The 71,760-nt window shown below is 47.6% G+C and overlaps 7 protein-coding genes across 7 annotated transcripts; 2 read left to right on the top strand and 5 right to left on the bottom strand.

The window, feature by feature from the left end:
* Positions 1-28,868: 28,868 nt before the first annotated feature.
* On the bottom strand, positions 28,869-29,129 carry CGCS363_v015128 (uncharacterized protein; the record flags this gene model as incomplete). The annotated part of the gene is made up of 1 exon (XM_036646977.1): positions 28,869-29,129. The coding sequence occupies one exon, from the start codon at positions 29,127-29,129 to the stop codon at positions 28,869-28,871; it is 261 nt and encodes an 86-aa protein (XP_036487806.1).
* Positions 29,130-32,647: 3,518 nt separating this feature from the next.
* Positions 32,648-34,135, bottom strand: CGCS363_v015127 (uncharacterized protein; the record flags this gene model as incomplete). Its single annotated transcript, XM_036646976.1, has 1 exon — positions 32,648-34,135. The coding sequence occupies one exon, from the start codon at positions 34,133-34,135 to the stop codon at positions 32,648-32,650; it is 1,488 nt and encodes a 495-aa protein (XP_036487807.1).
* A 776-nt stretch (positions 34,136-34,911) lies between these two features.
* CGCS363_v015126 (uncharacterized protein) lies at positions 34,912-36,207 on the top strand (the record flags this gene model as incomplete). The annotated part of the gene is made up of 1 exon (XM_036646975.1): positions 34,912-36,207. The coding sequence occupies one exon, from the start codon at positions 34,912-34,914 to the stop codon at positions 36,205-36,207; it is 1,296 nt and encodes a 431-aa protein (XP_036487808.1).
* A 605-nt stretch (positions 36,208-36,812) lies between these two features.
* Positions 36,813-39,203, top strand: CGCS363_v015125 (uncharacterized protein; the record flags this gene model as incomplete). The annotated part of the gene is made up of 1 exon (XM_036646974.1): positions 36,813-39,203. One exon carries the CDS (start codon positions 36,813-36,815, stop codon positions 39,201-39,203), a length of 2,391 nt encoding a protein of 796 aa, XP_036487809.1.
* A 98-nt stretch (positions 39,204-39,301) lies between these two features.
* Positions 39,302-40,696, bottom strand: CGCS363_v015124 (uncharacterized protein; the record flags this gene model as incomplete). The annotated part of the gene is made up of 1 exon (XM_036646973.1): positions 39,302-40,696. The coding sequence occupies one exon, from the start codon at positions 40,694-40,696 to the stop codon at positions 39,302-39,304; it is 1,395 nt and encodes a 464-aa protein (XP_036487814.1).
* A 335-nt stretch (positions 40,697-41,031) lies between these two features.
* On the bottom strand, positions 41,032-41,876 carry CGCS363_v015123 (uncharacterized protein; the record flags this gene model as incomplete). The annotated part of the gene is made up of 2 exons (XM_036646972.1): positions 41,032-41,663; positions 41,741-41,876. 2 exons carry the CDS (start codon positions 41,874-41,876, stop codon positions 41,032-41,034), a joined length of 768 nt encoding a protein of 255 aa, XP_036487810.1.
* A 3,521-nt stretch (positions 41,877-45,397) lies between these two features.
* On the bottom strand, positions 45,398-46,342 carry CGCS363_v015122 (uncharacterized protein; the record flags this gene model as incomplete). The annotated part of the gene is made up of 2 exons (XM_036646971.1): positions 45,398-46,036; positions 46,103-46,342. The coding sequence occupies 2 exons, from the start codon at positions 46,340-46,342 to the stop codon at positions 45,398-45,400; spliced, it is 879 nt and encodes a 292-aa protein (XP_036487811.1).
* Between the last annotated feature and the right edge of the window lie 25,418 nt (positions 46,343-71,760).

The raw sequence follows: 71,760 nt of genomic DNA, 5'->3' as shown, positions 1-71,760 counted from the left end.
TCTAATTAAACTATTCTACTCTATAAATTAAAAAGGGTATTTCTAGCTTATTAATAGAGTAATTTACACTAATATCTAGGGAGTTCTACCTATATAATATACTACTCCTACCACTATATTATATTATAAATCTAGAATCCCCCCTATAGATATTACGTTTAAAGCTTATTAGCTTTACTTTACTATAAGACTTAGATATCTTAACCTTTATTACCTATTAGTCTAATACCTTTATATCTACCTATTAAACCCCTATTATAAGCTTATATAACTATAATATACTACTATAATGCTCTCCTACTACCCTCACTTAATTCTAATACTCTTATAGCTTCTAAGCTCTTCTTACCTTCTAAAGAAGATAGCTGCTACTAAATTTAAAGCTTAGCTTAAAGATATACCTAAAAATAATATTATTATTTATACTAATAGATCTAAACTTAAGTCTAGGGAAGTTAGCTATAGCTATATTATATTCTTAGGTGAAAAAGAAGAAAAGAAGAAAGCTAAGACGCCTTTTATATAAAGCTCTTAGTGCTTTAGCTTTACTAAAGTCTTTAATACTAAAGCTAAAGCTATAAACTTTAAGCTTTATATAGCTATATACTTATAAAGTCTAATAGGTATAGTTTATATTTATATTAATAACCTTAATATTATTAATACCCTAGAGGGATATAATAATATGCTTTTATCCTTATAAGTAACTATTCTTTAAGCTAGAGAGTATATCACTTTAGGGACCTCTCTTATCTTTATATACTAAGTTCCTAGTTATAAAGATATTCCTAGAAATAAGTTAGTAGATATACTTATAAAATAAGGAGCTTTAATAGCTCTTCTTAACCTTATCCTATTAGCTACTATAGCTACTATAAAGCATTTAGCGTAAAAGAAAATTACTAAGCACTACTAGGAATAGTAGTATATAAGCGAAAGACCTTAATATTATGCTTATAATAACTTTTAGTTAGCGTTTTAATACCTTCTAGAGCTAAAGCTCCTATAAAAACTCTTATACTACCTAATTACTACTTATTTAGAGTATAGTAATTTTAAGATATACTATAAGCACTTCACCTAGAGGTAATAAGGCGCTTAAAGATATAAATATAGAAAATAGAAATCCCCTATATATATAATATTCTATTATTTAACCTACTTAAAGAAATTTTAGTAGCTTTAGCTACTAATTAATAATAAGCTAGGATTATCCCTATTTAAGGACCTTAAGTACTACTAGAGATCTATAATTAGTAATCTAAAGTAATTTAAGAAGTTTAAAGAAATTATAAGTTTCTTTAGTAGTTAAAACTACTAAATAGTCTATTTATATAGATTTTATAGCTAATAACCCTCTTAAACTTTATTATACCTTATTCTACTTTAATTTTTTAGCCTAAATAATTTAAATTATTATAGGAAAATATAAAAATTAACTTACTAACTTTTCTAAGAAAATCCTAGTTTTCCTAATAAAATATAGTAAGCTATAAGTAATTTTACTTCTTTAGAAGCTTATAAGTAGCTTAAGTCTTAGCCTTAGCTACTAACTAAAGGCCCCCTACTTAGATTTTATAATAACGCTAGCCTTAGTATAATAAAGCTTAGACCTCTATAGTACTAGTCTCAGCTAGGTAATATAAGTTAAAAAAAGGGGATACCTATGCTATTTTCTAGCAGCAAAAGGCAGCCTCTAAGCCTAGAAATACTATATATAGGAGGTAATTAACTAGAGGACGCTTAATTTAAGGAGTAGGAATAGTATATAATAGATTTATAGATATATAGGCTTACCTTATATAATATATACCTTAGGGAGCGATCTAAGCCTAGCTCTAACGTTAGAAAATAGAATAACAATAATAATAAATCCTTAGATTACACGTAATACGTATGGTCAGCTAGGTGGCAGAGTTTGTATTGATTTTAGTACGTTGCTTATCTGAAGATTCATAAATAATTCGGATGAACTGAGCTCCCTAAAAAAAGGGCTGAGAATTAATTTCGGTTGTGACCATACCGCTCTGAAACCTAGCCGCCTAAGTATCTCAAAGGGAGAGAGGGGCAGGGATGCAAATTACAGTATATACAGGTATAGAATCAGATCGCAATGCCCTATAGTCAATATGGCCGAGGGCAGTCAGTAAACATAAACATAGGGTAGCAGGCAGCAGCTAATAGTACAGATAGTAGATAGCAATCCACTGCAGTCAATATAGGATTAGGAGGCAGGGTAGCTAGTAGAAGACTAAATAGTCAGCTAGAGAAGAAGACTGCATTAGATAAGTTAGCAGCAGTCTAACATAATAGGAGGGTAAGCTATAAGAAGAGTAATCTACTAGGAGAGTAATCTACTAGGAGAGTAAGCTACTAGGAGAGTAAGCTACTAGGAGAGTAAGCTACTAGGAGAGTAAGCTATTAGGAGAGTAAGCTACTAAGAGAGTAAGCTACTAAGAGGGTTAGGCACAAGGCAATCATACTAGGACTTAGCTACTAGGTAGTTAGGGATTACTATATATATATTTGTTAACAACAGGGACGGGGCAGCTTGCAACAAAGCGGTCAGATTGCCAGTAACAGGGTTTCTAGGCCTATAGTAAGCAGTATAATTAGTTAAGATGCAAGGTTATAAGGAGAGCTACACAATCAAACTGCTGCATAGTATTATACTTATAGGCGTAGGGATTTTCAGTGGAACTATGCGCATAAACTGCAGAAATAATGGCAGTATTGCCTAGCACAGAACGTGCTTTTAAGCACTATACTCTAGAATCCTAGATAATAGAGAATTAGCACCCTAACTACCTTAAAACACCACCCTCTCTTATAAGACTTACTATTCTTCTATCTTTTTACCTAAGCCTACCTGCTCTTAGCGCTTACACTATCAATCTTAAATAGTTATATTCTATATAGAGCATCAGCATCCAAACTAGCATAGCTTATAGCTCTAGTGCTAAATCCACTTCTTAATTATCACACTCCTAGATAAGGGATCACTATGCATATATAACTAAGAGCAAGGTCCTACTCTTATGCCATAACAGACTTATATAAGCTTATGCACTCTAATACTCTAGAGACCCCTTAGGATTATCTTATTACTAACGCCTAAGTAATTATCTCAGAAGCTAAGTCTATTATAGAGATAACTAAGAGGCTATAATTATACATTAAGCTCTATTATTACAACTACTATCTCTTAGTTAATACTACTTACATACACTATAGTAGGATAAAAAGATCACTAGCTAACCTATTTTCCTAGTCCTAGTTTATATAATAGATAGATTACTCTGCAGTTTATAAACAGGTAGTAGCCTTTAACATATTCACTACGCTTATAGCTTTTATTATGTCGCCACCTTCCTTAAGGTCTAAGACATAGCGTTATCTACTCTTAAGCCCTTATTAGAATGTTATAGCTACTTAAGAAAGCTATCTGAGCAATCATCAGACATTTACTGAGGATTATATGGCGGAGGAAGATAGGGCTTAATTTTATACTTCCACAGCATTAAGCACTATTATGACAGTTAGGGTTATTGCGAGGGTAATTTCTAGAAAAGGGTTAGTAGGGCAGACAATAGAAAACATCACCAAACTGAGACTAAATACTAAACTATACCTGCTTAGCCTTTCTTTCTGCTTTTATCTATAGTTATACTTATGTAAGGATAGAAAAAGGGTTTCTATCTCAGCAATTACCTTTCTTCTCTTAGACCTTAAGTTATATAGATAGTAGACCTGCTCAGGGCGAAACGTCACAAATTCAGAAGAAATTCTAATATCTAGAGATCTATCTGTAAGAGGATATAATTATTTATAGTCCTCTCAGCTGCTATAATAATTAGCAGGGTAGAGTTATATATAAAGATATCTTAAGTCTACAAATAATTAAGTCTCTATAATAACTGTGATCATACTATTATAGAAAAATATATATAATTAATTGATTTAAACTATCTTATAGCTTAGATATTATCTTATCCTTAGCTAGTTTTAGTTATTGCTGTAAGTCTGCGTTTTATATTGTAACTACCCTAAACCCCCTATAATAACTAAACCATATTGCTGTTAAGACTGCGAAGACTAACCTCTTTCTGCTATAGGATCTTTAAGTACTCTAGACAGTATGATTTCACGATAGATTAACGGCTTAGAGCGTGTATTAAGGTTTAAGTTAGCAATTTTAACTAGTAATATTATTATATAATTTGCGCAGCCCTCTCTTAGAAGAAAAATTGCTGAGTATTTTGAAACGCTTAACATCTCTCAGACTAGGAAATAGTGGAAAATTCAGTAAATAACTATCTTATTAATTGTTTAAAGATGAAAATTTCTTGTACTCTCTGTAAGGTAATGTTAATAAAAGCTGGCTTATAATAACTATGAGGAAGACGCAGAGCCTATTCACCCAGCACCCCCAAATATTAGGTATTATCTGCAGCTGTGTGATAGTAGTAGATAGTAGAAATAGTGCTTACACGATTATGCTTAAGCTTTGCGTAGCTTATAGCTAGGCGTAGCCTTAGCTTAGACTTAGTAGCAGAGAATAAAAACATATAGATTGAGGTTAAATAATAGAAAGCCTTAATATATAATTCTAGAAACACTATTCCTCTCAGCTCTAGGAGAATATAAGGCTATAAAAACTTAATAACTAGAAAATAGATAACTGCTTTACTGTTAAGTTAATATGTAGTAACAAATTTAGTGGTAGAATTAATGCTAATAGAAGCAGATAATAGTAACACCCCTTTATTGTGAGGAAGCTATACTATTAGTCTGTTTCATCTATATTGAAACTTCCTTATGCGCTATTATTTATAGTAAGCTTAGACTGCTATTTAATAAGATAATTAATACTAAGCTAAATAATCTAAAATAGTTTATACCTAGGTTGTTTTTGCATAATAGAGTATATATATTATGCAGTAAATACTAGCTGGCTGAGACCTATGCATAACATGCCTGGTAAACTAAGCTAGTGTTTATTCTATATTTAAGCGGTCTAGTTAGTGATAACTAATGCCAGCTTTAACGCTAGCGATCCTAAAAGAGCTGCTCCCTATTAGTATAGCTGTGGTTAGCAATAAACTAGCCAGAAATATTATAATAAATTAAACTATATAAATAAAAAGTGAGGAAATAGCTGTAGTAAAGCTGAAAGAGTAGTGCTTTATTAAGTTTCTTAGCCTGCTAAGAGTATCGCTAAGCAATATATGCTGTATTATGTACTAATTATGTTACTATAGGCGCTAAAGATATAGTTAGTATCTTTAATAGGTTGCTTACGTATGAATAATAATCAAAAGGTGGGCAAATCTACTAACCTATTAATTATATATAATATACTCTTTATATAGCTTACTGTATAAGCAAGCTAAGGTCTATTAACCAGCTATATTAATGAGTAACAGCTGAGGTGATAGTTATAGATAGCTTAGTATAGCTTATAATACTAGTGATAGGTTTAAGCTAGTATTAATAGAAGAGTAATAATACTACTTAATCGTCTTATAATATTGCTAACTAGTTAACTCTAGTGGTGGCTTAGAATCTAGTCTCCTAACTAAATATAGTGCATCTAAGCTTATATTATAGTTAGAATAAACCTACCTAGTAGTTTCAGTCTTCTCCTATTCTAGTTAATATTTTTAGGTTAGGTAGGGAAGCACACTCCTATACATGCGTGAACTACTATTAGTTGTAGTCGTTAGTGCCTATTATTAAATCACACTATTATAGCATAAACGCTTATTTTAATATTATAATTATAGTAGGAATTATTATAAATAAAAATGCTTAGTATAAGAGTAATTAAGAGACTATTACTAATAGTTTAGATGAAGGATAAGAGCAGGAGAATAAATTACTCTCATCTAATATAGGCTAAAACATACCTCTCTTATACTTATTCTTAACCCTAAACGCTACTAATACTATCTTATCTATTACTAATTATAGAGTTAGGCGTTTCTATATTCCTAACAGTATAAGAGCAAAAAGCCTCCCTTAGGAAGTCCTTTCCCTAGCATCCCCTCAAGGGCAGATTTCAAAGCACTAAGTACTTGCTGAATTACAAGCTAATTAGTACTTCTATATAAGGTAGGTATATATAGTATAAAGTAATCTCTATCTTTTACCCCTAAGTTGCTGTTATATAATATAGTGATACCTCCCTCTAATAATACCTAGTTTAAATATAGCCTCCTTATGTCTAATACTAGTAATGCTCTATTTCTAGCAGCACACTAATACTCCTCGCTTAATAAGCCTTATCTAATATCATGCTTCTAAGATCTCTTCCTTAATTTAAGTTACAGAAGGATTAATCTAAGCTGCTCTATTAACGCTAGCAGATTTATACGTTATATAATACTAAAAAGGCTTTAGAGGTGGAGTATACTATTATTAGCTCTTCACCTGCTATAAAAAGAGATATAAATTCTGATCCTACTATCTTACTACCCCCTTTTCACAGCTTTATTATTTCTATGATATTTCTAATATAATTATATTATTAATCGCTTAACAAAATAGTTATATTAAGTTATCTACTGCTAATCTATATCAACTTTAACCTGCTCTACCTAGTAACGTTATATCATAAGGAGGCTTAACTAGACGAAGATAGCAAGATTAAAAGGAGGCTATAGGGATAGGTTTATAATAAAGTAAAAAGTTAGGTTAAATAAGTAGCAGTAAGTAAACTATTATCTAACAGATAGATACTAGGAAGACCTTATAAGTTATATAAGTAGCTAGGGTCCCTCTACTACCTAATCGTTCTGCTTCTATCTATAATAAGGCATATATTTAGGGAAGATATAGAATAAATAAGACTGATCGTTATTCACTTATAGCTAAGATTATACCCTTAACTTTTACCCCTACTACTTATGCCTTCTGCTCGTTAGATTTAGTGTTAATATACCTCATTTAGATGCAAACGCTAGTTCTCTTAGAGGATAGAGGTGATATGTAAACTAGCTAATCTTATTCCATATTATAAAACTAGTAGCTAAAGATTATTATGCCTCTATATTAATATTAAGTTATAAACTTCTCAAAGTTTTGTTAGAATAGACGTTAAGTTAAGCAGGAGTCTCTCAGCCTCTAATAGAGATAGTAGGTTTAGCTAGACTAATTAATAAAATCAACCTACTACTGCTCTATTTACTCACCCTCAGATTAAGTCTTACTTAGGCTTGCTTAGGTCCTGCTCAGGTCCTGCTTAGGTCCTACTTAGGCTTACTTAGGTCCTACTTAGGTCCTACTTAGGTCCTGCTCAGGCTTACTTAGGCTTGCTTAGGTCCTACTCAAGTTCTACCTAAGCTCTGCCCAAGCTTAGGCTTAACCACGCTAGCTCTTACTACTATCTATCTAAACCAACTACATTACTATAGCTAGCAGCCTTCCCTAATGCTCAGCTATTTCTTTAGTACACTCTACTGATCTATAATAAGATATCTATAGTAAGCCTAGCTTTATTAAGGTAGACTAGTGCGAGCAAAGCAATACTAGAACATATATCTAGACAATTAAGTGAATAGCCTAGAAATCATATACATTCAGCAATAAGATATTAATTGATTACTAACATCTATAGTGAGCGTGCACTTATAGAATAATTATTACTAATTTACAGGTTATAAAAGCGCTAGAGCGCTAAAAGTTTAGGGGATCTCAAGCTCCCTCATCCCTAAACAAACTACTGAAGGCCTTATACTACTAAACTAAAAGCTACAGAAAATAGCTAAGCTGAGGTTATACTACTAACTAGAACATTATACTACTATAAGTAGTAGCGTTTAAGTAGGACTATTACTAAATATCCCTAATCTTATAGTAACTATAAGGGAAAGTAGTTACAAACCTCACTAGAAATAGACAGTTTACTACTAAGCAACTAAATAATATCACTACAGCCTCACTTCTCTATTAATACTCTCTTAAGGCAGCTATAAGCGCAGACAATATGCTAAAAGTAGCGAAAGCCCTCATAAGAAACAGCAAATCCTATATTATTTTAAGCAAGCCTAATATAGGACTAATTAGACAGGGAATATTATAGGTAGTTACTACGTATAGCTTACTGGAAATAACAGAAAGTATAGGTAATACTACAGCTACTCTATAGAGAATACCTTAGTAATACCTAACGCTAAGTATAAAATTTATGAAATCTAGAGGCTCCTAAAACAGTAGCTTACTATCAAGAACGGTATAATAGCAGGATCATAATATTACGTTCCAAAGTAGGGACGCTAAAAAGCAACCATTTCTAGTTGCCTAATCAGGCGGTTAGCAGCCGCCTCTAACCCGACTTTAAAGAGTGTGAGGGCTGGAGTAGTAGTCGGGTCGGTGACGACCGGCGAATGCCCGGTGTTGTATGTGATGCTCCTTTCTTTTTGGCGTTTTCGAGGGACCAATTACGTAGATATCTTGCATCATGCAACGCAGGAACACAGTCAGTTGCTCATTTGCAGCTGGGACGGCTCTGGCACGTTAGGCTTGAAAGCGACTGGCGATTTTGCTTGTCCTGCGACACTTCCCACACCGATATTCCGAAATCAAGCCCGAACCACCCCCACCGTCTCCTGTGTAACGAACCACTGGTCCAATTTCTTTAACCGCCAATGACCTGCATCCGGTTCAACACCTCCCTAATGGTCAGACGAACCACCACCCAGCAATGCAGTGAAATTGTGGCAGTTCGACTCGATTATCTGCCGTTCGCATTTTGTTTAACCTTCTGAATAAGTGCGGCGCCATCAGAAGAATCCCTGCATCCTGCAGAGCTGTCGCGGTTCAACCGCCATGGACTTCCGAAGGTCGGAAACACTAGCTCGTCATCATGTTCGAAGTGCTCCTTCGCGAGCTGGAACCGAGGAAAGGACGCCTAGCCCGATGCCTTACTCATAGATGATAGGCGGCGGGTGATTGGTGAGCCTCAGACTGCTGGGCCCGTCGGATGATTCGAACGACCCGATGGACGTACTGGACAGGTAGACTGACGTCTTGGTGTCTTGTGTATCATGCCGATTTAGGGCAGGCTGCAAGAATGCTGCACTGTCCCAGGCAGTGCTGACAGTGGCTGACGATTTGATAGATATGTGGGCAAGAGCTGTTCGCCTTACCTGTGCCCTTGCACACAACTGTATGGAGGCGGGCTCACGTATGATGGGGCTGGAGGAGCAGCGATAGAAATGTAGGGTTTCGGGTATCTTCCATTAAGTTGTGCCTGTTGACACGGTGTGTGCAATTGGCGCGTGAGGGTCGGTACCATCTTCTGAGGATGGTACAGCTCTCTGGTTGGCCGGTACCATCTTCTGAGGATGGTACAGCTCTCTGGTTGGCCGCAGCACCACAGGCAGGTCGGCCAAACACGGCGAGACATCCAGGTCGTGACCGTCTCAATCCCATGGTCGGTGCTAGGTTGCAGGCAGGAAAAGTCTTCCAGGTCGTCTCCCAGGCTTCCAGACCAACTTACGGATACCTGTTAAGAGCGCCATTACGAACTTCGTGTCATGTACACCAGTCCCACACAAGTGCCCAAGACTTTGCCCAACCTACCTTTCATATACTTAACATGGGACTCTATCGCGAGACCAAGACACTGAGGACGACACAATTGTCGAGTCTCAAGTTATGTCAGCAAGGCCATAAAAGGCGCATCGTCGTCACTGCGGTCCTGGAATGGACCGCAGACAACACCATCTAAATCCAGCCATTAACCCGATTCCTCTCGACGAACTTTTCTTATTGCTGCCGCGCCCACGACAGTCAGGCTCAAGAATTCCCAGGCAATGAGTACAAACGTCATCATGACCACTTAAGAAGAAGGTTCGCCCTCATGAATATGCACCTTTCCATTCCTGCCGTCGATGGGGAGGATTGAAGCCACTACTTTAATCCCACGTAGGCCCAAGTTAGTCAGTGGCGCATGCCGGCACGTTCATATAGCCTCTGATGTTGGCAGCTTCGTCTTCAATCAACTCCCGTCCGCTTGACAAAAGTCGTATTTCACTCTCGTCATCTTGTCGCGCAGCTGACCAAGAGACCGAACCAATGATCGTATGCTTTCGTCGGAAAGAAGCGACGCGGAAGCAGTGGACAAGATTGTAGAGCTGACCCTGGAAGGTTCGCGATTTCCAGCTTCGCACTCTCTGTTTCTGTAACTCCACTATGGGAAGGCAATGACAGTGCCAACTTCGCTGCTGACTCTTCTAGCTGAGAAGGGACCGCGGGGGAGGCTGTTGGTGTTTGGAGACATGATGAAGTGATACATTCATCCCGCGAATTGTTGAAGCAGTACGACCAGAACACCTTGCAGCCGAGAGCTTCCAGGCCTAGTTGAATAATCCGGCAAATAGCCTCTTGGTGTGATCAGAAGGTGGTAGCATGTGGGGGCGGATGAATACCAGGTGCTCAATCAATGTATTCCATTTCCCATGCAATCCATGCTGTTGCTGCCTTTGGGAGAGGTGAGCAGGCAGCAATCTGCATCCAAGCTGCATGTTTCCCTTTCCAAGCTCCTGTTATATTTTATCTGAGGTATGTACCTTAGGCATTCTTTGCGGTACTGACCCCATCAACCACATTCCAGCATTGCCCAGTAACGAGATGATTTCTTCTTTGGATAGACAGGTACGGCTTGATTTCCAAGTTCGTATCAACCCTCCCCCACGCATGCTGCTCCTGGAATCTATCCGCTAACATTTCCAATCTTATACCTTACATATAATCTCACCTATCCTTCACTCCACCAATCATTCATTGTTCTGCCGAGTTCTAACACAACCACGCAATAACATGCAAGACCAACTGAACACAAGTCAGCCATCTCAGCACACAGCAAAAGAATAGCCATTCTCTTTGCCTCGCCGTGAAGGATTTCAAGCAATACAACAAAGGTCACAGCCACATCCAACGTCAGCCCTAATCAGGAATGCTAGCTGGGCACAATCAGTACGACCCACGGGAACAAAGGTCATATAGTATCATAGAGGCCCATTAAGGTCAAGGGCGCAGGGATAGGATATCATCAAGGTTAACCGTTACCAACAGGAGGTCAGTCGTCCATTACAATATAATAATTTCACCCGCCCAGGCCGGCCTAGTCCAGCCCACTTATCTGTCAAGTCAGATATAGAAACAAGACCACAGGTACTCGTAGAAAAAAAGGCCATAACAAATCCAGTGTTTAATGGCTCTGTCGCGCTGTGGATGGTTCACACAGCCCGTCATGCCAAAAGCCGAAACAACTTTAGCAGATACAAAACACCATGCTAATTAACAACGCATCACAGCCACTTTGATGATAATTCCACAACCCAACACCAATAGCTTCAAGCAGCAATGCCCCAATACTTACTATGATCATTCGTAAAAGCGTACAGCGTGAAATCTCGCCTGAACTCAGGCGCGAAGCTGGGCGAACGCGGAGTTGCCGTGCGCGAGCCGACTGAATGCCTCATTAAAGACTGCCAGCAATCATTCTGCCTGAAACAACCCAAATTTAATCTTACAACCCACTGCCACAGGTACAGTGTTAGCCACGCCGGTCCATACCGGTATCCAATAACATCACAAATAATAATCTCCCGCTTTAAGGTCTTAAAAGACATACATTCTAGCTTTTTACCCCTTCTCGCAGCGCTTATTCTCGTCATCTGCCCTAATCATTATGCGGGATTATATGACCTGCCAAACCCTCCAGGGACCCATAAAATATCTCCGCGAGGGCAAAGCTATTAAGATTCCCACGCAGCTGTCCGACATGTTTAGAACGGCAGAAGCTCAGATACACGAACAGGAGACCCAGTGCCTGAAAACAGTCCAATACTCTACCATCCGCTCAAAAGATTTCAATTCGTTATCAAACGACATGAACAGCACAACGGGTGGTGTTTAGAGGTTTCATCTAGCACTGTTCAGCTAACACTACCTCAGGTAGGGCCATACTCTTAGACGACAGCAACCCATATAAAGTCAACCACTACAAACCTCATACCCTTCAAGTCCCCAGCCACCGGCATCATGGCGCTCGGAGCCCCATCGTCCCCCAAAAAGCGACAGCGGCCGCAGCCTGAAGTCTCAAGTCCTACCAGCGAGTGTGATGCGCATCGCAGATCATCATCACTGACAAGTTACTGGTGCTGTTTGTCGTCACTTACACGAGAAGGAGGTCGCAGGCTACTCTCAAAAGCCCCAACCTATTAACCTTCGTATTCTTTTCCCAGAAGACCTGCCGACACGGAGGGGTGACTTACATGATCAAGCGAAATTACATTGACTAAAACACAACTATCTTTATCGGCTTTCCTATTCGCATGAGTGTCGTAGAACTACAATTATCACAAAGCTTCAAGCCCTGGCGTCGATGCAACGTCAGAGACTGTAGAACCATCAATAACGTTCAACAAATACTTCAGATTATGGGCCTCATCATTGTGGCCAATAGCTCTAGCTGCATGGACATGAAGGATGCGTCGTTTGGAACAAGCAGCCCGAACGGAGGTGTTGGCTTCCCGGTAAACAAAGGACAAGCTTTATACATAGCTGAAGGCTTTGGACAAGATTTTGTACACCCAGCCGTCTTGAAGACATTTGGGATAACGCTCTAGACGCGGCCGTCCTATTATAATCAAGAGCGCATTTTGGTTGCCTCATATTCGCTAGCATATTTGCTGAACCTGCAAGATTTCCGCATGTGAAACTGGAGCTTTCTAAAGAACCCAAAGTGTAGACGGCATCTCCTGTCTTCTTGTGACCATGATTGCAAAATCCAAGGCCCGTATTGTCTCTGCGGATGGCGTCAAACTTGCAAGAGATGAGTTTATCGTCGAGGAACCACCATTTCAATAGAAGAAGCAAAAATACTTGGGAGACTTCCTCCCATGCTCTCCAACCAAGCATCATTGACAAAGTCTCTTCTCTTCTCCTCTGTGCGGAGTATACCGCAGAAATCGTCCGAAGCACACTCGGCATGAAGAAGACCACCATTCAACCCGAGCTTCTGCTAGCTCCAACGACCTGAACAGCCGATTCAGGGACACAGCAGTCTCCAGTTTCATCTGTGTGGATGCATTTAATCCCTGCATGTTACATTTCCTCATCCTTGGCATGAAATCCGTCTCCATGCGACAGCTATAATTATGGCCTCTGCTTCAGGTAGTGACCTCCGTCTAGCAAGTCTTCAAATCTGCAAGTCTCCAAACCCCGCCGCTGGAGATGGCTACGAATGCAGGCCCACGCTCGGGTGGTCTTTGCGACGAATGCCTTTTAAACCAACCAAGGCACCTCGCCGCATCTTTACTTCTTTCTTAACAGATTGGAACCATGTACTGTATGGTATTGAAACCCAAATTAGTTCCAGAACAGCCTCTCATTTTCTTCGCTAGCGGCGGAAATGGGCAAACAGTTTGGTGCGTCTATCTTTCGGGTGATGCGCTCCCGCGAGTGCGCATTTCATTTCCCTTAGGAAGATTCACACTAGACAGTTTTCTCTGCACAAGACATCAGAATCTGATTAAAATACGCTGTCCAGAAACCATGGAACCGTTTCAAACCATGTTCTTAAGTCAAGGCCATATTAAATCTCCTTACACATGTCACACCTGCTTTCCTCAACAGCCGACTTCATTCCAGACCTCTCATCTTGACCAGAGCCAAGGCTATCATAAGCCCCGCGTGCCCGACGTACAGCTCACCTTTGCTTGGGACCAGTGATTGGCAGTGGCACCGCGGGGCTACCACCACCAAATCATTTGAAACCAGTCTCAACTGATCAGCATTGTTTGGAAGATAATACACATGCCAATCAACACCTGTTGATTGCTGAATACCACAACAACGCACGAGTTTTCATGAACATGTCTGTGCAAGGTCCAAGTGAACTCTGCGGCTTTTTGCCGGTGCTCATGAAGAAGGCTGACATTGGACTTATCATGCGCCAACTACTGAAATGCAGAAGGCAAGGTCGCTCATGAAGCAACTTGCACCAAGATAGGCGCAGAAATCTCCCACATCATCATCCTCGGCTTCTTGGTGCATTACATCTATTTTATTGATATTTTGTCAAGAAGCCATGCAACCAGAATGGAAAACGCATCTTCAACACTGCACTCCAGAGAGGGCCATCTGGAGCAAATGTCACCACTTTGTTACCTCATGAATGTTTCCTACGAAGAGAAGCATTAAGTTATCAGACATTAGCTACTCTCATTCCACGCAGAACCGGCCTCCCCCTTTCTGAAAGATCAGTCGAGGCACCCATGTAGTCAAGAAGTAAGGGTGGCTGGAAGCGAGACTGAATGGCTTGCTCGCCATTCACCGTACCACAAGAAGACCGAAAGCATCTGCTGATGTATCACGGAGCAAGTGATTTTGTGCATGCTGAGAGATATTCTGCTCCTGGGCCGTGGGTCTGCATAGCCCAAGTGATTGACAGGCACGAATTACACTCCAAAATGTTCGACTACATCTCCCATAACATCCTATGATGTGGGCATGATCGGAGGCGTGATTGTTCAGGACATTGAACTTCTTCAGGTCGACTGTTAGAAAGTCAGGGGCTCACGAAAACTGAGGTCTTTAAATACTACGGAAACCGACCAATGACTTGTAGACATGGAAAAACTCTTGTTTGCGTGAATGGAACGCATAATCACCGGCCAGAGAAGAATAGCGGCCTCGCGCGCGAAGGCGACCGCACAATATATCTCGTCGGTACCATAAAAGAGGCCGTGTTGCTTCTCAATCACTCATATGCCGCCTTTGAGAACCATTCCTTAGCCTCATATGACGGCGTGGTATTCACTTTGCCAATCTTGGGACAGCGCCGACTGGAGAATCAGCAGAAACCGCCATTCTAGAGGCCGTCATCGGCCTACTATCTTACATAATATCGGTATCCAAGACGATGGCAAACCCACACATCTCAATCGTCGCAAAAGCTATTTGGTGTCTTCGCGGTCAGCATCGTGGACGTTTCGGTGGGCTCTATGGTTGAGTAACGCCGATCTCCTGTAGCTGTCTCCGTCTTGCTGAACCCTGTCTGTGAGACAGCAGTTGTATCAGAGGCGATTGCTGATAATAATGCTCATCATCAGTCGCAGCATGTGTGTACCTAGTTAGCTTCCCTCTCTAGACCATATCTGACACTAACATTCTCTGCATTAGCCACATATGCCTCCAATTGCAACCCAATATGTTTGCGGGATGTGTATCAAAAGGACTTGGGAGCTGGGCTTATTAGACTCAGACCGCCTTTACTGCGCGAGAGGTAGTGTCTGTGTCGGTACGAAGACACCTAGGCTTGGAAAAAGGGCGATCGAGCACGGCTTTCAATTTCAAGAGTTATAATTCGCATTGATGTTTTAACATGCTTCATATTCACACGTCCCAATCTTTACCACTTTACTTCTATCTTCATCAGCCTCGGTTAATGTCACTCTGTTTCATTCATCCTTTGACTGCCCACACCAGGTTCTGATCCCACTCCCTCGCTCATATGGTTCAGACCCAGATGTCAGCTCTTCTTAAACTCTCTTCACTCCACAATCCGGCCGATCACAGCCCCGAGTCCGGCTCCATGTCCAGGCCCAGGGTCAGTTCCGGTAGAGAGCCGTAGCCAAGTTCCAGGAGAAGAGGGGCTAGGGAAACGCAAACGTGCTGCTCAATGAATCCAAGTCTCAGAGATATGGAGTCCCAGTGTGTTGCATCATTCCAGTTCCAGTGATTCGACGCAGGGAAGAAAGTGAACGGTTTGTCTGGAGCAGGATGTCAGTCGGTCGAGGCTGTAGAAGTCAGTCAATCTAAGCAGCATGAGTTAAGCATCTCTGAACAGGTCTGCTATCCAATCACGTAGTCCGAAGCTGATGCCCCAGCAATTCTCCCGTAGTACGCTGGGGCGTGGCAGAACCACCCGTCCCTTCTTTTGAAAAGATGAGTGTGTCTGGGCGTGTCAGTATGCAAGACAACAACCACAAATGGTTCTTGGCGAGAAAGTCAAAATAACCGACAGTAAGAAACAGCAGACCGAAATGACCTTTGTTGTGAAATACGACAGCCGTCTGACGAGGGTGAGCGTACAATACCAATAGCATACAAGCGGTGTCCGGAAAATGTCATGAAGAATGAGTCTGTGGTTGGACAGCGAAGCCTCACTCTTTTGTAGAAGTTGAGAGTGCCTGATGAGCTGCTCAAGATGATGAAGGAATTGGGACGCAGTCAATCAACAATGATTCGAGCAAAGGGAGGTGTCTGACGATTGACCGACAGTTGATTGATTGCTGCAAAGGTCAGAAGATCCTGTCCAAGCCAAGCGATGGCGAAGGAGAAGCGATGGCGAAGGAGAAGATTGAGGACAGTCCCTCACGAGCAGACCAACAACCATATCTCAGGAGGCGTCAGGACACCGTAAGCAACATGGGACTTGGAGACAAAAATAGACGAGCCTTTCCACAAGTTATGCGTAAACTTGCCAAGAACGGTGTTCTCTCGACGCAGGCTCATGTAGGGAGCAAGTAGGGAGTGTCAAGAGTATCAGTTCGGGTTGTCGATGGTATTCACGAGGAGACACAGGTTCTCAACCCGTTCTTGTGTGTGAGGGAGTGTCGTGTGTATTCGGGTATTCATTCGGGTCGCCGGCGCTTCATAAGGGGACGTCGGGTGTCGGCCCATTCTCGTGCAGGGGAGCAATGGGAGGGAGCTGATGTCGAAACCTTTCATCGAACTGTCGAGAATATTGCACCGGACCGTGGAGTCGTTCGATGGGGAGACATCAGGTCTCGACCCGGCTCGATTCGGTGGGAAGGAAGGATTCTTGAAAGTATTGAGTCGGGTCATTGAGGGTATAGCATCGGCCTTGAACCTGTACTCGAATGGGGAGGGATTGTCGGAAGTATTCAATCGGGTTGTCGAAAGTATTGCATCGGGTTGTCGGTGTGCTTGATGGGGAAACGTCGGTATCGGCCAGTGCTCAGCTGGAACGAGGGAGGAGGATTGTCGAGGGTATTGAATCGGGTTGTTGGAGGAGGAGGATTGTCGAAGGTATTGAATCGGGTTGTTGGAGGAGGAGGAGCTGTCGAAGTATTGAATCGGGTTGGTGGAGGAGGAGGAGCTGTCGAGGGTATTGAATCGGGTTGGTGGAGGAGGAGGAGCTGTCGAGGGTATTGAATCGGGTTAGTAGAGGAGGAGGGGTTGTCGAAGGTAGTGAATCGGGTTGTCGGTGTGTTGAAGGTCGGTTGGAGGAGGAGGAGCTGTCGAGGGTATTGAATCGGTTTGTCGGTGTGCTTGAAGGTCGGTTGGAGGAGGAGGGGCTGTCGAGGGTATTGAATCGGGTTGGTGGAGGAGGAGGAGCTGTCGAGGGTATTGAATCGGGTTGGTGGAGGAGGAGGAGCTGTCGAGGGTATTGAATCGGGTTAGTAGAGGAGGAGGGGTTGTCGAGGGTATTGAATCGGGTTATCGGTGTACTTGAAGGTCGGTTGGAGGAGGAGGGGCTGTCGAGGGTATCAAATCGCGGTGTCGAACTGCCTGTCTGTGAAATGACTGCTCACGGTAGCAGGGTCAGCAGAGGGACAAAAACCAAGAGTGAGCAGAAGAAAAGTACGTTGGAGCATGGCCATGCTATCGGCAGCGCGGTCTTGGCAGCGGTGATGCGGTGGGAATTTGTCGTGTTTTGAATGAAGAGAAGAAGAGTAGACGTTGGAATTGGGAGAAAGACGAGGGGCTGCGAAGGCCACTGATTGATACCTCGCCAGCTATCGGAATATGACGGGGAAGTCAGGTAGGCCCATGGGCGGGGCACCTGTCGTGCAGCCTCCGATCGTCATCCCAGGAAAGAGAAAGAGCATGTGTGGCGAAGCAAAATGCGCCCCAGAAATGATTTGGGCAGGTATGAACAGAAACGAAGGCAAGTGCTGGCGTGATGATACCTGTCGAGAAGGAGGGGGAAGAACATTGGCAGTCACGATGGCGACCCCGCGTTGCAGCCGATTGAATCCATTCTTGGCTACTTCGCGACAAAACGGCAGCAATGGGAGTCTTGAGTGGCAGTAAGACGGTCGAGACAAGTCACTTCGGCTGGCAAAGTGCAGCGAAGGCGCTGGTGAAAGCCAGCCTTCGTGAAGTTCTGTCATCGACGAGTGGTGGGAGAGATCCGAGGCACCAAGACGATCGAGACCGCGGATGACAACTCTGCCGTCGATCGTATGTCGCTTGACTGACGCTCCGATTGCAGCTTTCGTTGCGATACGTTGGCGCTCTACGGGCTGAGGGTCAAAGCCAGCGGAACTTAACAAGGCAGCATTCAAGACCATGCGAGTTCAGAATTGAGGCTTCAAGACCCGCCAAGATGATGTGGGATAAGTAAAGCTACCACAGTATCCTGATGACAGTCTTTTTCATTGATCCATCGCCCATTGCCTTTGCTACCTGATAGCTCTTACATATTCCGCGCAAAACGAGCTTCCATATGCTGCTTCCCGTCTTTCATACGCCCTCAACTGGTCCCTCAGCAACCCCTTGAATGAGGATGGTCGAGGCACTCGAGGCACTCGAGGACCTTGCTACCTTCCCTTCCCTGCCCGTTGAATGATAGTTGCGGGCTGGCCTGGACTTCAATGCTCAGGTTCTTCCGAGGCTCCGGTTGAGAAACCTTGTCGGCCAGTTGCTGGCCTGGCTGCACCTGAACAGACGGCTTGGGTGGCAATGGATGTCTCATCGGTGCCAAAAGAAAAATGTCCTGCAGAACAGCGTTCATTCGGATCCAGAATGTGCCAATGCTCTGGGGCCTCGCAGAGCTACTCTGGGTGCCGTGAGGCTGTTGGGACACAGAGGGCCTTTGGAAACATGAGTATTCGAACCCCCGTTAGTGCAAGTCGGGATGTAAGGAGGATGTGCCACGGCTCTGGAGCCTATTTCGGGTGCCATGAGGCTGTTTGAGCGCAAAGAGCCCTTGAAACCATGAGTATTCGAACCCCCGTTTGGGCAAGTGGGAGAACAACGGAGACGAAGATTCCGAGCCGAATGGAGACTGACAAGTTGAGCTGGTTAGAAAACGCCAGACCAGCTGGTAGATTGGAACAATTACTTGCGTGATGCATTGTGCATTGGAGCTGCAGGCGTGCCGCCAGGATGCCCAGCCAATCTGCATGGGGAGAACCTCCGATAATCATGGCTCGGTGTTGGCTGGGGAGAATCCTCAATCCGGCTGTTTCCCGGACGTAATTCCGTTGGCCGCAGATGCCTGACAATAAACTGCAAAGCTGGGCCGGGAGGCACTGCAAATCTGACAAAAAGTTCAAGATATTGAAGGATTGCGCAGCGTTTGGTGTGAGCCCAGGTCAAAAGATGGTGTGCTCGACTGAGGAAGAAGAAATGCCAGCAGCTGTGCTGTTGGTTCGATGTTTTGAGGAAGTGACTTGGGATGGAATGGAACCTCCAAGTTTAGAATTTCCAGACATGAGAAGGATCGGCCGAAAGACGAGGTAGGTGCCTGCTGCTCGCTTTCCTAAGGTTCGCTTGCCGTGGACCTTCCTTCACCTTGCTTGGTAGATGCTCCCGCCCTTTCCTCTGAATGCTGGATTGCCCCTCCTTCCACGTGCCGTCCGTTTTCAAACCTCCCTGCCTTGGGTACCTTATGGTAGTTTCCTGCTGCCGAATTCACCACCTGCCGATTCTCAATCGCCGTTCTTGCTACGATGTACCTGCCTGCCTAGACAAGGCACTTTTGCGTCCTTCCTACCGGTTCTCAGGATTCATTCCACCTCCGCTGTTTCTTCTTTCCCCTGTGACCCTGATGACTGACCAGATACATTCCTTCGTCGCATGTCAGCCTAATGATAACCGGCAGGCATTTGGTGCTCCTTTCCCTCTCTTCGAATAGCGAAACTTGAGCGACATTCTCCTTCCGCCAGGCTCCGACCTGCTTCTCCTGGTTCGTCTTGGCTCAGATCAGTCGAAGACAAGCACCGAATCGACGCTGCTGCCGTCAATGCTCTCCGTAGGCGACGATCATTATTTATCTACTTGCAGGACAAGGACGAAGGAAGATTCCGACCTTCCCCCCGTCGTAGCAGATTCAGAAATTGCACCAGCGCACCTTTCTCTCGTCGGGGACGTCTTTGGTATGATTGCAGTGGAGGGGAAGGCAGCGAAAGTGTAGAAGGAGGTCACGAAAAATGGTTGGCCACGCCGTTCCATGCTTCGAAATCGATTGAAAACTGTCTACTCATGGTAATGATAATGACAAAATCGGCCCTAAGTATTCAATAGAGGCGACCGTCCAGCGAGCATTTAGTCGCGGTTCCTTCGTCTGTTACTGTGGCTGTCGGGGACGGGAATCTGATCATGCATTCTGTGAGCGGGCACCAGGGGTTTGGTCCGAGTTCCAATGCCACGGAAGAAATCATTCACAATTTGAGCTGTACTTGTGTTGAGCAAGGTGCTGAGTGGGCCGGCGCCGACTGCGATCACGACGTGGAAAACGCCATCATCTTGGGCGAAGAGGAGCCAACGCCAGCGTTGGGCTTGTTCTTCGGCGTGTGCATCCGCATATCCCCTTCGGCATCAGCGACAATATTCAAGCGTCACTACTTCTAGTCGCTGAGATCCGATCGACTCTGTGCGTCGTGGTTCGGGTCACGCATCGGCTGGCGAGGTTCGTCATCTTGCTCGGTATTCGTCGTCGCAGCCGCAGAAATGGCAGACGACGCCGGGGTTTGAGCGCAGTGCCGCAAAGTTGGAGAAACTACGACCAAACAAGTTTACCATCGAAAAGACTTGCGATGGAAGAGACGTAAAGCATGGTAACGGAAGCCATGAAAGGCACCTCAGAGGGGTGGAATGGCCGGTCGCGAAACGGTGCGAGGCATGCAGTCGCCCCGGTGTTGGCGGACGGTCCACTGGGGTTACAGCACCGACCGGCGCCTGTCGACACCGGCAGCACCCAAGCCGGCGCTAAAACCGACAGGAGACACTTGCAGCACTGGCTGCACTCAATCTTGACCACAGGTTTGTCAGGCAGGCGGACCGCGCACTTGTATAAACACACGAAATTCCGGTACCTAGTTTGATGGATTGATAAAATTAGAAACGGGCTTGCAATGGTTGGTGATGCAGCAAATGCAGAGTTCTGGGTTGGAGATAGATAGATGCTCTGTAGGATGGTGCGCCGACCGGGCTTCCCGCCGGGCTGTTGGAGAACACCGTCAAGAACAGAATGCGTTCAACTAAACGACGGTGGTCTATCAGCAACCAAACACCTCGGGTATCTTACCCATCCATCGCGGGGGGTTTGCTGCAGCTATGGAGTGGGATCTTTGGGTTCCGCGATTGAGAAACCTGTCGCTCGGCGCGTCGCTAAAGGACCAGCAGGGCACCAGGCGCTGTGGGCCTCCACTGGTGAGGTGGGGCTTGACGAAACCACGTTACCTACCTATGTAGTCTGTGTTGCATCTTGCAGATTGAAAGCATGCGTCGTCAAGCTGAGCATGCAACTGGGGCGTCTGCGGCATTTTTCTTGATGGGGCATTAGCGAATGGAGTTCAGAGAGCTGAGATTTAGATGGACTGGGGATTTAGGAGCGGGCGTGAACAGGGACCCAGACAGAGGTCACTGAAGTGCCCCTGACATCGAAAAGTATGCACTGGCAGAACAAGGCGTCTTCATAATTGTTTACCTTCCTTTTGTCATTCCTTTCTTTTTCTCTTCGTCAAAACTACTATCCCCATCAAGACAGTCAGGCCCAAATGGCGCCGCTGACTGCCGCCTTGCTTCTACTTTTTCCGAACATTGCCTCACTGCCACCGTTTGCCGAGCGAAGAGGACCGATAAAATCGGGCAATTTCTTCAAGTTTTTTTCCTCGTCGCATCACCTACTACCTGCCAAGAAAGTGGCAGAGACGGCAGGGAGGCATCGACTTCATCTTGGCCCAGCCATCCTCGCTGCAGGCGCTGACTTGCCTGCGAAAAGCGGCCTTGAATTGACCAGCCCTAAATGGCTTGGCCTCTTCGCCAAGTTGCTTGGAAGCCGTTTCCTTCCAATTATTTCCATTTACTGTAATGAAGATGTCACTGAACTTGAACGAACTAATCAGTCCTCCTTAGTTCTCGCTTTCCGTATCCGCAAGTTGTTGCCATTTCCAAGCGCTCCTCGTTGCGTGAGAGATGACTACCGATGACCACGAATCTGACAATTATTAAGGATACTGTCAAAGCATCATCTTAGTGGTATGATGATGCTTACTGGATCCAGAGAGTTCTAGTGCACCCGTACTCTCGATGGGACCGAAAGCTACCACCGGCCCTGGGCCCTCTTCGCCCGAAGAGGAGCGCAGCCAAGGCCGCAGTCGGACAGATCCCCACAAGCCTCAACTGCCGAAGATCAGAGAAACCACTGGCGAACGCATCAAATCAAAACCATACAGAGGGATTCCCAAGTCTGGTACACATCCAAGTATGGGAAGACACCTAAAGGCACGGCATCCCCTGTACCTTTGGCCTTTCTCAAACTTGTTTGGGGATACTCTCGCGATCCTGGTCCTCTTGAGAGAGAGCGACTTTGAGGCTTTGCTGGTTTTATGCTGACAATGATGAGCGCGCAGAATAGCCCTCCACTGACTTGGAAGCTTTGCAAGTTATTCTAGAAGCAGTGTACTGCTATTTGTAACACGATGCGTGATTCACCTTGGGGATCTCCGGGATCATTCGATGAAAGCTTCAGATACCTCCGGAGGGACTTCCGATCACAAAACTTGAACGTAACATTGCTATATCTGAACCAATACCCTACAGTTAAACCCAAGCAAGAACTTCAAGCTTTTATACAATATCATATTATCATGTTCCCTCAGGCCTCCCTTCATCTTAACAATCCCAGCGTCCTCCCCTGATGCTATACTCGTTCTACCGATCCAGTTGGTAGCACTGCTTTTTATGTGCCATCTACTTCGGAGAGCAACTTTCAGCAGACCTGTCTCTTCAAGATATGGTGGGCAGAAGACTCAGCTGGCTTTCACAGGTTGTTTTACATCACCCTGTTGGCACACCTCTCAAGTCTTAGAAATAGGCTCGACACCAGTGTATTCAAATTTTACTTGAGGACGAGTTTGAGTAGCCACAAGGTATTATTCAATGAGCATTCGAAGTTGTAAGTGAGACAGCACCTCAAAAAGCCAAACCACATCGAAGAAAGTTTGTGCGCTTGCCCAGTCTGACCTTCATTATTTCGGGCTTGTCATATGCCTTGCTTCAGAGGTTGGTATCACGGACAGCTTGCATATTTTTCGGCGACCTGAACCCAGGAACCTTGGCAGACGTTGTAACACTTCCAGCTTGGAGACACAATTGATTCTCAGCTCGCGAGAGATGGCGCCCTCGATCTTTCGTGCCAAGCGCCATGTTGCAACTTCAATAAAGCTGCAAGAGCCAGGTGTGAATATAATCAAAAAGGGGATGCACTTCTGGCTTCTTCTCACTCCCTAATCAGACTTTTATATTGAGTCAGCGTGATTTAATTCATCAAGACTACTGCCACTTAGGTTATCATGGAGATTGATGACATAAACTACTGGAATTCTCAAGATCTTGGGTATTGGCTGTTCCCGGATGACCGCGCGTTCTCAGGAAGATGGCTGGAAACCTTCGTGAAATCAAATGACAGCTGTTCACACACCAACTTCGGACATCATCGTAATAATTCATTGGCAACAGTTCATTTTTGACCAACTTCATCCCAGAATGCCAGACTGCAAGAGTTAGCGCAGTTGTGAACTCAAGAACGATTACAAAGTGAACTTTTCACCTTCAAAAGCGTCGCAATCAAATCTTCATTCTACCTTTTCCTCTCCGTCACATATTCCGCATAGCTGCAGGGCGATCTCCGCTCCGGATAGCCTTGAACATCGTCCGGACGCTAGGAGTGTTGAGCGAGCGCAAACATTTGGGAACCAGGACATATTACATATCATAGACTAATTCAAGCAGCCGTCGTGATAAATGCTTTTAAATCAGGTGAGAAAATTTGAAGCCTCATCGCAGGCCTTTTTGCTGACCCCTTCAGCGAGTTGACTCATCTCGGCCGTGGCCTCACCCGCACAAATGACACCCTTCATCTTTCATCCATGATCTCTTCCGTCTTGTGAAGCCCATCCTGCTTTTACGAGTTATGAGGGCCAAGGTTAGACACTTCGCCTGCCATGCATGAAAGAGCATGAATATCTGCCTAGTCCCGCCGCGAGTGATACCACCGTCCACTCTACCCTCGTGCTGGCGCATTTAAGAGAAGCTTTTGAGAAATCGATCTCCTTCCCTTGCCCCCATACCTGAGATCCTCATGGCATTGTCCGGCTCTGTTCCCACAGGCTCTATTACACTTCCAGTCTTGCGGAAAATCGTCCGAAGAACTTTGATGAAACGCCCAGCTCCAACCCCCAACATAATGCGTGGAACATCCTATAATATGACTTCTTCCACATGTGTCAAGGCTCGACATCCTGGTATGCAGTACAGCTTGAGCCTGAGAGAACACTGAGGCCAGCATACCGCGGTGTTTGATTTCACGTTTGCCTGTCGATGCGTCAAGCGGCTTGAAAACTGATCATCAGAAAGGGAGATTGATCTCCCGAAGCATGCTCCGGACGCAGTCACATCATCCGCCGTCAAAAGGCTCTCCGGAACGCAGAAGCATACCTTAATAAAGTTAGAACGAGGAGTATTCCATACCGAAATCATGCCAGCAGCGTTCGTTTGAAATGGACCACCAGAGACTATTTTGTATCCAATCTCTAAGCACCTTTTTTGCTCTTCGATTCCGTCAGCTCATGTAATCTGGATCCAAGTGACAATCAGTCAAGCACGGTGCGCGCCCTGATTAAGTTTCTCTTCTCCGCCATCATCTTTCGAACGGCACCGCGACGGCAGTGCCGCAAAAAGCTGCCCCGTTCTTGACGCCGTATCTTCCACGTGCTCTAATACCAGGGCAGCAGGTTGATGAACGATGCCATCTTGCCTGACTTCTAGAACGTTAGAGGTCCGTGAAACTTTCACCCAAGTCTCGAACGCTGTGGCTTTCCAAGTCGCCGCGCCATGCAGGTCTCGGGACACCAAAGTAGCCAACGTTATTAGTGACAACTTTGCAGAACACTTCCTTTTTCCCGGCGAGAGTCTCTGCTGCAGTATCTGGAGAGCGCTGGGGTGGCTGGCTTCCTTGACTCGGCGGTCGTGCCATCATCCGCAATGCCAGTTCCGGCAACCAGGAGGGGCAGACTCGATGGGCTAGCGCCATTATTAACAGCCTAGCGCGAGAGAATGGCATTTCATCATCTTCCACGATGGAGTGTGCTGCATGTTAGCGATTAAATCGAATGGCCAAACACTCACGGCGATGTATTTGCGATTCTCCAAGGTGGCAAGCGACTGATTGACGATTCAAGAGAAGGCGAATTCATCGAATCAATTGCCTTCATCAGGAACCCTCCCGTCACTTCGCGTCCGTGCGACCGCAAGCCAGCAGGCAGACTGCCGACTTTTCTTACTATTCAGGCCAGGGAGAGGTGCCATCTTGGAGTCTGATGGGGAACTTTCATTTCTCCCATCTTTGGGGTTTTGGGGTGTTCATTCGCAGCGGTGCCTCGAGCAGGGAAAGGTTTGGACTCGTCCTGACGACGGCAACCCAAGCCATCGGTAGCTCTTCCGGTTCAGTGACGGTGAAGGTCATGAGCACGCCGGCATTGTTATTGTTAGCCCCTGCAGCTCCACAGGATCGCTCTTGAACTAGATTTAGAATCCTTCGCGCATTGACTCTTGATCCAGGCATACATCGGACTTCTTTGTTTCTCATGATTATCGCACAGCTCTTCCAGCTTGGATTGCTCGTCCTATTCTGCTTTCGGCGAGAGATCAGCATCGCTTTGGATGGACCATCTCTGAATACCCTGTTGGTGTAGGCGTCTATATTGTTGACCAATGTTGCGTGGGCTGGTATCTTAGTCTATCTGTACTCGTGGATAGGAGCGGCAATGCAATGTCATTTTTGGCCTGTTATTATTGGTCCATGGATGCATGCCCAGGCTCCTCGCATCCGTCTGGGTCTACGCAATGTTCCCTTCATGGAGATGCGTTCTTGCCGTCATCAACGGTGGGGGCCTTCTTGGCGTGGCTGTGGCTGCGGCTCGGTCTGACTTCGTGGTCCTTCGCGATGGTTTGACAAGGTCTCGAGAAGACAGGTATTGGATCTCGAGCGGTGCCTTGGGGCGGCGTGGAGTCATGTTCGACGCTGTGTGATGAAGTTCATGCGACAGATTCGTACCGAAGCTGCAGGCCGTTATCTAATCGGGGCAGAAAGTTGACTTCGGAACCGGGCGCGACTCGGGAGTGGACTTCATAACCCGAGATTCGGGGCAGAGGTTGGGCATGGCTGAATTATCAGCAGATGTCGCGCGAAAGTGGACGGTCGTGGAAAGGCTTCAAGAGGTGAATATAGCTGGGGTCGATGGGTGGCCTCCATCGCAGTTCGAGGCGGATGCTATGGCCGACGACAAAACGAGAACAACATGAGGTGTGATGACTTTTAGTGGAATGTCGTGCATCGCGTGGCATCCTCGGGCAATGGAAGTCAAAGAGGTCAGCGAGGAGAAGATCAGCGGACGAGGATCGACGGACGGGGCAAAAAGGGTGCCAAAATGATGTGGCATTTGTTGAACCAGTCAAGGGAAGACCGCAGACTGCAGCGCCGCGCCTGGGATGAAAGACGTCGGGCTCAAGACCGGAGAACCGTTGAAAAGCGGGTGTTATCAAGTCCAAGAGCCAAAAGGAGGAGTCGCTGGCGACTGTCCGAGGCGATTGAAACAAATATGACGTTTTTCAGCATCAGCATTAGCTGAACAAAGAGCAGCAGCAGGTGCAGAGAAGGAAGTAACCTTGCTCCATCGTCGCATAGCATCTGCTAAGATAGAACCTGCCCCCACCTGGGAATATCAGGCGTGGCAGCTTCTTTATTTTCCGCCCACAACTGTGGCACCTTTCGCGAGAACCTGCCACGACCCTGATGGACTGTGGCAGCTTTTGACCTGGATCTGCCCCGATTCAGAGGTACGTACCTCACTCAGCGCAATATCGCGAGTACCTGCACCTCTGTTCACAGCTTGCATTCACTTTCTAGATCAATTTTCTATAATCATAGCCTACTGCTGAAACAGGCATGTATGCATGGATTCTGTTATATCTGGCGGTATGGGAATGTGAACGAAAGGAACGATTTCCACACCAGAGTTTGTTTCGTCAGGCGAGCTCCTTGACGCAGCCTGGTGCACTGAGTATTGCGCATCGCTGCAGACGGGGAATGCAGCTGCGGGGTCGAAATGTTCGTACAAGTGGCGCGAAATTGCGAATAGGGGTCGTGATGAGCGATCGGAAGTAAAAGACATTTGATTTTACCGGTTGTTGTGCCTGCGCGGCCACTCTTTTTCGATCTCGACTCCGGAAGCGCCTGTCTGCACGGTCGGGAACGATGACGTTGAGGCGGACGCAAAGGCGATACTTGCAAGGACCCGACTTACACGTTGGCCACGGCGGCGCGCGAGCAGGTGAGCATCTGGCAAGAAGGGCTTGGCCTCAACATCTTTAGCTACCGACAATCATGACCTTGAATCATGTCGCTTGCCCATCTTTGCAGGACTCCAAGCCTGGATCGCTGTGCGTATTGCCATTATCGAGACTATCATCTAGGAGGAGCCTGCACCGCCACGAGGCACGCGAAAGAAAAGAGGCAGCGAGCCCGACCAATGTGAGTGTGGCGGCCCATGGTGTTTTCCAACCGATGTGCACCGCTTCGTTGGGGTAAATGCATTCAATGCAACCTGCAGAAAGGCCATCATCAAGTGGCCGGGGGTGTTGGATTTGGGTGGCATCGTGTGTGGTGCTCACCTGGCAGCTGGGCGAAGGCACGGGCCGACCCGCCTCTGGGAAACTTGGACGAAAGTGACGATTTTTTGGTGGTGGGACACAGGCTTGCACTGATTGGCTGCTGAAAGAACATGTGGAGCTTGGGTTCGGAAATTTCGACTGGATGCTTACCACAGTCACTGAAGCATCGGCACTTGTGACCAGCCACCCACGCACCCGCGCCATCGCCCAAGAAGTCAAAACACTGCACATGGCATGCTCATCATCGCAAGGTCGCCTTCGAACCTTCATGGCCCACCGTAGGAGTGATTATTGCATCTGCAATCCAACAGAACACTTGATTGCGCCGGACACAATCATGCGGCGGGCTGTGGATGGTGAGTGGTTGGCGGCTCTTGTCGCAATTTCGGTGTGCACTGTGATGTGCATCGGTGTATTCGGTGTGCTCGGTGTGCAAACGAGCAAAATGCATGTGCTCTGAAAAGATGCAGCGCCCACCCTAAGGCAATCAACCAAGTTTGAACCTGATAATTGACTTGTTTGATTAGTTGAACTTGGCAAGTTTACTTGCCTTCGCGTTGATTGCATTCCCAGGATGCGTACCATCCTGGACAGATGGTACGTACGGGCTGGGGCCCGACAGCGGCGTTCACAGCGTCCCTCGCAAGGGAAGCTCCTGCTTCAGGGAAATTCGCACTGCACAGTAGGTGGGTCACATTCACAACAATTGCGCGGTACCATATGCTCTGGATGGTATGGGCTGGGATGCCGGGCGGCGAACACACGTTTTCAGGGCTACATATCAACAGCGCTCTGCAGCTGCATGAGTCTGACCAGTCTGCCAAAATCCACAATTCCACAATTCCACAATTCAGTCCCCCACACCCAGAATCCATCATGTCTTGCGTTCCTCCGCTCGAACCCAAGCGCACGCCCAGGTATAGCGGTTAGGCGCCTGGTGGCTTGTAGTCGCTATCATCGTCATCGGCATTGCGGCGTTTGCGCTTCTTGCTTGGGCCGGCGGCGACGCTGCCCAACCGGAACTGGGCCAGCTGGACGCGGAATGTGAAGCGAAGTCGAGCCAACCAAGCGCGCTCAGTCAGGCCGGTCCGGGCAGACATTTTCGCCCAGTAGGCAGCGACAACATCCAGGTCGACTCGCTTTGACAGCTTCCACTTCTCGACGGCACCAGTCCGCACCTTGTACATGACGATGAGGCCATTCTTGGGGTGCACGCCGGCGCGCGCGTTCGTGATCTCGGCGGCAGGGGCTCTGGGACTGGTGGCGACGACGGCGTGGCTGTCCTCGGTCGGCTTCTAGACGGCTGCGGCGGCGCTGGTCATGCTGTTCGTGGTCACAGCCCGGGTCTCGGTCGGGTGCGATTTGTTGCCGGCGGTGAACTTGAGGGTAGTCTGGTGGAGCTTGTTGCCCTTGTACGCTGTGAGATGGAAAAGAATGCGTCAGTCTTCGATCGGACAGGCATTGGGGATTCTGCGGACGGGCTGGTACTCACCAGCAGGCTCAGTAGCAGGAGCCATCCTGGCGATGGTGATGCGACAACGGGGGAAATCTCGACCTCTTGGTAGGTAGGCTCCTGGTAGATAGAGCGACCTGAAGACTCGTTACGTCTCAGAAAGAAGCGCCGACGCGGTTGATTGCTCGGTTGCGATCGGCAGAGACGCGGAAGTGGGAAGTGTGAAGGAAGGAAGGAAGGAAGGAAGGAGTGCGAGAATCGAAGTTGACGCGAAGACAAACGGAAAGGACGCACTTAGCGCGGGTACATCTCCCGGGGACGTAAGGTACCTCACCGCAGGCACCTGCCCTGGCCCAATGGATCAGTGTGAGGGCCAACTGCCAATTTGGGACCAACTGTCGAGTTCTTCAGGGCCCACCTGCCAGTTTCTTCAGGGTCCTACTGCCGATTTCTGGACTGGAATCGGCAGTGTGTCCCTGAGGTGTCTGCGGTACGTACCTTATCTGCACAAGGTACCCAGACCAACCTTATCGGCTCGCTTATCTCGCACAGACAGCTGCCACCATCTTTTGATTGGCTAAAGTCATTGATGTGGGTACGTGTACATCTCAGGGTGTACATTGGCCCACTTCTGTTTTTCAATCGGCTTTTTCCCATTCACATTGACCTGATCCCACAAACACCAACGTCCCCACCTCCGTCTGTGAGATCGCTAACTCGACGGTAACTATGCGGCCAACCCTGCTTCTCACAGGGTTCACGCCTCGTCGGCCGAGTGGCAGCTCCGATCCAATACTGTCGTCAACTTACCTTCCTACGCGACATCTCTGCGAGTCCAGGTAGACGCGGAATCGAAGTCAAGGAAGAGCTCCAGAAGGACGGACTCTGACTGTAAAACAGCAACAATTAATTGAGTTCGCAAAGCACACTCAATGCTCAAGGAGCCGCATGTGACCATGTTGACCAAGAGAGCGTCATGGCGTGAGGAATTGCGACCGTCCCACAAGGTCTGATGTCGCCCGTAATCTTGCTACTTCGCCAAGATCTCGAAAACAAGTCGTGACTTTTGCCGGGCCTGCTCGCCATCTGGCACGCAGGTCACAACGCAATGGCAGTGCGAACATACGCATCGTCAAGGTAAAAGTGGGCTTGTCCAGGTAACTCTTTGCCTTGGACTCGGCAGCGTTGGCGATCTCACTCTCAGATGAGGAAGAAAAAGTCGTACAGGCTGAGGAACTCCGGTAATCGTGTGAGATGGGGTGAAGGGCATATGGTTTGCCTGCTTGGCGTGAAGCAGTTGTTCGTTTTCGTCTGTATTGCTGCTATGATGGCGGCAGATGAACTTGCAAGGCACTTGGATTGCTGCCTGTACGTTGGAGCAGAGTCTTCATGGTAGCCAGCGGCTGAGTTGAGTAACAGTTGAGGTATTCTCAGGACGACGGTAGGTTCCACGTCTGATGGCGAGTCTTGCGCGGGAGACAGTCCATTGTCGTGGAATGAATACACAGGCCAAGCGTGGAGAGACGTGGATAATTGCAACGTTCTATCGGACATGCTGCAAAAAGCATGAAAAGAGGGAAGAGATAAAAAACAACCAAAAAATAAATAAAATAATTTTCCCGTGAATGGCGCCGCCAGGTTCCACTAAGCAACGCTCACCGCGTTATTGCTTCATGTCACCAAACTCTACTTTTGCCCGTCTCCCTCATCCCATCCGCAAACCTCACCCACCTTGGCTCTCCGGTTGTGCACCCATCCCTGCTGAAGGTCCTTCTTGACCTCAGACTTGTAGAGCTGCTCTCCAGGCATAAAGTAATGTACGTACATGCTGCGGAATCCGGGGTCCAGCAAAAGCTGAGCCACCTGGTTATAAAGTCTTCTCAGCGCTTCCGCGTCCGTTGAGAGACGTTCAAGCTTGACTTTCGAACGCACATCCTTGTAGCTGATGAACTGGGTAACTCCAGACTCAGTGCTCTCTCTCGCACCCCGCTCCCCGATGATTTCGACCGAGATGTACGTCTTGTCTACGCCCTCGACAAGTCGCAGCCAGGCCTCCTTGATCAGCTTTTCCGCAGCGGCAGCCTTGGCGGCCCCGGCGGCGCCCCGTTGTGTGCTAGACCCGGGCGGGCTGAAGGGGTGGCTGTAGGGGTCGAGGCCGAGGAGCTCAAAGAAGGTCGGCGGTTGTTCGTGTGAGGGCACGTGAGATACGACGGCTGCCTCGATGGCGCAGATGTCGGCGATCTCCTTGGGCACTGTTCATCATGCATTTGGTCAGCTGCTGACCGTAGATGTCTGAGTGGATGGTGATCTGTCTTACTCTCCCCCTTGCCGTTCTTCGCAGGCACTGGCACTGGCTTGGGTGACGGAGTCCGAGGCCAGAAGGTAAACGCCAATAGGGCAACGACCACGGCGCCCACAGGGGTCCGCGAATTCCAGATCATCCTTTCCAGGAACGACCCTCCATCGCCAGCTGCACCAGCTCCTCTTAGTGCTGTTGGGCTATGTGCTGACGGTCTTGTTTTGTACCGAGTTAGTACGTCTGGGCCTGCAAAGCTGTCGTTCAAAGAAGGGCGGAAAGGTCTCGACATAATCAACTTGTGGTGTGAGTAACCAGAGAAAGCACTCTCGATGCAGTACGATCAGGCAACTCTTCTTCTTATAGACATATCACTTGCAGCTTCAAGTGACTTTTGAAACTAACAAGACAATGAGCAAGTCAGATGTCCCCAGCGGTTTCGAGAACATGACGGAACGCACATCCAAATGTTGGAAACAAAGAGAGATTCCTGGACGAAGTGAGGATGGCCCTGAAACGAAATGTCAGTCACAAGTATAACTACAAGATGACAAAGATGTGAGAAACCATCAGCGGTTCACTCCCAGCCACCCAAGAGTACTGCAGATTTGAACGCGCATCATTCTTTGACCATCCTGTGTGAACTCCATGGATGTAAAACAAGAAAAGGAATGTTTCTATTGGGGGGAAAGCTCTAGGGATTATAAAATTTGAGAAATATGACCAATCTGACTGGAAATGCGAAAAATAGAAGACGCCAAACAGAACCCCAAGGAAATAAGCATGTCGCATCGCAGCCACTATCATTCATCGCTCACTTATCCGCACATTCCCAGGCGGGCATGACCCTGAACCAAGACTCCGTCTCTTCCTGAACTTGACGTAGCACAAACAACATGCCTTCTCGCTTTCCATATGCGTCTCGAGCCTTGCCCCGGAGTGTCGGTACTGTCATCTCAATGAGCTCTCCGAGGTGATGTATCTCCTGCGTTCTTCGTCAGTCGGGTCTGAAACCTCAAAGTCTTCTGTCTGGAGACATTGCGACGATCAAAGACCAACAGAAACAAGACAAAACAGAACCCAAGTGAAACAAGAATGAATCGATCGAGTAGAAGCGCCAGACTCACCCTGTCAAGGCTCACAAGAAAGGCCGAGTGTGCCGCAGAAACATCCAGCATCACCTGGCGCACCATGCAAACACCAGCCTCACTCGAGTCAGCGGCGGCTCTTCTCTTCTCCACATCTTCATCATCACCATCGTGATCGCCATCCGCATCACCACGGACTGCAAGCGACTTCTTCTCAACAGCAATGTCAGTCGCAAAGCTGCGAAGATGCCCCACAACAGCGTCGAAGTCTCCAGCGCCGAGTCCGCTGGCATGAAGATCATCCCAGTGCGCCTTGCGCTGCGCCCGCGCATCCATCGCGAGGCTCTCAAGCTCGTCCAGGAGGTTCAAGGTCACAGCCTGGTCCCTGCGGCCGGTCCAAAGAACGACCAGCCAGTCCGGAGTCCAAGCATACCAGCCGCTCACGGGTTCCTCCATCCTTGCAATCTCGATCTTGATGCGCCTGTTGAGACGGTAGAGCGCTCTGTAGGTTGTGGTCCGCTGCTTCTCGTAGGCATCGTTGGTTCTCCTGAGGTTCCGGTCGATTCGGTGCGTGTCGGTGAAGACGTTCTTCCAGACACCGTCGCCCTTGGCCACGTCGGCGAGCTCCATGTCGCCCAAGACAACGATCTCTCGGGCGATGGCGGCCACGGATATCGAGACATGCGAGCCCTTGATGGCGGGGAATGTGCGACAAAAAGGCGGGAACGCGACGTCTTCTAGAACTGCGGTCGAAGACGGAAGACCCGCGCAGAGGTCGGCGACGCGGGGGATGTTCCGGGCGATGAGGCGGTACTCCTCATTCAGGCACAGCTTGCGATTGGCCGGAGACAGCAGGCAGAGGAGGACTACAGAAATAGTCATCCGCCAATGGCGAAGAAGGAAGCCAGCAAAGTCGCCAAGTCTACCGAGCAAGCCGGGACGGCCGGTTGCATCGTCGGCATTGGTGGTGCTGTGTCTCTTACCATCGGCTTGGTAGTTGTGCTGATCTTGTTGGTGGATGTTCATATCTCCGTTTACGTAGTTGTTCGTTACAGCGACCGGCGTGGCAGCCGGGAGGGCACCGTAAGACGTCGGCGGGGAGTGTGCTTCGTGTGAGTAAGTTGGGACAGGCACTTCTGTTTGAGGCCTGCTGATCACAGCGGTATCTACATCAGAACGTTCCTGAGACTGTGAATGCAGAAGTGGCTCCTTGGACTGAGGTCTCGGGGGAAAATCCGGGGACCGAGGTTGCTGGGGAGTCTCAGCTGCATGATCTTGATGTGTGTTGCCCCCTGTACGCCTCTGCAGAGCTTTCATGTATCTCGCCATGAGATCTGGATCGGCCTGACGTGCCATGGTTGCGGGGAACCTATGCCAGGGGCTTGAGAAGACTGGAAGACAGATGTGGAAAGGTTGATTGATAGACCAAGGCAGCGCGAATGTTCTCAAGTGCCCCCAAGAAGTTGCAAAGCATAACAAGTTCTTGGTTCATATAGATGAGCGGTGACGCATGAAGCGAGCAAGCCAGAAGAGCTGCACACCCTCTGTCTGATTGTCGTCTGAGCTTCACCATCATTCTATCCCAAATGATATTCTTCAGATTAGCAACTCCCATCTGCTCTACAGATTCTCAAAGACTGGTATCAGGGTCATGGCTCGTGGCTTGCGACGCGATGGGACTTTGGTTGTCAGGGGGTTCCTCGGTATGTGACTGGCCCCGTCCTATATGACATGCAGTTGGGGCTGACGGTTTGTGACTGATCTGACATTGGTTCGTCAGGCGAGGGAAGTGAGGCGGGCGAGCAGTGGCTTCAGGCTCTTTCAGAGCTGTTTTTGAATCCAAGACAACTTATGCACGGACAAAGGCGTCCCCATGCATCATGTCTCGCCGATCCTGATGCATCACATCTGCTTAGTGACCGTAGAAAATGACAAGGCACAAAGGATGAGACGGAAGACGGAAAGGCAGCACACGAAGGCGATGGAAGGCTCAAATGGATATTCCGCAAAACCCCCGCCCATAAGTCGTCTGTCACTCCCTTTTCGTTCTTGTGCCTCGGTCTCTCTCTCAACACATCTAACGAACCATCCCACCGATCGCAAGCGCAGAGACCGCATCGCAACCGAGAATCATGGAAGGAAGCTCTCCGTCGCGCCAGACGGTCATCATCGACCGCTCGACCGACGCGAACGTCCAACGCTGCTACCAACTGCAGCGTTTCGCCGCCATCCTACAGCAAACCATCAAGGACAAGGGCGAGGACGCGCCGCAGCACTACGTCAAGACGGCCAACAGCGAATCTTTCAAATTGAATCTCGCCTTCGCCAAGAAGAACCACCTAATCAAGGACGTCAACGACGACAAAGTGCGCGTACCGCAGGAGTGGTTTGAGGAGGGCGATAGGAAGCTGGCCGCGCATCTCGGCCTACTCACCAAGTGGCGCAACTCCCTCGACAAGACGGTCGGAAATGGCGGAGCAGCCGCGGCCTTGGACGTTGAAGAGGTGGCTGATGCGGCGGTCGAGGATGCCACTGTCCTTCCCGATGTTCCCAGCTCTTCGCAAGCAGCTTCTGCGGGACAACAGTCAGGAGCACCAGCCATACCCCCAATCCAAGAGGTACCTCTTACAACAACCAACTCTGTCTCTATTCTTCCCAATGATCCTGGCCGCTTCTCTTCGGTATTAGCGGGACGACGCTCGGAAGCTCCAGCCACAGCTTCAAACCGTGATGCGACGGCCTCCATCGTCTCGGGTATTCGGAGTGTTTTCGGGGGTTATCACGTCGAGGGTGGCTTTCCTCCGGTGTCGTCCTCATCTCCAAGCATGTGGCAGACTGGTGCAGCTGCTGGCAAGACCTCCGGTCTTTCCACCGTTCCTGGCTATTCCTACTCCAATTTCGCGGGACAACACTCGGAAACGCCAGCTGCGACCGCAGACCGAGCAAATTTCACTGGCGCGGGGGCTAGCAATGCCTTTACCGGAGGTACTGTTCCCGGCGGGTTCCCCGCAGAGGATGAGGTGTCGGCGCAACAGCCGGAGGAATTGACCCCGGAGGAGTTGGCTCAGGAGATGGCTGACAACAAGGAGATGAGACGGTGGTATCGACAGTGGTACGCGCGCCACAAACAGAACAAGGCTGCAGCACGACAGCAGAACCGCGACAGCGCCATGGCTCAGTTCAACAACAGCGACGAGACACCGGTTACCCTCGCATCATCCGCCCTAGTTAACGACAGCCTCAACAGGCCAGCTACCCAGAAGCATGCCAGGCGCACAAACACCCCAGCGTCATCCGCCATCCCCGCCCAAGTGAACGACCGCCCGAACGAGCCAGAGACTCGGAAAGGGCCCATGTGGAAGAGCAAGCCGGCTCCGGGACCCACGCTTCAGGTGCGGTCGAAGGCAAAGCCGGCTTGGAAGGTGTGATGGGGATGTGAACGCGAGAACAGGGCCCGCGCGGAAGCTTGCACAGCGGAGGATGGCGACTTGGGCGGAGATGCGGCGGCGCTGGGTTCACATGGTTTGGCGGATGTAAGGCCAAAAAGGCGTGCAAGTTAGATAGATGAGGATGGATTGGAGTGGGTCGTCGCAGTTGAAGTGGTGGTGGAGAGATGGTACGGTACCCGTAGCTATGTGGCTGAAATTGAACAATGGTGCGCCTCACATGTGGCTCTTGGCTTGTGGCTCCGGCCTTGCGGCGCCCCATATGTGGCTTGCCTCTTGTGGCTTTTCTCTGCGGCTTCTCCCTTCAGTGTAACTTCCCACCTGTGGCTTCACATCTGTGGCTTGAATCGCGAGTGGGTCTGCTGCTGCAATCACAATGCGACCAACAATGACTTCGGATGGTGATTGTCTTCTGCTTCTCGCCGCGACAATGAAGACCAACCATCCCTCGCTCTCGCGTTACACCCCAGCCTCCTACTCGACATGGCACTCACACCTCTCGTACTCATGGTATCCTCGGCCAACCTCGTCGTCTTCTCTGACCCGGAGGCACTCGACCAGACACCGAACATCTGCTGCTCCTGAAAATGACCACGAACAGCGCCCCAAGCAAACGCGGCAATAGCAACAGCAACAATGACTCTTTCGCCGCCCTTCAACTGTCCATTCAGCGACCAGGCCACGAGCCTCAGACCCTCCGACTCTGCTTCCACTCCGGCTGGCCTTCCCTCTCCGAGACGATCAGCCTACATTTCGACGGCCGAGACGATACCGATCGCAATACCTCGCGAGAAGCGAACACGATTGTGAACATTGGACTCGGAGACGCCGCCGGGTGCCAAGGCTCCATCCGCTGCATGCTTCTGTCTCCAGATTCCGAATCTGTCCACAATGGGGGATGCTGCCTGCAAGACTCGCCACCAGTATCCTCGCTAAAAGAGGCGGAGACGCAACATCCCGAGTTGAAGAGACGCCGTCCGGGCACCAGCCATTCGAAAGGACACCAAACCGATGACTCTTTTAACGATGATGACGATGGCGATGATGGCGAGACATCTGCTTTGCCAGTCAAGAGGCGGCGCTGTTCTTCAGGGTCCTTCGGGAGAAACATAGCCCCCATGTCGGCATCGACAGCTGCTCCAGAGTACAACTGCCTCGTTCACCTTGGTCTCGTCAAGCTTTACCCAACCGAACACGACGTCATTCTCAACCGCCTCCAACCATCCGTCATCCACCGAAGCCGAGCCCAAACTCCGCAGCAGCGCCTTCTCTGGCCTTTGATCTCTTACCTGCGCTGGTTCGGGAACTCGACCCGACTGCGCTCGATACCCCTGCGTGTCGCAGCATGCGCTACCTTGGTAGTTGGTCTGGCTGCCCTACTTCATACTCTCCCACACCTGCCACTCTCTCGAGAGCGCCCATCTCAAGGCGGCCACACACACGCCTCTCCCTCCCCTCCTGTTCGCCACCTCGATCTACTCGCCCTCTACTCCGCAAACCTCGTCCGCTACGCTTCTGTGCCGAGGGTCCTGTCTCTCGGCTTTGCCGCCAGGTCGTTGCACGAGCTAGTAGGCCGATATGCCCCGGAACCCCCCGCCTTCGCGTGCAACTCGGCCGGCCACTTTGTACCAGAGGAGTACTTCCTGTCCGACCTGCGACTTGTTCTCCCTGACGTTATCTGGGACCTGAGACGCAACTCAGGTAGCATTGCCGACCCCCGCTCCAGCTCCGCCGATGACAATGTGGAAGATGGCGACAAGACCGCCCCATCCCTCGCCGCCCTTCAGGAACAGGTCTCCAGGGTCCTCTCCCGTCTCACGATTCTCAACGGCAAGATCCGAGCCTTTCCCAAGAACTGGTCTTCCGACGTGTTCCTCGCTTCGAGCTCGCGCCTGCTGGAGCTTGTCGAGGTCCGAAAACGCGAACCCGACGTCACAGTCTCAGCCAAGTACGAATCGCCGGTTACCACACCCGCCACCCTTGTCAGGCCTGACTGGTCCAGACTGGCCGAGGATGCTGACGTTCCGGAATCCTTCAGCTCAGTATGGGCGGCGTACATGATCGTACGAAGCGAGCGGCGGTCGCCTTTGCACACGCCTACACCGCCGCAGCCAAGCCTCTCTTCCTCTACCCTGCCAACCGACTCAAATGGACAAGACAGGATCAACAGCACCCATCAGAGCCTGTTAAAAATGGCCAGGAGGCCACTTGTGACGGTCAATCTCGACATTCCCGGAGAGGCCGCGCCCGGCCATCACGACCACGGATACGCCAAGGTCCCTCGGGAACAAGTGCTGGTTCTTTACGCCGCCGTCCTCGACGAAGCTTACGCCCTGCTCTCAGACATCATCGCGCGTGTCAATCAAACCGTCGCCGTCGTGCCCGACCCGATACCCCCGACCGTGGCGCCCGACGAAGGGATGCGCTCACTCCTCGACAACCCCTCCCAATACGGCATCGCACGGATACATCGCGCCGCCCCGTTCCTACGCACCATCGCCCTCGCGCGTCTGGCTGACATGCGGAACCGGGCTCGCTCGGCAGTCCTTGTGCTCCGCGACGTGGTCGCACGCCAGTCGCCGCCCATCGACCCTGGCAGCGGCGGTGGCAGCAGCAGCACCAATAGCACCGTGTCTGGGCCTGCAGCGACCTTTCCCGGGTGGCCAGTCATCGCCGTCGACATGGAGTTCGCCCACCGGTGGATCCGGACGGAGTATGAAGAATGCAACCTGGCGACCAAGATGAGGCAAGTCAACTTTATGGCCGGCATCGACGAAATCGAGAGCGAGGATGAGGGCGGCCGCACACCTGAGGGCCTGGTCTGGAGCAGGTGGAACATGGAAGACGACCGGGAGGATCCCTACATGCGTGAGAGGTTGTTCTGGTGGCAGCGTCGGCGGCGGGAGGTACCCGGGCGGCGGAGCGATGGCGGCGCGCTGGGTAAGGTGCCAGGTGTTATTAGAAACTGGTTTTCCTAGCCAACGAGACTTGTCACATTCCAACTACTTCTCTTCTAGCCTTACAAATACGTTCGGGTCCATCCACGCGCGGTGAAGCACGAATCCACATACACAGGTCATCCAGCATACTCAACCCCAGAAACACGATACAGATTCCGGATCGCCGTGCTGCCATCCTGAGGCGAAGCAAGCACCAACGAGATGGCCGCCAACCGCCGCTCGATACCAGCATTCGCCACCGCAAGCATTCTCATGCGCTGCCTGACCTCCTCCACCAGCTCCTCCCTCTTATCCTCACTCATCCTGCTGCCCGCGACCCCAGCAGTCAGCAGGAGCACGACCAGGGCACACCGGTGCATCTTGATGTAGATCTTGGCCTGGTCACTGAAGAGGGTGAATGAGGCGGCGCCAACCATGCGCGGACGTGTTTGGGTTCGGGCTCGGTTTTGGGTTCTAGGGGGCGTGAGATCGTCTTGTTGTACTCGGGGCTCCTCGTCTTCTTCGTGGCGGAGCAGCAATTGCTGCTGCTGCTGCTGTGGCGGCGGAGGAGGAGGAGGAGAAGGAGAAGGAGGAGGACGGGGAGACGGCGTTCGGTGACGCTCACGCTGCTCAGCTGCTCTCACCATAGCCACGTACCGGTCACTGAGCGGACTGGCCGGGGTGACGGCGCGGGCGATGGCGGGGCCGACGGGGGTAGCGGCAACGACTGCAGGAGGGGAGTTGTCTACCACCACGATGGCGGACGAGCGCGGCGGAGTCTGTGGTAGTGCTCGGCGCTGGCGATGCTGCTGCTGCTGCTGCTGCCAGACTCGCGGCGGGAGCGGCGGCGGCGGCGAAGCGGGAAGACCGAAAAGAGCAGCGGCAGTCGATGAGGGCATCTCGAACGCGGCCAGGTTCTCCTCCAGCGTGGGCTGGGACCCGAAACCCGCGACGTCGAGCCAGGGCTCGCTGGCGGCCTGCTGGGGGCGGAGGCGCGGAGTCGCAGGCGGGGATGACAGTGTCTGGAGAAGGGGCGCGACGACTTCTTCTGCGTCTTCGACAGGGGGGAAGGGCATCAGCTCATCGTCATCCTCATCATCAACATCCCGCGGCGGTGTCGGGGGGGTTTGCAGCGGCGCCTGTTTGCAACCATCCCATCCCGGTTTGGCCCAGGAACTAGTGTACGCCTCCCAGCGCGCCGTATGCTGGTTCTGCAGACCGCGGGCGAGCTCCACGTGGCCCTCTTTGGCGAGCTTCTTGAGGCGGTACTGGAGGGAGGACTTCACCTTGGGAGAGATGATGAGGGTGGCCTCGGGGTCGGCTTCGTTGCTCATGCCGTCGCGAGCGAGGAGCAGGTTGAGGATCTCGAAAAAGTAGAGCGTGCCGTAGTTGCCCAGATGGAGGCGGTGGCGGGCGAGGTGTGCCTCGATGGCCATGATGTCGGCGGGCCCCCAGCGGATCTTGATGCTGCTGGAGCCGACGAGGGTGACGACGTCGACGCCGCGGAAGGTCTGCTTCTTTGAAGCGGACATTGTGACTGCAGCACTTGGGGCGAAGCAGCATGGAGAAGAAGGGGTCTTGGGAGATGAGAAAGTAAAAGGAGAGGAGAAAGAGGGGCGGTGGATGGAGTGCGTTTGCCAGTTGGCTGCGTTTGTGGGATGGTGGTGGTGGGGGGAGAGACAAAGGACGGCAGACTGCATCATCACCTTGCATGCATGTTCAATATGGCAACGAACACCTGGGCCTTGGGATTTCTGCAGCTAATGTCTTCTCAAATCGCACTACTAACTAGCATGATGCGATCAATGGCTGCACTACCTGCTGAACGACAACCAACGCACACACAGGTCTCGTTCTCATTGTTGCTCTAGAACAGGTTCATCAGGTCATCAATGTCCCGCTCCCTGGTCGCCCGGGCTGTCATCTTGCCCTTGCCCTTGCCCTTGACTGTCTTCTTGGTTGTCTTGAGCTTGGCCTTGGTTGGTGTTGACTTGGCTGGTGTTGACTTGGCCGGTGTCGACTTGGTGGCCTGGGGTCGATGGTGGCTGGGGCCGGCGACCACCTCCGGCTCAGGATCAACGTCTTCGACGCCGTGCCGGAGCATTTCGTACAGAGCCAGGCGCATTTCCACCTCCGCACGAGCCGTGCTCTCGGAAGACACGACAAAGTTGCGAATGGCAACGCGCACTCTCTCCTTGTTAACCATGGTCTCGGGGACGTCTTGCTCCAGGTCCTCCTCCTCCTCTTCCAGTATCTCCTCCTCCTGCTCTTCCTCCTGCTCCTCCTCCTCCTGCTCCTCCTCTTCTTCTCCACCCTCTTCCTCCTCGTCAACCAAATCAACATATGTGGTATTTCGTCGTCCGGCGGTTCTCTTGCTCGCGGGGGCAGCGGCGACTGGTCGTCGCGTCGGCGCGGCCCGTCTCACTTCTCGGAGGCTTGTCGCTGCGTTCAAGGGCTGACCCGGGAGACGTCCACGAGGCTCCGACCGGGTGCTCCTCACTGTAACATGTTAGCCATGGAAGAGGAAGGGCGAGAGTCGCAGAGGGGGAGGAAGAGGGAGAGGGGCTTGAACGTACAGTCGAAATCATCGCGCGTGAGCAAGAACTTGTTCGTTATAAGCTCCTTGTTTGCGTTGACGAATGCTTGGTACTTTTCGTCGCTGATGTTGCTTGGCAGCGAGCTTATGTGGGAGAGGTCCGTCTGTCGAGGCATTTCTGCGCGTCTCATCCGTCTGGATGAAGCATTGAGAGGCTGCGGTGGCTCTGGGGAGGGAGGAAGAGCGGAAGGTGAAGGCTGGTGGTGGTGGTGTTGTTGGGATTCATGGATGGATGGCGTCCGTTTGTCGTTGCCGCCTTTGACTGGCTGAAACCTTCTCCCGTCTGCTGGGTTCCGCCAGCCCTGGCCTGCGTGGCAGACGGCTCGCGAAGATGCCACAGCATTCGGCTGAGGGCTGCCAGAGGATACGTCAATTGGTCTGGGCCCTACCCGTCAGGCGGCTTTGTTGTGATGTCTGGCGAAGTTCATCAACGGGCCATCGTCGCTGGGCCGCATGCAGATCAGAACCCCCACCCGGGGCCATATCCTGCAGATCAGTGGATGGCAGCCCGTGCTTCAGGGGGCGGCAGCACTAACCTCAGGGCCTAGTGCTGTGGGCCCAGGTCGGCAGCAATTCCCTAGCCAGGTCCCACTCCAGCGCTAAGCATTACTTTATCGCAGCGCCAGAAAACGTGCGTCTGCCCCTAAAGCCAGCCCTGCGGTCCCCTCCCCTGATCCTGCCTGGTGCTCCAACAAACAAAACGGATGCAGGGACTCAGGGAGGGTATTTGACCACAGCTAACCAGCCATCTGCATTTTGTCCCACCTTGGCATCTGAAAGGTCTTTATTCCTGTCGAATTTTCGTATTGAGTGTGTTACGAGCGTATGGGACCACCTGGAGGCGCGCGAGAGCAGTTGGTGTTGGTAGAAGTGCCCATTTGACCGTTCCACCCCCGCACCGCCACAGGGCCGCCTCATCATCCCAAACGCCACACTGTGACCTCATTGTCTGTACCTGCATGCTTCGGCCCAAGCTCCGGCCCATGCTCCGAAACTGCCAAAGAAAGAGGACCTCAACTGGCCACTGTGACCTTGGTGTCCTTGCCTGGGAAGCTGGCAGCCAATCAAAGGGCCGTACCATCCGGGAAGATGGTACGGGCCCTGACGAGCCAGTCACGGTCAACCAGGGACTTCTGGGGAGACTTCGCTGCATATTCGCTGGTTGGTCCTTCGATCAATCCGGACGGGGGGCCCAAAGGTAGGCTCTTGTGACTTAGGGTCATCGCTAAAGTGGTCTTGACGGCTCCATCTTGGACTATTGATTGTGTTTCCCTTGATCGTATCCGAGTCCCCGATCGGCGGGTTTTCGAACGGATCGCCTTCTTCCTTGGACCCTCAAGAGTGGCCGAGGATCATTGGGCGGTTGTTCATTCCGATGCGGCTGGTGTGCAGGGACTTGACTTCGTTGCGCAGAGTTTGACAAGGTCACTGGCGGGTGGGCAGGATGTTAGTGACCTTTCAGGGCCTCCCCTCTACGCCGTGGCACAGGTGCAGTCTCCGTGTGGGGCTGGGATGCCGGCGCGCCCGTCGACGCTGATCGAACCTGGCTAATTAGGTCTGGATTTCCCAAGGTGTCGATGGAAGATGTTTGATTGAGTGCTCGGTAGTCAATCAAGGTAGTGAGCACCTGAGGAGTTCAAGACGAGACAACACGGCTGAAGGTCAGGCAGGTATGCCGGACGACCTTTAAGGCGGGAAGTGGAGGTTGGACCGTGGTGGGGGCGGGGTACCATCTTCTGATGGTACAGCTCTCTGGTTGGCCGGTACCATCTTCTGAGGATGGTACAGCTCTCTGGTTGGCCGCAGCACCACAGGCAGGTCGGAAGGAACCATCACCGAAGGCTTTAGGTGGGTGCTTTCGCGCGCGCGGTGCTACAACCGTGGCAGCAATTGGATGACATCAAGATTACAAAAGGTCCAGGGCAAGTGCAGAAAAACCCTGGTGCCTTCCAGACCATGACACGGATAGGCTTGAAGGCGTGCACCCCGATCATCATGACTCCCCCCAAGCTGTCCTGGGCAGGCAGGTACCACCCACGTAGGAGTTTCCTATGCTACCTTACCTTAAGAAAGTCCCCACGAAATTGGGGACTTTTTCTGTCAGCCACTATCCTCAGCCTCACTATGCACTTTGTCGCCAGGGAACTTGACGAGTCGCGCCGTCGAGTCGGCCGCACCATGTTTGCTGAGTCTCGTTGATGTCTCCTGCACAAGACGTTGCCCAGGCAGGCCAGGTCATTGGCTGCAAACTCACAATTTTAGGCCTCGCGCGTTCTCGCCCGGTGCAGCGGGCCGTCAGAGCTTCTATCCCATCGCGTCGCGTCTTGAGCTGTCGTCATCATCAATTGGGAGGATGGCGACAAGTTCATGGCTGCATAGCCTGCTTCCGGTTTCGATGCAAGCGCAACACAGAATGCCATGCATCGTCAGATGGCAGCGGTCTTTAAGGTTGACTGCGAACATGACATCGGATTGGCGTGGCTGCTGACAGTGCTCGCGTCAGGTCAAGGGCAGCTGTGATTGGCGCTTGAGGGTCTGTACCATCTTCTGATGATGGTACAGCTCTCTGATTGGGCACACCACACAGCTGTGGATCCCGATCAAAGTCTGAGCCAGGCGCATTGGGAAAGCAGACGCGACAGCAGCGGGTGCAGCTACTGCTGACATTAGACAGTGACGAATCGGGTACTGTACCCCCTTGCAGGAGCATGGTTTTCGAGTGCTCCAGCTGTCTTCCTGCAGAGGCACTCGACCCTTTAACACTGCTGCCCCTATTATAGGTTGGTCAAACCTGGCATACACCCATTCTTCCATCCCATCTACGACCGGCAGTCCTTCCGGTCAGTTTATCTGCCTCGACACCACATGCTAACTGCTACCCTCGTCTACGACGCAGCCTCCCGCGCCCCGGCGCCCTCTCTCCCCGACGACGATCATAACACCCTTCTGCCACGATACTCTCCTCTTAAAGCTCCAAAACTCTTTGTCATTCCAGCACGAGACGCCGCCCGGTCAACTCCAAACTCGAAAACAAGGCTCATTGATCCTTCCCTCTCGCCAGCTCATCCCCTGCAGCTCAGGAGAATTTACAGCGAGCTGCGCCCTCGCTCGACCCCGATTGTGCTTCCCTCTATCACGTACCCTGGAAAACGAATGCATCCTCCACAGGCCCCAAAATGGATGTGCTCGCACTACGAGCCGCATCTCCAGACACATACCCTCGAGCGACGACACGGACTGGTATCTACCTTCGCCCTCCCCCATCCTCCTTCGCTTCGGCAACACCGGCGAGTCTGATTCACAATCCTACCTCCGCCCCGAAACTCCGACAATCCTTGCCATGATCGCACCCCATTTCCAGCGTCGGCCTTGTCGCCGCCCTCTGCTTCGAAACCGTTCTGCATCGGGTTCACGCTGGTCCCAGTTGAGGCTGACTCTGGTTTCAACGAGCCGATGGCTTAGCTGGATGCCCCGCGAGCAATCATTGGATCCTGCTCTACATGGAACACGAGAACACTGCACAATGGAAGCTGGTGGACACAAGAACCGAGTTGATTAGGCATTGATCTCAGGCAAGGCGCATACGTCGAGCGAATCGCCGCGCAGGCGAGACGGCCGAACTTGTCTAGGCTGACGGCTACAGACACATCTTCTCCCAAATGTCGTCAACGAGCGCATCAATCGCATCGTGACGTCCTCGTCTTGCGACCGTCTTCTTCTGCTTCCTCTTCTCCCGAACCTTCGGACCTGTCTCTTCTACCTGTTCGACAAAGCCCTCCTGCGAATCCGAGCTTCGATCCATCGTCATTGCATCAGCGTTGGTGCTCGCTTTGATACCGACGGTAACACTGGTGGCTGCGATGGTGCTGGGCTGGAGCTGCTCGACTGCGGCAGTAGGTCCAGATGGGTGGACGGCAGAAGGAGTAGCGATGCTGCCCTTCTTGACGGCAAGCTTGAGGATCGTCTCGACCTTGTTGGCAAACTTGTCCTCGAGGACTCGGTCGATGTACGGAACGTGGACCTTGGTCGTGGGCTCGGCCCCGGCCCTGACCCCGCCACGGGTTTTGTCCCCCGGCGAGAACCAAATGCCGCAACTGGCCGCAAGCTGAAGAATCCAGCGGCGGGAAGGCGGCTCGAGCCTGCCGCGCTGGATGACGGCGTCGATGACTTCGCGCTCTGTCGCGGGGCAGAGTCGGAAGCGGAAGCGGCGGCGGTTCTTGAGGTTGTCTTGGTAGTAGGAGATGGGCGTGCCGCAGATGGCGCGTGCGCCGGGACGCTGGCATCAATCAGTCAATCGTCGGTGCCATTTGGAGGATCTTCTTGCTACGTAGGTCATAGTTACCTGGGTATGTTTGCACATGGCACAACGCTTGCGCCTGGAGAGCTTGTGTTTGGAGACGACGGGCTTGCGTGCTCGTGTGTACGGGTGCGAGAGAAGGAGAGACGAGCGTCTCAAACAGTCCGACCTCTCTAGCTTTAAGGCAGCCGGCTGTTTGCTCGATGCTTCTTGCGATGCCCTGAATCCAGGTCCCGATTTCCATGGAGCTGGAGCGGTGGGCACACCGCCGAAGGGTTCCTGCATACTGGTTCAAGCCGCATCCCGCGCGCGAACATGTTCGTCGCAAGCATCCATGGCATGAACATGTTCACCGCTGACGTCCGTCAACGGGAAGCTGCGGTAGTGTGATGCCGGCAGACAGCCCGTTCGTCGGGTCCCCACACTCCCTCCTCCGCCCTTTGCCTTCACCAGATGGAAAACCCCGAACTGTCAGGTTCTGTCTGCACCACAGCTTGCATTGGTAAGGCGCTGGCTTCCACTCTCAATTTTTGTGTATAAGAAGAGTGGCTTCGCTATCGATGGTCCTTTCTTTTCCTTTTTCTATCAAGCATCTGGGTTCTCTGACTCTGGTGGATGAATTATTGGGTTTCGCGTCATAGTGTGTAGCAAAGTCTTCTCGCTCTTGGAAGCATCCCTTGCTCTTGGCAGCATCTCTTGCTCTTGGCAGCATCTCTTGCTCTTGGAAGCATCTCGCTCTTGGAAGCATCTCGCTCTTGGCAGCATCTCTTGCTCTTGGCAGCACCCCATCGCTCATAGAAGCACCGCTCCTAGTAGCATACCTTGCTCATGGTAGCAACTCGCTCTTGGAAGCACCCTCCCGCTCGTGGCAGCATCTCCCTATGGATGATTTGACTGCCGTTGGTACACGCGCATGCAGCAATGCAGCGGGTACGTCCCGGTCGCGGGGCATCTTCAACCCCGCAAGTAGGTTCGTATTCACAACAGGACCTGCATTTGAGCGTGGATGACTAAGGTGAGTCAGTCTGCCGGGACACGATGCAATCAATCATGTAGAGTACTGAACCATTTACATGCATGAGCCTGCTGCTGCAACATGCGTCCATGCAGCATATCGTGATAGAGAGTGTTAGTAGGCCGGCCCACCAGGACCATCCTCGCCTGCTGTGCATCGCCGACAAATATTACCTGTAAAGTGCATGCATAACGGCCTGTGTGTTAATTTGCAGGTGAAGGCACTCAATGCAACTTCGGCTGCGCGCACTTGCACACCGGCCTTGCATAATATGCACCGTCACGTCCTGCTCGCCTTTTGCTCATGGGACCAATGAGTATATCCTCGGGGAGAAGCCTCGCGGCGAAAGTGGTTGTGGTGACGGGGAGGCGGTAGGGGAACTTTGGACGGACAGGCGATGGTGCGGTCACAGCTCGCGGAGGTTGGCGTCGACTGACGGTGCATCGTGGCATAGCCTCTTGAACGTGAAGGCAGCGTTTGCATATGCTTGCACACGATGCACACGATTGCGGTCAGAGTCCACCATCAGAGGCTACGCAAAGGTTCTGGATCGTCGAAGCAATAAATTGGCCTAATGCCGCCGTCGCGGCCCGCACGGAATGTCCGCAGCGGCTCGCTGGTTGTTGGAACTACGATGGTGATCTCAGATGCCAGGCCTTGGCCTGGACCCCCAAGCTTGACATCACGCTTGAAGACGGCATTCCTGCACCCTCTCGTCCCGACCTTACCATGCTCTCTAAGTGAATGCGCCGGTCATCATAACACATCGATGAACAGAACCCAGCCGGGCGGTATCGGTGCGCGTCTCATGGAGCAGGCACCGTCGATGTCGCTGCCAGCTTCCCAGTCGAGCTCGTCAGCTTCAAGCCTGACTGAAGCCACCGCAATGTCATCCTTTATTTATACCCTGGCAGACTGAAACTACCACATACGACCATACCCATTGGAAAACTCGGGATCCCGTCCGCTCTCCCATAGATAAGCCAATGAGGGCTGGAGTAGTAGTCGGGTTGGTGACGACCGGCGAATGCCCGGTGTTGCATGTTCTTTTTTGCCGGTTGTGGCGTGCTTACACCTAAAGCCAGCCAACTCAAACCCGGACCTTCCTGTGTGTGTGTGCATGGACCTCAGGGCTTGAGAAGACGTCGCGCCCAGCAGTATCTGACTTCAGTCGGGGGTGTTTGATGGAGAAAGAGGCGGGGAACTGTCTCGACCGGTCTACGTAGTACAAGTGCATCTTGGGTTTTCGCGCGCAAGGAGAATTCGTTGGTTCCTGACGAGGAAGGTTTCACGGAAGAGGATACGTTGCCGACCTATTCTGGTTGAAACTTAGCCCGTTTGTCCCTTCTCGCACCAGACTATGCTGCAATGGCTTGCTAAACAGAGGGAGCGATTCAGCTTCTTAGTGTTTGCGACGACATTGTTAGAGTTGGGCGGGTTGTTCGATATGAAGGAGGCTGTGGCGGGGAAGGCCATCTTTCCAGCGCGGTCCCGCCCAGCGTTATCGGTCCAAGCATGTCAACTCCGGGATCGACATAGGCGGCTGCGCGATTGCGACCATCCCAGTTGCCCCGACAAGGTGAATGATGACTCCAACGTCAACACGGCCGACCGATTCCATCAACCCAGCAAAACGCAGCATCAATCAACCCTGATCAATCTCATTCGCAGTACTCGACAAACCTTCTGACCGTCCGACTCAATTGACCCCAAGGAAGAGGGGGTGCAACACCAACTTGGAGCGAGAGGTCCCTCGTCATGCTCGTCAAGTGGGTACCACAGCCTACGTCGGAGCTCGGCTTCCAGGGGATCGGCACTCGTGTTGCGGCATGCTCATCAGCCTCGCCGGGTTCGCAATCGGTGGATTCGTGTATCCGGGCGCGATGTGTTGGGATGGAGGGCTTTTTAAGCAGCACCAACCAGGAAAGCCGATTGCAAGTGCGTTGAGGTGGTTAAGATGTGGGCAGAAAAGATGCCAGAAGCTCACAGTCTGCCTCTGCTCCAGCACAGACCATTGCAATTTTGTAGTTTGACGGGAAGCTCATGATTGCCACTGGATGCCAGCTGCGGCACAAAATTTGGTGCGATGCTTCAATTTGACGGTCTGCAAGTGCACTACATGCGTGCAAGTTGTCGCAGTCATGTGCACGACTTTTCGTTGATCGCACTCATCATGATAACTGCGAGGGTCATCGACAACTTTTGCCTGGCCAAAGCGGCGCGATTGGCATGGCCGAGCAGCACCGACCAACCATATGGTAGCGATGACAGACAGTAAAAGCGTGGGAGCAGTGTCCTATGTGCCAGTGTGTTGTCCTGTGGCCAATCAGAGACCCGTACCATCCTGGGCAGATGGTATGCCCCGCCACGCGCCAATCACACGCAGCCCGTAACAGTGCTAGCCCGTCCAGCGCATCTTTCCCCTCTGCCAAATCATTCGCACTTTCGCTACCTACTTTTAGGGCATTGCTGGGGGAAATCCCAAAAGTGGCCTGGGCTTCAGGGGGCTTGGTGATGGGTTCAACGCTCGGTCAGACTCACAATCAACAGACGCTTGCAACACAAGAAAACGAGTTTAACCACATTAGAGCTCGTGGTCCAATTCCAAGTAGAAAATTGCGAAAGGGGCGATTACATAGCGTATCGAGCCACAGCAGCATCTTCTGCGCCAATCTTCGTAGTGCAGCCATCAGGGGCAGACCATGCCTGCGCCGACTTTGGGGGCGCCCCACCGCGACGCCCTCGGCATTGCAGAGAAGGACTTACACAACATTGAATGGCGCCCATGTGTGTCAAAATGCACGGCAAAAGCTTGTCTTTGGCACAGATTTTCAGTAGGTCTTTATGTAATATACCTTCTTCATAATAAATCGCAGCATGCAGACGCGGAGCAACGAGATGGGGGCCTGCGGCGCTTTCACCCAGCCACTCCGCCCGGGCCCGGGTCTCACGGCCAGCCCCAGGATCGGCGAGTCACTCTGAAATCCGCACCGAGAGGGCATATTACACACTTGGTCTGTCGCTCATGCGTTCAGCTACAAATTCAACCTAAAGTAACCGGCAAAAAAGAACCTGTAGTTCTGAATCGCGGCAGCCTCTTCAACCCCAACTGGACGAATAAACCCATCTTCAGGGCTGCGTTCGATCAAACAGGAGCTTCGGCCCTCGGACCTGTCTGTTCAACACTCGAACGGCTTGCACTCGGCTGATTGGCTAGGTTTGATGTGATCTGGTGAATTTTATATGTGATGTATGAGTTGGCGGTTTGGCTGCGGGCACCTACGTTTTGCATGGAATCTTCTTAGGGGTCGAGGGTTCGAAGCTTGGGCTGAGCGCCCTTTTTTCTTGGTCGGGGCCGGGACAATGTGGGGCATGCGGACCCGTGGCCGGTTTCCGTGTGGGTCCTATCGGCACCCGGCCCCTGGACTGATCCGGATACCCTCGTTCCGATCAACCTACTCAAATCGCGACCCCTGTGGATGTGACTATTTAATACTGGGGATAGTCTCGGTTTGATTGACTAATTGTTCCGTTTCGTTGGGTTTATTCTGAGTGGATCGAGGCCCATCACACGTCGTTCAGTATCCGCCAGCTTCGTTATAATCAGGGCTTCACATGCTGGTAATGTAACGCTTGACCACTTGTTCGATTCAGTTGAATGCATCAATCCTGCCCGGCCTCGGGTGTTCAAAAATGTCAGTCTCGCCAACCGTTCCGAAACTAGAGCCAACATTCATCCATTCGCCTCGTCATCTACCAAAACGGCGGAATCGCTGTGTCAGACTACGACTGCCAAGAAGAACAAATCGTTCCGCGACAAGTTCTCAATCCACCAAGGCCACCAATAGTCGAGACGCATGCGTCTCTCGTTATGCATTGATAGCACCGATTGTTTGCGCCTTGCCTTTGCTCTGACGGTGTATTCTAAGACTTATGTTCTTCCAACAGATCTTGGGTGAAGCTCAATTTGTCGCCCCGACAGGCACCAAAGCCCCCTGAAGTATGTGAGAACGTGCAATCCATCAAAATCAAGGAGAATTACAACCACATATAAGCGGTCGACGTGTGGTGTAAAATATTTTGGGTTCATATTGAAACCAGACTTTGTGATGGTGAATGGGATCACCACCTTGGGCGGATGTCTGGCACGGACAGGAACAATCCAGGCCGCGTTTGTTACGGGATTTTTGGCCACAATTCAAGCGCTGGCACACTGAATACGCCATGACAAAGCGTCATCAACTTGGCCTTTCCCCCACCGAACATGATGCTCCAAGACTCAGTACTGCGATGGAGAACCCTCCAAAAGCCTGCGTAACGTCTGTTCTAGAGCATGGTTTGGACATTTTCTCGTGCGCTGGTTCAGCTTGGTGATATCGGCTCCGTGGGTGTTACGTATCAGGAAGTCCACAGAAAATCCGCCCACCTCGAAGTTGTTGCGGTTGAGGATAACATCGCCTTCGTCAATGCCGTTTTTCTGGTTGCAGTCATGCTTGAAGCCTGGACTGGACACTTGCGTGTTCAAAACTGCTCGACGAAAATATAGCATCATTTCGATAAATAACATCGGGATCTATGAGCATGTCTAATGCATTGGATCAGCTGTTGGGCATTCGCTCCTGCTTCTTGAGACTTTCCTCCTTGCTGGTTCGACATTGCTCACTTTTCTTGCACGCGTATGGAAGTCTGAGGGATGCGCTAACCCAAACCACTACTCTACCTTCCAAAATAGCCAACTTCGCTGTATTTGCCGCTGAAGCAGACGGTTCTTTGTCCATGAGGGTCAATGACGAATATCAGATTGCCTAAATCACTCGTTCAAAGGCTATGTGGTCAAATTTTCCAAAAGCTGGCCATGTTGGTGTCTACTTGGTACACCTAAGTATGTCTGACAACATTGCCATTCGTTTCAAGTGCATCGTCCAATTATTGGCGTGTCACTTTCTTGGAGGTGTCACAGTCTGGTTCGCTGCATTGGTCACTACTCACTAGACTCTGACTATTGGAGCTTCAACCTGACTTTCGCAAATACCTCCTCCTGAGCCATTGTCCGTTCTTCCGTTTGAACCACTGATTTCAGGAGAAATAAGATTGAAAATAATGCAGACGAATTTTAATTCTGGAAGTCTGTTCAATAGTTGTTCCGGCCTAAATCGCGCTTGCGTCGACATACTGTAAAGACCTTGCTTCACCGTCTCTCCATACACATTTGGCTTCTTGATAACATGAATGCGTGGAGTCACCGGCTCAAGACGAGGAGCGAACAACATTGATCTGAGAGAACATCTTGATCATGCTGGAGTTCCTGCAATGGATGGGCTCCAGCGAACTCCTGTGAATCGTTCCTCAAATATGCATCAAATGATAGGCTGACCAGACTTCGGCGCCCATAAGCTATCACTATGGTGTGAACATATCGGATTATGTCTTTTAGACTTTTATTAGGTTTCGAGATGTGCGCCACGTTCTTTGTGCTATCTCATGAGAAAATGAAGAATATGATTTCAGTACAATATTTGTTTGCAGGACAACGCTGACCATGGGACCACGGACGGGCGGAAGTCTCATCACGAACGTTCCTCCCGCCAAGTTTACATGCTTATCGTCTTGCGATTAATTGTGAACAAGCAAGGCTGCCTCTGTAGATATTGGCTTTTGGCTTCATCACCCGTCACTTAGCTGCCTCGTGTCTCGGCCCGTGATTGCTGAAGATGTCGCAAACTCTGTCATCAGCTATCCCAGTAAAATGAGTCAACCCATAGCGGCTTTGATCTTGCTCCGCCAGGGGCAGTACAACAAGGTTTCCAAATGTCGTCAGCCGATTCTGACTGTTTAGACTTACCCTGGAAGCTCTTTCATGGAGTATCAGCGACTGTCAGTCGTTTCATGAGCTTTGCCAGGCTACAGATACGGGTCTCGTCTAATACAAGCCCTGTTCCCTCACTATATACTCGTGGACGGTTCCAGATTGCCTAGAAGTAAGAGAATCTTGCATGCTTGGATGTAGGAGCGAGTCTTTGGTGTTGCTTGTCACGCTTGAAATTGAAGCGTATGCTTCAAACATCCTGTCTCCGGCAAAACTAAAAACAACAAAGCTTCATGAATGAATTTCCTCATAACATTGATGAGATGCCGCAAGGACATTGTGAGCTTTGAGATTTTTTAGCTCACGCTCGTCGAAACGATATGAAACTCAACTTCATTTCTCGCCGAATGCTCAGAGTACACCGAGATGAGTTAGTGTCCCTTCCCGATTTACTTTATTTCTTTTTATGAAAACATTCTCGAAGGCGCCCTTGATGCATATCTTGATGGACATTTGCGCAGCTCATAGTACTCATGGGGCGACTAAGAATCCCTCTTCTACCCTGAATCAGTCGATGGACTGATTCCGGACTCTACACATACATAATTATTTAAACAACTATTTTCAACGGCGGAAAAGACTTGTGCAAATGAAATCGGCACCTTTCAAACCATTGGTGGATTGAGGCGCCCTTTGCAGTAAAGGCTCTGATGGTTTCATATGCTCGCATTCCTCATGGGATTTTTGAAGATGTTGACGAGCTTAATGTGCGTTTGGGTGGGAATTGAAATTCAGGGTATGCCTTTGTCAAGACTAGTGCCACATGCTTTACTTTGCAGCACCGTTCTCAGCTGTGCAAAGGTTCAGTCCATGTCAGAAGCTTGCAACGGCACGGCTGATTCGCTGTCTGAATACAGACAGATCAATTGAGCATCGAAACCGAAAGCTCCGATGACAAGATCTGGCTATACTCGACGTAGGAATAGGCAGAAGTTTGTTGAGGGTCGATTGCGAAAGAAATCACTTCTCATTCGCAACAAAGACAAATGTTGAAATGTTTAGTAAGTTACAGGGGATTGAGCTGGGGAATTGAACACCATACGTGTCAAGAAAAAGGCTCGAACAATATCCGCGCCAGCCTAAAGCAAGTACCAGAACCACTGGCTCTTAAATCGAGTTAACAGAAAAGATGCGGAGTTCACGAATAAAGCGCCTACTTAATGTCAAGAGAAGCTTCTCGGTTTATGTCAGGTAGAAATTTGAGGTGTGCAGAATCAAACGCAGGTAGAAAATGCTTAAATGGGTCAAGCAAGTTATATGCGCGATCTCTGAACTGTTGTAGTAGTTTTCCTGGCTAAAGTTAAGATGGGAACCTTGGAAATTCGCGAGCCCTGAGCTTTGGGGACCCATTTCGTTGAAGAAAAGGGAAGCATTGAACCGAAGACGCTTTCAGCTCAAGCTTTGTAGGCGTAACCATTGTCGGATGCGTTGATGTCCTATCTCTGCCCATCGTAGCATTCAGACAATTTTCGAGCGTCGGCTGACTATGCAATTCAGCCAAAGGAGGGACCAGCTACCTGCGTCACCACTGCTTCGTACCATTCATCACACCTAATCATTCAGTCTTAGTTCTTCCGATAATTGAACTAGAATGCGACTTTTCTAGAATGCGCAGTTTGAAACAAACATCAACATGAAAACCAGGGCCGCCATTCGTCTGGCGTTAACATCCACCGAACCAACTCACCGCCAGGAGCGTGGCTGGGGTCCAGAGTCAATGCAACATGACGATCGAGACCAGGACGCATGCATGGTATCCGTGGAATTCATTGGTCTGATAGTGTAGTTTTCGACGGAATCAACCATGCGACCTTCCGGGGCGAACTGTAAAACAGCCCACCGCCACCGAACCTTTCGTTATCGGTAGCCTTGATCTTGAGCAACCCCGGATACCAGGACCTTGCATGCCCAGAAAGGGGACAAAACACCAGGCCATGCATGCGTATATTACAACATGCTGGGTCCTACATGTCATCTCCCAGCTGAATGCTCCGTTTAACATGCACAGATGATGGGAGAAGACGCTCTCCGTTGCTCAGAATCTGCACCACCACGGCGGGCTAATCCCGTCTCGCGGAAAACTTCATATCGGCCACTACGCTTTTTGCCATCCTTCTGAGGGAACGCTGCGATTTCCCATCATTTATATCGAAACTTTGAACTGACTCAGTTGTTCCTCAGCGTGATACTTTCTGATGCGAGCCGTAGTCATATCACAACAGTGCATCTTTATTCCACAAACCGAGTCGACGATGACAATTTTCTACAGACACGGTGAATTCTTTCTACCCCACAGCGCAGGATTTACCGAATCAAACCATTACAACGACACTCCTCTTCAGTTACTTTCAGTTGAAGTTTTGATTTGGCTGCTTCTGGTACGTATTGTTCAAGTGCACCGAGCGAAAGAGAGAGTATGGAGACAATGTGGTAGGTGTCGTCAGGACGGCCTATGTCCAATATTCTACTTATGATATGTGTCTTTGGACAGAGAGAGTGGAATCATGATCAATCATGATGGATTGGGAAATTTCCAAACAGTTTTTCCAAGCCTCAAGACCAAACTTAAATCGTAATCCCTCGGTTTGGTCGCAAGCTTCACATGTCAAATGACCGAACTCGCTAAAAGGCGAAAAACAATCCGGTTGCTTAATCTCAGCACAAAGAATACAAGCACGCAAAGAACAGCCTTCAACTTAGGGTTGGACTGATGTGCCAGTCTAGGCAGATTTCTTTCCCTTAGTATAGTCAGCGATAGGCGCATGATTCAGCTTGAGCTTTGAGGATATTGAATGTCGAATAGTTTCCCTAGTAACAGAGGCAATTTTCTTACCGTCTGGCAAAAGCGATTTCGACAAAACCTCTCTTTATTTAGGTCTTAGTATATACCATAGAATGCCAAAAAGCTTTCTGCTCAAAAGCAACAGTCAAGCGGTCGAAAAGGGAGTACAATTTGCGGAGTTCTATTCAATTCAAAAGTTTAACATTAAGATGCTGCTTCTTGTGTGGATTTCAGTCGCCTAGACACTTTCCAAGCATTCCTCAAATTAATTAGCCTTCCTATGACCAGGTTTAATGCCTCAGTCTCCCTACCTAGTATTTCTGAGGGCTTTTCAGGTGTTTCTATCAATTAGGTGTGTAACACAGGGTGAAGGCTCACAGAGGCCAACTGCAGTTAGGGGTCAAAAGATGGATTACTGAAATCTGCCTCCCTATATAATATATATAACCTGCTCCCTATATATAACCTTACTGCTCTTTTATTACTTCCTCTTTACGCCTAACTAGTTCTAGTGATCCTAATAGGGCGCCCTTATCTTAAGAACTTTATCCTTAAAGATAAATATAACGCTAGGCTACCTTATAGTTACTGCTCCTATTAGCCCTATATATAGGTTATATTTATGCTATTAAGGGTATATCTATACTTAATTAATACCTTTACTTTTTAACTAATTATACCTTCCCTCATAATATCTCTTACCTCTAGGTTAGTAGTTAACCTACTTTTTAAGGTTAATATAACCTACTTTTTAAGGCTAATAATTATTTCCTCCTTAATATATACCTTCTTATTTCTTTTCCTCTTTTTTCCTCACTTAAGAATAACTTTATACGTTTTGCTTATTACTTTTCTTATATTATTACTATATCCTCTCTACTAACTATTTATATTATTAGATTCTTATTTATATAATAGTTCTTAAGGTATATTATTACTATATCCTTCTCTCCTCTATACTACTAATTTACTAGCTAGTCTTACTATATCTATTATTCTTACCCTTAGTACCTTCCTACTTCCTAACCTTAATAGTAGTAATAGTAGTAAGTACTTTCTACTTAACTTCACTTACTTTAATATATATATACTCCCTATATATATACTGCTCTTACTTATTATTATTTAGCTTACTTCTTAGAAGAAAAGAAAGAAGGCTATAAAGGTGATTAAGGTTAGTAGTGCTTAAGTTAGTTATACGTGTTATATTACTTATATTAAACGTAAGGCAGCTAACCTTAATATTAAGTGCTATAATTAAATAGGTATATACTATAATATTGCTACTTTATTATAATACTAATAATAGTTCTAGGTAAAGGTGTTCACTATATAGAGTATACTTCTTATAGATATACTTATCCTAATAGTATAAATATACTACTTCTTTATTACTTCTTTATAGTATCTTAATTACTCTAAATCCCTAATTTTACTAAGGAGGCTATTAATAACCTCTAAGATACTATAGAGGCTTCTAATAATAATATTTATAACTTAGAGGTAAGTTATAGCTTCTTAGTTACTTTTATGATATTCTTTTGCTAATTCCCCTAAGCTTAAGAGGATTATTAAGTTACTACTAATAATATACTAAAGGTGCTTTCTCACTATAACCCTACCTTTATATATATTATACCCCTTCTTTAAGCTAAGATTAAGTTTAAGAACCTTATTAGTACTGCTTTTATACCTCTTATTCTTATTACTTTTACTCTTATTATTAGTACTACTCCTATATTTACCTCTAGTCCTACTTTTAAGTAGCTCCTAGCTTATATAATTATAGTTATAGAGAACTTTACTCCTCTTAATACTACTCTTATTACGCTCCTTAGCTATATAGTTATTGCTCTTAATAAGATTTAATAGGTAGTTTACTTTATATATTACTACTTATACTTTCTAAGAACTTAGCTAACCTACTGCTATAATATATCTATTTTACCTATATTAAGGGAGAGAGGGAGGAAGAGGAGGAGGAAGAGGAGGAGAGAGAAGAAGAGGAGAGTGAGGAGGAGGAGGAGACTTTATAATACCTTACTTACTACTTAGAAGTTGCTCTTATACTGCTTTTATGCTACTACTATACTATTAAGGGGATTAAGTTTTAAAGTTTATAGATAGTTAAATAGAGGGTTAGTTAGTATAGCTTCTATACTACTTACTAACTATAGACTATATAGTCTCCTTATAACTATTATTTAATTAATACTACTTCTTTATAACGCTATATTAGTGCTATATCCTTAATATAATATTTTAGCTCCTATATATCTTTATTAATGCTATACTCCTACTATTAGATAAAGTACTGCTTTTTCTTCTTAAAGCCCTAATAGTTTATAATATAGTTAACCTTATATAAGGGTTTACTATTAATATTGCTAATAAGTAGCAGCTAATATAATACTCTATTATAGTAATTATATAGCTTTAAGAGGGATATATAGAAGATATTATAAATTTAATACTAACTAGGAATATCTAACTAGTAAGCTACTCCTAATATTCCTATAATCGCTAAGATAGCAAAAAGTCCTAAATATTTATCAGCTAACTTCTAGCTAAGTTATTATTTCTAAATATATTTTTTAGATAGAAACACTAGGTCTCTAACTTTATAGGTCTTATAGACTTATATTTTATTAGCTTAAGTTATATATACTTATTATGCGCGCTATAGCAGAGGCTTAAGAGCTTCTTAGTTAGTATAAAGTTATTCTATATAGTTAGCTACTATAGCGTTCTTAGTAGCTAGCCTTATATTAAGCCTTATAGTTATAAGACTAGTTAGTAGAAATCTAAAAAGAGCTTCTACTAGTGCTATCTATATTACTAAATACTAAGTGTTATTATATATAAATTATGCGAGGTGAAGTTATTACGCTTAATCTGATTAGTCCTATATATAGAAGCACTATAGGTATTACTTTAGGTGTTAGTTCTACTATTTTATTTAGCTATCTATTTAGGGGTGGAAAGCTATATTTAGCTACCTCTTAGTAGCTAAGAGGTAATAGAGGTATATCTAAAATTTACTAGTAAAGAGTGATCCCCTATTAGAGATAATACCCTTAGGGATACTAAATATCTTAAAGATCCTAGTAAATAATAGATTAGTGAGGCCTTAAGTAGTAAGTATTAAGTGTATAGTAATATATATATTATATTTAGTGAGCTGATTAACTACTACTAAGATAGTATTATAAGATTTATAGCTTAGGAGTGTTATTAATATAGATAATCTAGTAATAAAGTTGAGGGAGATCTCCTATTAAGGCTGTTATAGTATAAGTAAGGGCTATAGTAACCTATAAGGGTGATAGTAGTAAGGCTTTATTCTTTAGTATACTATATAAGTATTAATATAAGCCTTAACGTCCTTACCTATTAAGTCTTAATAATAGTATTTCTTAAGTAGTGTTAATATCTGCTTAATGTTATAATGCCCTGCTATTAGTATGTTGTAGCACCTCTTAATAACCTCCTAATAGATGCTATAGTATATAGGAATATATATATAATTACTAAAATATAGTAACCTTTGTGCGTTATATCCCTAGCTTCTCTGCTAGTAACCTTTAGCTTATTGTAGGCGTTAGTACCTCTTAGCTTACTAGTATTCCTTAATAAAAGTATCTTTTTGCTAAGCTATTAGTAACTAGCCTATTATTAGTATCTAACCCTCTTTAATAGCTGTTTTAAGCGTTATGTCTTTAATATAGTCTTATAGAATAAGTAGCTTATAATCTATAGTTCTAATAGTAGGCTTAAGTATCTCCCTAAGTATTATACTACTACTCTAATGCTTTAAGCTTATAGCTCTATTATACCTCTTAAGTAGCTTTTTAGAGCCTATATCTTAAGCTAGAGCTCCTATCCTCCTTTATTTGCTTTACTACTATAGTAACTATATAACTTTAACCTTAATGCTGCTCCTATAATAATATCTTATAGATATTACTACTATAATAAGTAGCTTTTATGCAGCCTCTATGCTTAATAGCTGCGTTCTTATATCCTTAAGTAATTCCTAAGCCTCTCCCTTAGAGTGTATAGGGCTATAGTTAGGTCTCTATAAAAGCCTATTAGCTAGATTCTTTACTCTTAGTTTAAACCTAATATTAATATTAAAAGCTGCTAACTTATTAAGCTAATATAGTTGCTTACTATTTAGTTTCTTCTTTATATTAAGAAACTATAAGTTAAAGTGATCTATAAATACTATAATGTAGTTCTTACTATATACTAAATAATACTATTAGTTCCTTAAAGCGTTTATAATAATAAGAAGCTTTATGTCTCCTATTCTATAGTAGCTCTCTATATCTATTAACTTCTAAGATCTAAACGTAATAAGGTACTAATAGCTTTTAAATAGCTAAGTAATTACTACCCTAATTGCTTATGCAGAAGCGTTAGTTTATAGCCTTATTAGTAGCGTAGGATTAAAATGCTATAGTATAGGCGCTTTAGTGAATGCCTTAAGGAGCGTCTTAAACGCTGTGATAGTGCTTAGTAGTAAATTAATTTCCTTTAGCTTTACTTTTTAAAGTAGGTCTATTAATAGTATAGTGATCTTAGTGTAGTTTAATATAAACTATTTATAAAACTTAGTGAAGCTTAGGAACGTTTAGATGTCCTTAATGCTGCGTAGTAGTAGCTAGTTTGCTATAGCTTTAGTGTATACTAACTCTATTTTAACCCCTTTATTTAATATAATATATCTTAGGAAGCCTATATATAAAGTATAAAACTTATACTTATTGCTATTTAAGTATAAGTTCTATTAGTAAAGCTGTTTAAGTATATTATGTATATATTCCTTATATACTTTGTAACTACTGCTATATATTAGGATATTATCTAGGTATATAATATATATAGTGTCTATTAAGCTGCTTAGAATATTATTAATATATATTTAAAAGGTAGCTAGTATGTTAGTTAGGCTAAATAGGATAACTAAGTATTTAAACTAGCTATACTTTATATAGAAAGTAGTCTTTTATTTATTACCCTTAGTGATATATATCTAATAGTAAGCGTTCTTAAGATTAAATTTAGTAAAAACTAATATATTAGATAGGTAGTTTAGAATCTCTCTAATTAGTAGTAGTAGCGTTCTATCTTTATATATAATCTTATTTATTGCTTTATAGTTAATATAAAGCTATAGCTCCCTACCCTTCTTAAGGATAAATAAGATAGGTACTTCTATTAGGCTAGTTAATAGGTATATTTAACCCCTTACTTCTACCTTTATTAAGTAATCCTATAAGATCTTAAGCTTATAGTTTAATAATAAGTAGATAAGGCCTTAAGGAATAAGAGTAGCATTATTAAGCTTAATATAATAGTTATAAGCTGCTCTCTTAGGGAGTGAAACAGCTTTCTCTTCTAAAAACAGATTATTAAAGTTGTTATAGTATACCTACTAGTCCTCTATATCACCTAATAGCACTAGAGGTGTGTTAATAGCTAGAGTAATAGTAATATAAACTATTATAGTATATTATAAGCTATTTAGTAGCCTCTTCTTAAAGGCGTCTAAGTAGATATAGCGCTTATAGATTAGATAGCGCTACTACTGTTATTACTAGCTAATAAGAGGGTTAATATCCTCTAATTATAAAATACTTAGGATTAGTATAGGTATTAATAGATCTACTATAATAAAGCAGTATAGCTATATCTTTATAATATTATTACTATTAGAGATTCTCAGTTAGAAGTAGTAAGTTTTAAGTGTCTAGATCTCTTAGTTATCTATATCTACTAGCTAAGAGGCTAGGTAAATATGCAGATTAGCTTTAAATATATTAAGTAAGTTATAGCTAATAATATTTCCCTTTAATCTTAAGTTAATAAGCACTTTTAGTTTCACCTAGTTACTATTAAGTTACACTTAGGTTAAGATATCTAAGTAGCACCCTTACTACTATAAATCTATAGCGTAAATAGATATAGCATTAGAGTTTATTATTAAGCTTAGCTACTTTAGAGCTATACTATTTGCAGGGTAATTAGCTACCTTATAGCCTTTTTAGCTGCACTTTCTGCATACTATATTTAGATATATATTAGCTAAATAGCTTATCTTACTATAGTTATAGTATTATTAAAGCTACACCTTTAGGTATAAGTAGTCTCTTACTATATAGCTAGATTTATAATAGTTATAATAGATAGTATCTCTAGGAGGGGATTTATACTATTAGAGAGGTATAGTAGCATTATTAGCTAGCTACTGCTTAGTTAGTAGGGCGCCTCTTAGTAAGCTATTTAGAGGAGAAGCTTATTAGTTAAAGAATATTAATAAAGACTACTTAATATACTACGCTAAGGAGATAAGCTTATTATAAGTGTATAGAAGTACTATTTATAAGGTTATAATATAGTATAGTTATAGCTATAGCTTACTAAGTAGTATTAAAATATACTACTTTTCTATTAAGTAGTAGTTTAATTTAAGCTTTAAGTTGTTAATATAATTTATAAATTTATTAACCTGCTCCTTAAGCCTTTAGGAGGTGCTATTTAGATATATACTAATAGCTATGCTATAGCTTATAAGGTTAGATAAATTATTATATAAGAAGGTTTTAAGCTATAAGAAGGTGATCTAGCTTATATAGAAGCTTAGCTCCTTTTAGAGGTTATAGATATAATATATTTATAAAGTCTTAGGATAGCTATAAATATAACTTACTATATATACTACCTTATTACTATTAGTATATATTTAGTACACCTATAGATTAAATTAGTAGCTATAATTAAATAAGAAGCTCTATAGATCTCTTATTAACCCTCTTAAATATAATAAGGTAAGTAGTAAAACTTATTAAAAGATAGTACTAAAGCCTTAAAGCTAAGGTTTAATAAGCATAAAGCTAGTAGCTTATAGCTTATTTATAGAGCAAGGTTAGCTTTATTCCTATAACTTAGAAGCTCTAAATTTAGTAAAGTTAGGTAAAGTAGTCTTATAGCTAAGGACTAAGACTTTAGTAATATTAGGCGTAGTATTAGATTAGGTTAAGGTAGGCCTACTATAGCCTAATCTAAGTGCTAAGCTAGCTAAGGTGCTCTAGAGGTGCTCTAACTTAGTATGCCTCCTATATAAGCGTTCTTTATACATAGTAATAAGGATCTCCTCCTTAAGTATACGCTCTTCTTTATATAATTTAGATAATTAATTACTAGTAATGCGATTTAGCTATTTATAAACCTAGGTATACTTAGCTAATAGGGGTTTATTATATTACCCCTACTTAAAGGGAGTAATACCCCCCTATCTTTACTATATCCTCCTTAGAGTTAACTAATTACTTACTCTCTATTATAGAGGTAGTAAGTCTTATTATTCTTACTTATCTTAGATACTTAGAGTAGTTAATAATAGTAATATTTTATTACTAAGTTATTATATAGATTATGCTCTCTTAGTATATTATATTTAAGCTAGCATTTTAAGCTTCTAGCTTAGTCCCCTTTATAAGTAGAGATTTTAGATTATTAATTAGGTGTATAATATAAGGTGAAGGCTTATAGAGGCTAACTATAGTTAGGGGTTAAAAGATAGATTACTGAAATCTGCTTCCCTATATAATATATGTAACCTGCTCTCTATATATAACCTTGCTGCTCCTTTGTTGCTTCCTCCCTACGCCTAACTGGTTCTAGTGATCCTGACAGTTTCATTGCTATTGCCTGAATACACTGGCTTAGTTAGAGACTTAACATCTACGTCTCATCAACTCTAATTATATTTGCACGTTTGAATCCATCTTGATGTCCCCTTAGAGTCACCCAAGGATATGGAACGTTATTTGACTAGTACCTCTCAGTATTAAATATAATCCGATCTCAATTTCATTTGAAGCTTTAGCGAGGTATCTTGCTCGTAACTTTACTTCCGTTTGCATCTTATAGTGACTCTGGCTTCAGAGTTCTTCGGAGTTCAATTTCATACTTTGGGTGGTATTCGGGAGCATTTAGACCGCATGAAATAATTCATTCAATAGCTTGCTTGCTTATTCAGATACAGGGGTTCGAATTCCAAGCATCAAGTTGAAACTTGCATCTCGGTAACTATGCGTGCGCAGGATAGCGTCTTGTTCCAGCACAGCTGACGTGTCCGCCGACGTTATACCAAAATCATGAAGTGGACGGACCTGAGTGCCATCAGAGATAACCATAGAAGCCCATTCAGGATCCGATGGTGACAGAGATTTGAGCGTAAAGTTGGCAAAACAGGGGACACGAAAATCATTATGAAGATTTCATTTATGCGCGATGCGGAGGACCGAGGACCAAGCTGGACGAGCTGCTTGCTTTCGTGGCAATTGTGATGTGAACAAGTCTTGAAGTGATAGTATTTGATGCAATGGTGTTGTGTTCAGCCGTTCTAGAGCGCTTGCCGTGCAGTGTCAACCGCGAGTACATTCCGTGCTATTCTGGCCACATTTCCATGGCTGTCTCGATCCCAGTGATTCGTCGACTGCTGAAGAACTGAAGACAACGAAAAGCGCACTCCTGTTTGCACCTATTGACGGCAACAGTTACTTGCAGGAACCATGAGCAGAAACTTCTCTTGCTTTTCGCCTCTCTCTTCCCCTGACTATATTGCCAAGGACAGGCTACACGCTAAAGATAGCGACGACTCTAAGTTCTGCGTTGGAAATAACTTGAGTCTTATTCAGATTGATTCTAAAGGTTGAGAGACACCTCCTGCTTGACCCTGTGGCTGTCGCAATATCCCTCGATTCTTCGCCAGTGTCACCCACACTGGCTCTGGCTTTGCTGCTGTGTGTTGGATTTTGCATTTCAGCACCATGTTACCTCACTGACAGCGCACCCAATTCTACAAGTTCATGATTTGTGATGGCAAACACACCATTGATGCAGGATAGAGTGCGGGAACTTTGGATGCGGGCGTATAACTGCTTCACATAGAGCTACCGCGGATCAAACAAGGCCATTCGGACATTTCTGGGAAAGGCTGGCCTTGTTGAACTTCAGTTTCTGGCCTGAAGGGCAGGGAAAGCTCTACTCATGACCCCGGGAGCAAAGTACCTTGCCAAAGCCACAAACTTTAGTCTATGTAAAGGTGTTCCCATGCGCGAGCATTGACTGGCTTCACTGATAGCTCTGGGTATCCCATCAAGCGAGAACGTTTCCATAGCAGCATGGCGTTTTCTTTCCATTGCCGTTCTGATGCGTCTGCTTGGTCTCTCAACTCTTGGATCACATAAAAATTCCATACTGCCAAACCATATATCTGTGTGATTGCGCGCGCAGAGAGGCGGAGCAGGATACACCGTCGATTCTAAGGGCCGTGAAATTCGACCAACGCGTTCGGGCAAACAACGTCATGCCCAGTTGCGCGGGTGACGAGTCTATGCCAAATTTTGAAAATAACTTCGAAAAACTGACAATGAAAACCAATGGTTCGATGTCAGTGTTTCGACTGGAAATTACCCGTCAGACTTATGTGAACATTCTGCACGTGGCGGAGACCTGGTCCATCAAAACGACGTCGCAACTCTATGCCCACTGTGCTCACTGCTGACCTACTAGAACTGAAAACTTGGATGGCATCGCCGCACAGTCGATTTCGAAGTATCGTAAAGGCCAGCTTTATCAAATCTCAAGGCAGAAGTATTTCAGTGTCTGGGTTCCATTGGTCCGGTCGTTCTGTCACTATAAAGCCCCCGCTGGTCTCTCAAGCCTTCATGCAGACCGCTGTTGTCCATAATTTTGAGAAACTGCTCTAAACATCCTACTGGTATCAGTACTGTAAAAATACGTTTACCCTATGAACCTCCCTTCATGCCCTTCCCATTCATTCATGTATATCGAAGCCTGCTAACAATAAACATAACATTTCATGCCCGGAGTTTTTGCCCGTGATCACGAACTTGGCTGCTTTTTGCGAGGCTCATTCCTGGTATAATGGAAGGCAGTGTGCGAGGAAAGAAAGATGCAGCACAATCGAGCTCAGCTGAGAGTGTCGAAACACTGCAAGTGGTATATGTATTTCTCATGGTCTACGCATTGTAAGTAAAACGTCATCAATCTTGGTATCAGGGGAGATGGAAGTCGACTGTCAGACATCGATCATTCGCGTCATTCGCGTCCCCAGATGCAATCAAAGGTGGGCAAGTCGGTAGTATGTGTGAACTCCCTCCGTCTCTGTGGAGCGTATAGAGTATTGAGCCTCTTTCCTTCTGTCTCGGATGAGTTTATGATATAAACTTGCGTCTCGAAATAGACCTGCTTATCCCAGTCTACAAGAGGCAGAATATCCTTGAGGATGTGCTCTCGCCTGCTGGATTCCGAAGTAATTTGAAATCTTATCGGTCAGTTCATTTGAACTTTGTTACTTCCCACTCTCAAATTGCCTGAAGAATGGTTTAGTTGCAAACTTGGTTATTATTAACCTCATGGTTTGACGGCTAATGGGCCTGAAGCCGAGCATCTGAGGTTTGGGGCTAGAATTGGATTGGGTTCTATGAGGTAATTACTATCAATTTGATGCTCTAATTGATGAATCTGAGCGTATTTCAGCGGCGGCGCTTGAAGAAGCCGTAGCCTTGGTCAGCGATATTAACGCAGCACCGGCACGAGCGCCCCTGAACGAGGAATGACATTTGAGGGAGAATGAAGAGGGGAAACAGCACATGAACTTATTGTTCCAATCTCAGAGACCGCGACTTCTAGTCCACCTACATGACCGACGTGATTGTATCGTTTGGTGCCGGGGGAGATCTCCTGGCGGCGCTGGGTGGGAAGGCCTGGATCTAATGAGGGGCCGCGGTCTCATGCCTGCAGCATACTTGCAGCACTTGGCCCGACCCGAACAGTTTTTTGAATTCCATGCGGCCGATGAATGCGGTCGTCTACAGCTATTGCGACTCGCAATTGCAACTTCGGACAAATACAGCCAACCAGGCGACATGACGCTGTCTTTCCGGTGAAGCGTACTTGTTCAAGCCACTGTCAAGCTTTGAGACACTCATTCCGTTCCCACAGTGTGCATGAGAATACATACGTCACTTATAAGAGTGTAGATAGCATGTGGAAAGTGGGAAAATGGCATGAACAAGGCGATATAATGTTACTGGGAAGGTAGGATGCCCGCAGCTGAGGTGGGCACAGGCACATAGCTCCATCCATGCGCCGAACAGATGCGTCTGAACACCATAGATAATACATTTGCATCGAGGCAAGGTCTGCACATACCGACTTGATGTCTGGATGCATGTAAGCGAACAACAATCCTGATTCAGAACCTGATTACTTTGGCAGAAGTTGTGGTGCAGGTAGCCCGACCTTGCTGTAGCCAGCTTGAGCCTTTCTAGCTGCACTTCTGAGACACAAAAGAAGCGAGAATGCTGGGATGGAAGCGTGAAAGGAATCAAAGACTGAGGAACAAGACAATTTCAGACGGCTCTGCATTGCTCTGCAGTTCCACGTAGCTTCCAACAAGTCGAACGCAAATGCAACACATGTTATCGAGTTAATCCGGTAACCCCATGTCCACCAAAGCACCGGCCGAAGTGCTCTTACTGGATTTATCTGCTGTGGACCCTCTTATAGGGTGGGCTATGGAACTTCCTCAACGTAACCTCATGTCCACGATGTGCATAACGTAGGTAGGCATGCCCCTTTCGCTTGACTTCCGGGCCAGTCCCGGGTCTATCTCGGGTGCCATCAGGCGCGGCCTCATTACCCAGGTGTGTTTCGGGCTTCTGGCGCCTGTCTCTGCTCAGCGTCAACCCAGGATGCCACTGAGCGCGAAAGATGCCGAGACGACATTGTGATACCAGTGCAATTTACAGTTAGAAGTAAACAGAAAACAGATATGCGAGTAATAAGTCGACAAGAGTAGTGAAATCGGTAGGTACTTATTTTTACCGAGAATCGAGAAGCGTTTGTTGTTGGGAAAATTGCACCATGGTCTACATTTGCCGATGATCGTCTCCAGAGTTGGTTTCGGAGAAATCCAACCGAGAGTTTCGTCGAGTAGTGGTTAGAGACAAAGCATGATTTGTGCATGGAACTTTGGCGAAAGCCAATGGTTGAGACTTCCGAGAGGAGACTGATAAGTACTCCAATGTCACTGACCGGGCAGGGCGAAACTAGTGTTGGTGATGCGATCGGTGGCCGGGACTGCATAGCAGTTGACTGGGCATTTTGTTGCGGCGACACCGGCAACTAGCGGCAGATCCAATACTGCGAGGAAAAAAAGGTCCGGAAAGGGGGCGGCGACGGAAGCCGAACGCGATCCTCGTTGTAGGGGGTGATGTTTGGTGTGACTCCAGCGAGAAGATAAGCGCAAGTGTACAGTTGGTATGCCGAAACTGAGGTCATTGATGAGGTTGACGTCGACATCGTTGTCGGCTTTGGCATCAGAGAACTGGTAGGCTATTTTCATGGCATCGTCGTGAGAAGGCCTGCAGCACATACAGGTGCGTACTCGTGAGCGTACCGCGAGTCTAAGGAGGGTAAAGTGATAGTGTGTAAAGCACTGCCTGGGTTTGTGACGATGATGGGATTTTAAACCTGGGGCTATTCGGGATACAGACAAACAGGTTATATCGAGCATCGCTTAGACGGGGATGGATGGCATTGGCAAACGGCGCAAGTCCGCAGGGTATCTACGGTGCAGGGATGATGTCCGGTCACATCGCAGAGACTCAACTCAAGGAAGTTGAGACAATTGCAACGGCAGCGAAAGATGAGAGAGTTGTAGGTATCTGAGGGTTGACCGTGACTGCTACGAAAAATAGCCGCTGCCTGAGATTCATCAAGAGCATGGTTTTGGCTCGAACATACGGCACCAAACATTCACAACATCTCTTGATTAGTTTAACCCTATCTTAAGCACCACGTCTACTGAGTACAGTCGCACGTGTCGTTCCGTTTGCACCCGTGGGCATAATGACGACAGGTCCCCGGAGTTACATGAATATTGTAGACATGTAACCTTGCCTTTGCGACGCTGGTGCTGGTGACGAGCTCGGTTCCTTTCTCAACCCGGTGCATTCCAGATTCTCCACTATCAAAAAATCATCGGCTCTTTGTTCGTCAGCATGTTGGAGGAAAAGCGAAGATTACATAACTCTAGACTCAGGCTGAGAAGGGGAATTCATTTCGAGTATGCCGAATCCCTTTCAGAGTGACCTCGACCGCGTGAATTATGGCATTCCCAGGAGGTCTCTTTCACTGGGTCATGCCGTCCCATCTGTACGAAGATATGGAACTGCATGCTCGCTGACCAGAGACGAGGGCATTGATATCTCCCATACGTACTTTGCCGAACTCTGTAAACAAGTTCTCGGTTTTCGACCTGCACAAGTACCGTGCACAGGCTCTTTCCACGAATCCAATCAGCGACTTCGGGTCTGACCAGTGATCAAGATCTCTTGGAGTATGTCTCATAGCAGAATCAGTAGGCGTTACTTGGCTATTGCTTCGTCCAGCGCGGCCGGAGGGGGGGCCAGGGGGGAGGATTTCCATACCCGTTCATGACTTGTCGCAGAGACGCTGCAAAAGAACCAGACAACAGTGCCTGCATGTGACGCTGGCGGCTCTTTCTGCACAGAAATGCAGGTGGATCAGCGTTCATTGATGTGGTGCGGATATGTTGTGCGTATTTGATGAGGATGTCGCTGGGATTCCAAGTCGCCGACCACGTCCCACAGGAGAAGGCACGTTTCGCATGCGTGGTCTCAATCATAGAAAGCGGTACATTATTCACGATGTCCGGGATCCCTGGTCTGGTGGTTCTTTTCCGAGTGAACAATGACATTATCCGTCTGTAATCTCGTCATGATTACCACCACTACCATTCTCATGCATCTTTCCAAATGTATGCCCTCCTCAAACTCTTCTTCACAGCCTACAGGGGCTTAGAAATTGAAGCCTCCATCTCGGCCTCTACCGCCTCCGTCAAAATAACTTCGCCAGCAGCGTACAATCATCAAATCCAATCTTCGGGCTGGATGCGCTCCACCTTGCAGTGCACATCTCGGTGGTTTGCCAAGCATATTGTTGATATCTCCGCGCTCGTTTCTGAAGATGCAGACCCCTTGGGTGATGTCAGAGTCATAGCTGCTTCGCAACATCGGGGGGGCTTCGAGCCCTATTGATAGTCTTCCCAAGTTGTCATCGGACTGCCCCTCTATTACAACCACTGCAACATTTGCTATAGCCACTAGCAACAACGCATCACCGGCCTCATTTCTGAATCCAATAGTGCTTCAACGTCTGTTAGGCCCAGCTGAAAGAATTCTCTCGGCCTTTTCACGATCCTCTCTACATACCGCCGGGTCTATTCCACGTACACTACGAGACTATTTCAATTGCTCACCGCCTGAAACATCTCTCAGTTGCCTCTAAAACTGCTGCCAACGCTATATCTCCTCATTTCAGTACCACTAAACGTATCATGGCCCGCCAGGTCGTAGTCAAAAGACTCTGACAATACCATACCCAGTTCTGCCAGCAATGGCATATGAAAGATATGGTGGAGGTTTGGTGACCACCCCATCGCCATCACGGCAGGTAAATGTGCAGTCTCTATCCTATCTGAAAGCACGTTTGTATGTTATCAACGTGGAAAGTGCGAGGAAACGACACGCTATTCGCAATTACGCCCGTTTAACCTGCTGTGAATCCAAAGGTCTTCACATGCCGTCAGGCAAGCTTCTCTGGACCCAATATTTGTCTGTTAACCCCACGTCTTCACATTGTATATACGGACAAGCCCGCGCTTCACCACACGCATCTTCGGAGAGGCAAAAGTCTCTTGGGGAAGAGCGGCCAAATGCAGAGGTTGTTGGCGTTGAAGACGTTGGTGTAGGTTCGCCTGGCCCTGGCAAAGATCCCAATTCAGGAGCGAACACTGCCCTGGGCCCACACATCTTTGATGGCAGAGGCGAAAGAGAATAGACAGGTTGGGGGAAAGCCTGTAAACGTGCAAATAGCTACGCGCAGGTTCTGCGCTCAGAAGGCGGCTATGGGCCAACTAGCATACCCATCTCACTCGGAGGTACAGACCTCATGCCGCGGACAATGTGATAGGTCTAGTGATGGATTGCTGCTCCGTGTTGAAGAAACTGGCCCTGCGCAATGCACGTAACACTTGCTCAAACAGATCTGGAGCTCAATTCATATTTGCTGATACTTTTTGAACCATAACAGCAATTCTATTGATGTCAGCGAAATACACGTGTGGCTGGTAGGCTACATACACACTCTACCAACGTGGAAAAAAGTTCCCATCCTGCCGGGATCGCCTGGCAAAACTGCTGATGCTACAGCAGGACTCAATCCATGTCCCTAGTATAGAAATAGCTCAGTATATGTAGAAACAATTGACATTACCCAAAATGGCTCCTAAATCCAATCAAACAGCCATCATCATCTGAGGATGCGCAAGATCCACCGCTGGCAAAGTCGGTGCGAAATACAGTAGGGCTCGTAAGAAGCTGTTAAGACCTCGACTAGTAATGGCAACAGCGGCACTTCGAAGGGCAACACAAACGACGCGGAACTCAAGCTATGCAAAAAGGTTGTCTTGAAGTCGTCGGCAGCAACACATGCCACGTCAAGGTGGACGGCCATCGCAGGTGAACAAAGCTGGACTCGGCGGCCGAAATGATATTGCGAGGTTCAGTCAGGGACGATCTGCATTTTCAACAAGTTAACCACGTCCAAGTGAATTAAAATATGCAGAACCTGCTGGAGGCTCTCAACAGCCCAATACAAGAGGTCCCCGTGGTTCTCGCTGCGAATGGGACACAGATTACAACTCGCGGGAAAGCATTTCGAGCAACGGCGGCCACAGCCAGCAAGGAACATCTTCGACACACGTGGCGAGATTCGCACAGAGAAATTTTGGCGTAGCCGCATGGTACTTTCTCAAAGTGTGAATCGTCTCATACTGGTAGTACTGCCGTGCAGCTGGCACAATCCTAGTTGTTTTCAGGGAAAGGCAAAAGAAACAGCAGAGACACACTCAAATA

Source organism: Colletotrichum siamense (genome assembly GCF_013390195.1).
Source record: "Colletotrichum siamense strain Cg363 chromosome Unknown KSG_Cg363_contig19, whole genome shotgun sequence".
Lineage (NCBI taxonomy): Eukaryota > Fungi > Ascomycota > Sordariomycetes > Glomerellales > Glomerellaceae > Colletotrichum > Colletotrichum siamense.
This window is presented reverse-complemented; position numbering and strand designations above follow the sequence as displayed.